Source organism: Pan troglodytes, chromosome 14, assembly GCF_028858775.2.
Source record: "Pan troglodytes isolate AG18354 chromosome 14, NHGRI_mPanTro3-v2.0_pri, whole genome shotgun sequence".
Taxonomy (NCBI): Eukaryota; Metazoa; Chordata; class Mammalia; order Primates; family Hominidae; genus Pan; species Pan troglodytes.
Window position 1 is genome coordinate 43,939,498 of NC_072412.2, and position 60,948 is coordinate 44,000,445.

The 60,948-nt window shown below is 45.6% G+C and overlaps 1 non-coding gene across 1 annotated transcript; it reads right to left on the reverse strand.

Annotated features, from left to right (window-relative positions):
* Positions 1–49,590: 49,590 nt before the first annotated feature.
* On the reverse strand, positions 49,591–49,662 carry TRNAE-UUC (transfer RNA glutamic acid (anticodon UUC)). The gene has a single exon. It is a non-coding gene; the product is annotated as a tRNA-Glu (tRNA).
* Positions 49,663–60,948: the final 11,286 nt, after the last annotated feature.

Sequence of the window (60,948 nt, forward strand, 5' to 3'; positions counted from 1 at the left end):
CACAGACATTGGGCAGGTCAGGAGGGAGTGTTTTTAGTCACAGACTGTGAGAACATTTCATGAGAAGGTATTAGAAGCTATTAGGCTTCTTGTTGCTACTCTTGTTGACACTTACAAATCATGTAAAACCCCCCAACATAACCCATTGCCAAATCATTTAGTTTCTGAATGCATTTGGCTGAATGTGCTGTGTACTTGAATTTAAAAGCAAGGGAGCTTTTCCTTTGAGATACTGTGAGGCAGCAGGGTTTGGTCTATGATTAAAAATCCAATTCAAAGCCCCATGATTCAGGGGCCAAATGATCTTGTTACATAAAAGGGCTTTTAACAGAATTGTGCACATCTTAATTATGGGAGGACTGGGATAGGGTTTGGTACCAACCTCCACTTAAAGGGCACGATAAAGAAGGAGCCCTGGAGCAGTGAGGGCCAGAACCTGTAGACGTCGCGGGGTCGGTGGGGAAGAACAGAAGGACGCATATCCTCTTCCTTGAGAGGAGCCTTTTGTGGCAGGCCACAGCCCAAGCCATAGGAGGCAGGAGAAACTGGGCATACTGTTCAATTTTATTTTTAAGGAAAAAGGAAAGGAGATTTCAAAGATTCAACAGCACTAATGGGTCAGTTTCTTCAAGCTGGGTTGATAAGATGTGCCTGGGGTCTTGCCAGAGAGAGGTCCCTGGGCAGTGCCCACAATTCATCCTCCCACGAGTTTGTTCTGTCTGTTGTATTTTGTTTGTTTGTTTGTTTGTTTTTAAGACAGAGTGTTGCTCTGTTGCCCAGGCTGGAGGGCAGTGGCGCAATCTCAGCTCACTGCAACCTTGACCTCCCAGGCTCAGGTCATCCTCTCACCTCAGCCTTCCAAGTAGCTGGGACTGCAGGTGTCGCCACTACACCCGGCTGATTTTTTGTATTTTTGTGGAGACAGAGTTGCGCTGTGTTGCACATGCTGGTCTTGAGCTCCTGGGCTCAAGCGATTTGCCCACCTCGGCCTTCCAAAGTGCTAGGATTACAGGCACGAGCCACTGCCACAGCCTTTCTGTTGTCTTTCTAGGACAGTGTGGAATGTGTCACACAGGATTGTTTAAAAGTCTGCCAAACTGCTCAGGCTCGGTGGTTCACGCCTATAATCCCAGCACTTCAGGAGGCTGAGGTGGGCTCATCACCTGAGGTCAGGAGTTCGAGACCAGCCTGGCCAACATGACGAAACCCCATTTCTACTAAAAATACAAAAATTAGCCAGGCGTGATGACGGGTGCCTGTAATCCCAGCTACTTAGGAGGCTGAGGCAGGAGAATCACTTGAATCTGGGAGGCACAGGTTGCAATGAGCCAAGATTGCGCTGCTGCTCTCCAGCCTGGGCAACAGAGCAAGACTCTCTCTCTCTCAAAAAAGTCTGCCAAATGATGTTGGTAGTAGTGATGCTCAGTAACATACTGATAAGTGAAAAAAAAAAGCAGTTAACAATACAGTATATATTATATCATTCTAATTTTGTTAAAAGCATTATGTAGATATGCTTTACATATGTGAGTATGATGCTAGAAGAAAATGCACAAAAATCTTAGAGTGTAATACTCATGCATGATTTTAAAATGTTTCCATTTTTTTGTATTTCTCAATTTTCTACAATCGATATGTGTTGCTTTTATTATCCTAAAAACAAAGATTAATTAAAGCAAAACATCAGGTCAGCCTCTTGCTAGGGAGAACAAAGTTTAAATTCCCTCTTCTCCTCCTCCTTTGGCAGATGATTCCATCTTCTAATGAATTGAAACCAAACTCTGCAGAAGAGAAGTGAGGGGATAAGAATTTCTGGGTGAACTTCTCTACACACTGGTAACCAAAGGGTTAGTGGGGCTGCAGAGGTTGGCAGGTCCCGTGGGTAGGGATGGGGCGGGTCCCATGTTGCTGAGAAACCTGCTCTTCTCTTTGGGGGCTGCAAGGCACTCATCCAGGGCCCTCTGCTGGATACAGAGGTTGTCCTCACAACCTCTGGGTCTGGGTGACCAGGGAGATTTGAAAACAGGGCAGGTGGCCAAGATCCTGGGCAGGACTAGTTGAGTCTTTGAGGTGTCAGGTGGGAAGCAGAGAGAGTGAAGTCACAGGCTGTGTTTTCTCAGCACAGCCAGTTCCATTTGGCAGGCAGGTGTGGAGGACAGAATGTCCACAGTAGCTGAGAGCACAGCAAGCCAGCTGGGCGCGGGTGGCTTCCACAGCCATCTCCCAAGGACAACATCCTGCCCAAAGGCAGGCTTTCAGAGAGGTCCCCGCCCCTGACTCCAGGTATTATGGTGTAACAGAAGGAGCTCGGCCTAAGTCAAATGAGTTACCTTCTAGCTGTGTGACCGTGAGCAATGGCTGAACTTCCTGAACCTGTACTCTTATCTGTAAAAATGGGAATAATATAGTAACAATCCCACTGAGTTGTTGGGAGTTTTAATGAGAATGTGCATATTAAACACACTCTGTAATTGTGCCATAGTAAGCAAAGCCTTGTAATTCTCATAAGGAGACAGGAGCCTAACCTTCTGCGCCCCTATTCTCCATCAAGGCAGGACCTGATTAGGCAAAGGTCACAGTCGTGAGCCATCTGAACAAAGAAGCCCCTGTCCACTTTTGCCATCTCCTCTGCCACCCTCTCCTACACATGCCAGCTTCCAGCAGAGCATGCACTCATGGTCTGCTCCCATGAGAATGATGGGCACTAAACGTTGTGGAAGGGGTTAAATTAGAAGTTTTCTGCTGGGTAAAGTGGCTCACGTCTGTAATCCCAACACTTTGGGAGGCCAAGGCAGGAGGATCACTCGAGGCCAGTAGTTTGAGACCAGCCTGGGCAACATAGAGAGACCCTATCTCTACAAAAATTAAAAATACAAAAATTAGTCATGTGTCTGTAGTCTCAGCTGAGAGTCTGAGATGGGAAGATCACCTGAGCCCAGGCGTTTGAGACCAGCCTGGGCAACATAGGGAGACCCCCATCTCTACAAAAAATTTAAAAATTAGCTGGGCATAGTGGCACACACCTGTAGTCCCAGCTGTTTGGTAGGCTGAGGTAGGAGGATCACTTGAGCCCAGGGAGCTGAGGCTGCAGTGAGCTATGATCAAACCACTGCACTCCAGCCTGGGCAACAGAGCAAGACCCCAACTTGAAAAAAAATTAGAAGTTTCCACTGAAGCACTGAGACAACAGACAGTAGACACTACATTAAGTTGTGAAGCAAACCAGCCTGGAGCCCTAGCAAAGGTGGGGATTGCCAAGAACAGTCCAGAAACTCAGATCCTCCTACTGTGGAGGGTATGAGGGGACTCTAGGAAGAGGGATTTGGGAGGACAACTTTTGAAGAATCCCTTGTTTGCTGAGTCCCACTCTCCCTAAAGAGAAAGGACAGAGGTTGGGTTCCCGTCTACCTCAATGCAAGAAAGCAGAGCTTTAAGGAGACCACCTGGAGACTGATGTGAATCCCTTCCAGTTTGGGGACAGGAACAGGGAAGGCTGGTGTCTGTCTCCAGGTGAGAAGTCTGAAGGGCACAGGGAAGCCTGGATAGGTGCTCCGAAGCAAGGAAGAGCTGCTGCATTGGGAAGGCACTGCCCTCCCAGGATCTACTGGGGCAAAATGTGTCTAGAAGTTCCCCAGGGCCCCACTCTGGGTAGGGCAGGAGGAGGCTGTGTGGGGCTTCAAGCTGCTGTCCGCCCGAGAGCTAGAGGCAGACTGCTGGGACACGAGGGGCTGGGAAGGTCAGACTAGAGCTGCTTCCGAATTCCTGGGGATAAATGGAGGGGGTGGGAGGAAGGCTCCCAAGAACCCACAAAAGCTCCCAGGAGAAAACAAGTCAGCTCTGAGCCCCTGGCAGCACGGAGAGGACGAAGCCAGTTATGACCATGTCTGAGGCGGAAGAGCTTCCCCGTCGCCCTCATCTCCCTCCCTACACCCCAACCCAGGGCAGCTCAATGGCTACTAGACCGTGAGGAAGCGAGCATGGAAGGAGGTGAGCGAGGAAGAGAAAGGAGGCGACCCCATGCAGATTGTTGACCATGGCCAGACCGCTAGACAGAGCAGAGGACTGCAGTGGTGACCAGTACATGAGCATGGAGATCTGATTTCTGAAAGTGAAAATGACTATACAACATTGTATTTCCTTAGTGAATGCTTACCATTTGATGTTTCCTCGGCATCCATTTTAAATCTAGGTTTAACTTTCTTGTACCAGAAGCAGGGCTTAATCACCCTTGACACAGTTTCCAGCTCTCTGCCTCCTCCCAGGTCTTCAGTGTGGTCAATCCAGTTATCTCCTTTCTCCCCTCCGCTCCCAGGGGCCACCTCCCTCCGGGACAGCTGGACACAGCCTGCTTGACTCTCCCACTGACCCCCGCATCCTGCACGGACTGGGAAGATTTGCTGCAGTGACTCCACAGAGCTTGTGGTCACTTGCTGTACACCAGGCAATTAGAACTCCCTGTGGAAAACCTGCTTGGGTAATACCCTGAACCGCAATAAAAGCTTCAGCCAGCCGGGCGCGGTGGCTCACGCCTGTAACCCCAGCACTTTAGGAGGCCGAGGCAGGCGGATCACGAGGTCAGGAGATCCAGACCATCCTGCTAACACGGTGAAACCCCGTCTCTACTAAAAATACAAAAAATTAGCCGGGCATGGTGGCGGGCGCCTGTAGTCCCAGCTACTCGGGAAACTGAGGCAGGAGAATGGCGTGAACCCAAGAGGCGGAGCTTGCAGTGAGCCGAGATCGCTCCACTGCATTCCAGCCTGGGCCAGAGTATGAGACTCCGTCTCAAAACAAACAAACAAACAAACAAACAAAAAAGCTTCAGCCTACAGGCCTCTCCCTCTCCTGCTCCCCATCCATTAGGCAAGGGCAGCCCCTTTCTTCTCGTTGGCCCTGAAAGACGTGCTGCCCTCTTCATTCTGACCGGTAAGCCATCCACAGCTTCTGTTATTTCGTGTGCTTCATTGAGTGGCCTCCTCTGTGTCTCACCTGACCCCCAGACCCATACCTCATTTCTCTCGTGGTCAGCACTCTCTAGAGAGTGGCTATCTCGGGAGGAATGAACTGCACACAGGTCAGCCAAGAGCCACAGGGAGTTGCCAGTATAAACAAGTTTCCTGTGAGTGGGACACCTGGTGACAGGCCAGACACCAAGGCATGAGGCTGTCCACGAGGATAAAGAAGCATTCTGTGAAAGGCACGTGGGAAACACTCACAGCCACCTCCCCTGGAACCCCAGCAGGAGAGGGCTAGAGTGTATAGCCACTTTCCCGAGCGAGACCGCAGGACCAGATTAGAGGAAAATACAGCACCCTCAGAGTCACCACGGAAGCCCTGAGACCTTCCATCCGGACACACAGGGCAGTGGGAGAAAGAAAACCAGGCTGCTTTCCTGACTACACCGCAGGAATTTCCTTATTCAATGAATCAAGGTGCAAATTACACATTTACTGAGCCTGCTGAGCACTGTGGCAAGCCCTATTCCTAGCCCTTTACTATTATTAAATCATTGAACCCTTACAACCACCATATAATGTAGTATCCCTGTGTTTACGATGAGAAAACGGAGGCACAGAGAAATTAAGTAACTTGCCCAAAGTTCACATGGATGGAAAGCAGTGGAGGCTGAGTTTCAAGCCAGATCCATCCTTCAAACCTTCACTCAAGGGCTCGCCCAGCGCCATCTTTGAACTCTCCAGGATCCCAGAGCAACTCTTAGGGTGTGTTTCATGCTGAACTGCAATTGGTGCTGAGGCCCCAGTTAGGCAGTGATCTTCCTCGGCACAAGGGCTAGATCTCACTCATTTTTGTGGGACAGGACCGAACCTCGGGGCATCAAACTGTTTAGTCATGCCTGTCTCCTCTCCCCCGAAGACAGCTCTGGCCCCACACACCCTTGCTCTGCCCTGGCCCAACCGGCTCTTTGGGTTTAGTGATGGCGAGCTGGGAGCTGGGGCAAAAGATACAGAAGAGGCCAGAAAGCTAGGGAGGAGTTTTTCAGAGAGTTTGGGAGAGGAATGGGATGACTGTCAGGGGTGAAGAGAGTGGAGAAGAGAGAAAAGGCATAATTTAAGGTACAGGCCAGAATCCACTTAGGGGTGGTCAAGAATCACATGCAAGATTTGCTAGAGATTACATTTTTGGTGGCTGGACTGTGGCTTTTATTGTTCATTTCATTTTGTTTCTGTCGAACTATGCTCTGAGGCTGACTGTGTCCTGGCTTCCCAATCCTGCCGGATCTCTATTCCCAGAACCTAGTGTCTGATGCACAGTGGGTGCCTGGTAAATGTTTGCTGAACTGAATTGAAAGTACCTTGCTAAGAATTCTGTAACTCACAGCCCAGCCGCGTGCTTCAGAGGGTGAATGGGGACTGAGGAAAAGCTGGTAAAATAATCCTGGAAATGCACACTGAGAGGCAGCCTTGGGGTAACTTGACCTCAGCTATTTAATAAAGACCTAAGAGTTAATTGGTGTGTGGCTTAGGGTCAGGCAGGCTGACAGGAGCCTGGGCTGGTGCTCACACTGTCAGAGCTTGGGCAAAGTGGGTAAGTGTAAGGCCTCCCTGACTCCTACACCTAGGCTTCAAATTGTTCCTCCGGGTGGTGTGAGTCAGAGGTGAGGGTGGGCGATTTGACCTCCCACAATCCCAGCTTTGCCACATCTGTGTGGTTAGAGCGTGGCCTTCCAGCCCTTTTTGATTAACTTATATTTACCTTCTTCTACTTTTAGGTAACCTTTGACAATGCCCACTCTTTGAAATGGTCCATCCAAGGGATTTCAAGAGGTCAGCATCTTGTGTCAGGTATTTTATAAAGGAGCCTTCTTTCTCCTACATGTGGAGCCCAGCTGGGGAGAAGTATGTTAAGAAGCCAGCCTTGAAATACCCATATGACACATCATCAATTCAAGACCAGTCCTCACTTTTCTGCCACTTCGTTAGGGGATTTTTTCAGACACTGTGGGACAGGAGGCCTTGAGAGGGGTCAGTGCTCTTTCTATCAGGAGTTCAGTGAAAAGTCTTATCTTTGCCAGCCTCAAAAATAAGGTCAAGAAGAAACAGTCTCTCGGTTTACAGTTGGACAGTTGTAGCCTCAAGAACAAATGGGGTATTAATATTAGCTAGGAATCTCTGACAAGGACCAGAACTTGCATCCTCAGATATCTTCAGTGTTGTGGGTCTTCAGCACAGCCTTGAAGATAATTCCTAAAAAGGCTCAGTCCACAAAAATATCACCAACTTCAAAACAAATTCACATCACATCATTATTGCTCAGGAACAAATGCTTCAGATAAAAGTAGAAAAGCCAGATAACTCAAACTACAGAGGAAGAAATGAGACCTCAAACTTTTGCTGCCACTTGGGAACAACATTTTTTTTTTTTAGATAGGGTCTCACTCTGTCACCCAGGCTAGAGTGCAGTAGAGCAGTCTCGGCTCACTGCAGCCTTGACCTCCCAGGCCTAGGTAACACTCCCACCTCAGCTTCCCGGGTAGCTGGGACTACAGGCATGCGCCACCACAGCCAGCTAATTTTTGTATTTTTAGTAGAGATGGGATTTCACCATGTTGGCCAGAAGGGTCTCAAACCCCTTACTTCAAGTGATCTGCCCGCCTCGGCCTCCCAAAGTGCTGAGATTATAGGCATGAGCCACTGCACCCAGCAGGAACATTTTCTCCTTTCCTGCACGTTTTCAAGAATTCCAGGAGAGGGACCTTACTCCTTATTACTAAGCTAGCAAGGGGCTCTTTGCAAACACAAACAACAGAGAAATATTGTTGTGAACAGGCACTTGGCTGACTTTTGTCAGAGTGGTTTTAACTATTTAATACAGAAGATAAGAAATAGGACTTTGTTTTTCAACTTGGTATAATTTCAGTAGGAAGTTTATGTCTACTTTTCTGCTTAATGTGTTTCTTCTTAGTGTAACATGGAATTTTGGGGCAGAGATTAAGAGGTACCTGCTGAGGAAGATATTTATAAATTATGACAGCCTTCCCATGTCTGGTGGAGGGGGGCTGGAGGTTACCTGAAGGGGAATCATTACCCCCTCCCCTGCATCATATCAGGATCTCCTTTTAGTCTTATGAGCCACACAGTGTATAAATTATATAGAGCCAGAACACATCTGCTGCCCAGAGGGAAGGAGACAATGGAACTGTTTGCGGCCAGATACAGGTTCCCGAAAAATAAATATCCTTTGGTTTGCCCAGCAGATCTCTAGGGACAAATGGGTCACTTTCATATTTCAAAATGGCATGCATACGGCAAGATGACAGCATACTTCAAAACAAGGCACTGCGGAACGCCAGGGACATCTGGGCGAGGTCCTGGGCTTGCTCCTTGGTGGAGCAGTGTGCAAGGCAGATTGCTGGAGACACAGCAGGCATGCTCAGGTATTGCGAGTGAGCACCGAGAAACCGAGGCAGCTCATGCGGCGCACCTTGGCTGAGTGCGACATGGAACAAGATATGGGCGGTCATCTTTCAGATACCCTCTGTAGCGGGGACCATCCCAGGGGAGGAACAAACCATGCAAGACTCGTCTCCAACAGCGACACCGTGTGGCAGCTACGCCAGCTGCAGGCGTGGGCCGCTCAGGCTCGTATCTGGCTCAACCGGAAGAGGCAGGACTGAGTCCCTTTGGCTCAATAAGGCCCTGGGATCATAAGCCCTGTGCCCCAAGCTTGGGCAGCCGCTCGTGCCAGTTACATTCATTTTCATCTCTCTCACAATTGCTCTGTGTGTAAGCTCTATGTGTAGCTGTATTGATTTATGTGTTGCTTGTGTCTCTGAATTTCTGGCCTCTTGGTAAAAGTCAGGGCTACCCTTAATAGGCCCTGTTTTTGGGCCGGGTGCGGTGGCTCACGCCTATAATCCCAGCACTTTGGGAGGCTGAAGCGGGCGGATCATGAGGTCAGGAGATCGAGACCATCCTGGCTAACACGGTAAAACCCCGCCTCTACAAAAAATTAGCCGGGCGAGGTGACGGGAGTAGTCCCAGAGAATGGCGTGAACCCAGGAGGCGGAGCTTGCAGTGAGCCGAGATCGCATCACTGCACTCCAGCCTGGGCAACAGAGTGAGACTCCGTCTCAAAAAAATAAATAAATCATAAATAAAAAATAAATTAAATAAACCCTGTTTTTTGAGAGGACCTTATAGAAGTCCCTCAGAGTAGCAACAGTATACACACTGCTGGAAAAGTACAGTTCCTTCCTGATATGGTTTGGCTGTGTCCCCACCCAAATTTCATCTTGAATTCCCATGTGTTGCGGGAGGGACCCGGTGGGAGGTAACTGAATCATGGGGGAGGGTCTTTCCCATGCTGTTCTCGTGATGGTGAATAAGTCTTACAAGATCTGATGGTTTTGAAAAACGGGAGTCTCCCTGCACAAGCTCTCTCTTTGCCTGCCACCATCCACGTAAGGTGTGTCTTGCTCCTTCTTGCCTTCCACCATGATTGTGAGGCTTCCCCAGCCACGTGGAACTGTGGATTCTCCATTAAACCTCTTTCCTTTGTAAACTGCCCAGTCTCCGGCATGTCTTTATCAGCAGCATGAAAACGGACTAATACACCCCACTGACTGGGTAAAAAAAGGACTCAGTGTTTCCAGGGCTCAACTGGCTGCTGGAATGCTATCAGACCCCTCCTCTTCGGTCCATAAGCACCCACCCCACTCGAGGTGGTAAGAAACTGTAACCCCTAACTCTGCTCTTTGCGCAGGGATCTCCCCTTTCTTTCCCCTGGGTCTCAGGAGGTCAGCAGTGCCAATGCAGCTTTCTCCTGTCTTCCTCAAATGCTGTGAGTGTGAACTTCCTGCACAGAGAACAGCTGCAGTGGGGTCCACCCTGGGACAGTGCTGCTCAATCAGGTATCAGTCAAGTGAGCATAAAGACTAATGTCACATACCTCTCTTCCCTACAGCAGAAGAAAGTGCCTGAAAAAGAGACCGAGTGGGCTGGACTAACCTTTAGTATTTAAGTACCGTTTTCTCACATGTCTTAGTCACGTAGGGAAGCCACTAAAAGGTGAATTGTAAGTGGGGAGAGGAAAATGGATCTGTGGAAATTAAATGGAAACTTATTTGAAATATGATGGAGGTGACACTCTGCAATTTGCCTCCCAGCCCAGGTCACAGACTTTCCATCCATCTCAGTGTATCTCACTCTTCACTCAAAGCACCTGTTGATGCCAGGTGTGCTGGCTATCTCAGAAGACCATGAATGAATATAGGATTCTTCAGACCTCCCTATTTTGTTAGGGAGTATAATCCCAGGGAGCAGGGCCAAGGGACAAAGGGAAGGAAGCAGAGAAGGAAAGAGAACCAACTCAGGAGGGCCAGTTACTGAGCTGCCTGCCACCAGGTGCCAATGATGGCTACATCTGTGGGCACTCATTCAAAATATATTTAACACTCATTAAACTCCAGGTGCTTCTCACAGAGAAATCATGTGAATGGCATCTAAAGTCTGTCCATGGGAGTGCAGGGAAGGGAAGAATTTACCATCATCTCTTGCCTTCACTGGGCAAAGATTCACCCCAGAGGGCATTAACTCCCCAAAACTTCCAGCTTGCACATGTATGGGCACCAGGCAGGTCTCTGCCCTGAGCCGGGAGGTGACCAGTGTGCACATAGGCAAGGCACTGTTGTACCTGTGTGATGTCAACTGGAGCCCATGTGCCACAGCAGCTGAGACAAGAGGCAGGTGAGGGCAAGAGGAACTGAAGCACCATCCTGGGAAGCATTAGAAGAACAGGACTATAGCAACTGTTTGCAACTCTGCACTGGGACATCTAGACCTGTGTCTTGGTGGCAGCCAATATAATGTGAAAAAGCCAGACTCTCCCAGAGACCCAAGTGACACCAAGCACGTACTAAGTCTGAGCAGTAAATGGGACTTCACAGGCCTTTGTGGTCTTCTGAAAACGTTCTACGCTCTGGTTCATAATCCACATCCTCCACCACTTTGGAACCCAGCAGAATCATAATCCAACCCTCTCTCCTCCAGGAAGGCAGTTAGAAAAGAGGTGTCACAAGTCTGCAGTCAGCCCATGTTCAAGTACCAGGTCTGCCACCTACTGGCTTCGTGACCTTCTGCAAGATTCCTAAACTTGCTTGAGCCTCAGTGTCTTCCTCTGTAAAATGGGAAGTTGTGCTATCAAATGACATCATTGAATGTAATGTTTAGCCAGCCCATTGTCCAGCTCCAGCTCCCCATAAATCCTCCACAAATAGAAGTTGTTGTGATTATTATGCCGCCAAACTCTGTGTACCTCCGGGAGCATCAGGTTTCTCAGGGGAAAATTAGGATGGTGTGATACACCGAAAGGATTCTAAACCTTTAAATATATCATCAACTTCTCCCCCCTTGTGGGCAAATAGGAAACTTGGCAACAGGAAAATGGGCTGAAACAGAAATAAAATTGGGTAGTAAAATTAGCATCACATTTTTCCATCTTTGTTCAGGCCCCATCAGGAGTGGGTCAGTTCTGGAAGAAGGGAAATGAATTCATCTTAAAAGAGAATCTGGTATTCTTTGCCCCACTGTCAGACTCAGTGTTTCATCCTCAAGGTGATGCTTGTGAATGACTTCATACTTTTATGAAAATAGTCCCGAGTGCTTAACTTTTCATAAGCAGACATACCCTATTCCTTGACACAAAGAGGTTCCATGCTACTTTGCTTTTTGAGTACTTAACAATCAAGGCCAGACACAGTGGCTCACGCCCACAGTAATCCCAGCACTTTGGGAGGCTGATGCAGGTGGATCACTTGAGCCCAGGAGTTCAAGACCAGCCTGGCCAACATAGTGAAACCCTGTCTCTACTGAAAATACAAAAATTAGCCAGGCATGGTGGCTTGCACCTGTAATCTCAGCTACTCAGGAGGCTAAGGCAGGAAAATCTCTTGAACCTGGGAGGCAGAGGTTGCAGTGAGCCGAGATCGTGCCACTGCACTTGAGCCTGAGTGACAGAGTGAGACTCTGTCTAAAAAAAAAAAAAAGGAAGAAAAAGAAAGAAAGAAAGAAAGAGAGAAAAGAATCGTAGCTTTTTTTTCTTGCTTTCAGTTAGTTAAGGACTTTATTGCCCCCCCCCCCCCCAGGTGTCTACACAGCTCTGAATTTGTGCCAGGCCTCACACTGGGCTTGGGGATAGGGAGCTGAGCCTCTAGGGGAAAATTGCTTAGAAGGGAACACACGTCCCGAGATAGGTGCACATAAAGAGGCAGGCATTTGTTTAACAGACACTCACTGAGCACTTCCTAAGCCCAAGTGCTGTGCTGAAAGTCAAAGACTGAGTGTCAGCCGGGCACAGTGGCTCATGCCTCTAATCCCAGCCCTTTGGGAGGCGGAGGTGGGAGGATCGCTTGAGCTCAGGAGTTCAAGACCAGCCTGGACAATATGGTGAAACCCCATCTCATTTTAAAAATAAAATTAAGACAACACAAAGCCTTAGTGCCTGCCCTCTGCAAACTTAGTATCTAGAGGAAGATACTGACAAATAGATGATTTCAATACAACGGGGCTGAGAATGGGAACGGGAGAGCACACCAACATGCCCTTTCTAGAGATGTAGCTCCAAGAGTCCACACCAAGCTTCAATGCAGCTAAGCCAGCCTACACTCAGTTCCCGGCACACCTCAGTCTTCCAGTCTCTGGTTATTGGTTCAGACCACTCCTTCCACTTAAATGGAATGTTTATATTTTATGTTTATCAAATAAGCATCCATTTTTTAAAGGATTAATGAGCATTCGTCTACAAGATCCTTTTCTACCCAAGTCAAAGCCACCAATTCGTATTACCAAAATTTCCCATGGCCCAGGGCCATGAGGTTTAGAGAGAGGGAGAATTTCCTCTCACCCCATAAAAGGCCTGCTTAGCAAGCTCCTCTTTCCAGTCTCAGAACTTCCCAGAGATGACAATGTGCAAGTCCATACCCTTCGGTGGAAGTGCTCCACCCCATGCCCAGGAGCTGTAGCAGGGGAGGCTATACCCATGCAGTGTGGGGGGCGAGGGAATGGGGATGTAGCTCTATCTCCCAAATTACCCAAAGAATGGACAGCTCCTTGCCTTTTCATTTTCAAATGTTTTATTGATACATAACATTCATATAGAAAATTGCACAAATCATAAGGTATAGCTAGATGAATTCTCTCGAAGGAATACCTCCCTCCATAAAACTACCCAGGTCAGCAACTATGTTTACACTTTTGATATGTCTTAAACTCTAGGTTATTCCATCTTAAAGAGTTGAGATTTGCTGAACCCAGACCAAGTCTGTGTGGTCCCTTCTCCAGCACGAGGCCAAGGTGATGCCAGCCTGCTCTTCCTGTGTGCTTGGGGTCTCTGCTCCTCATTCCAGCAAACAGCGACGTTGGACCTAATATACACAGCTCCACCAGAACCACAGCAGTGTTTGCAGACAAGCCACAGTGTGAGTCCACAGGCAGAAAGAAGCCGTTTCCCAAAGGAAACATTGGCTGCAAAGATATACCTCTGCCTACCATGAAGACAGTCTTTGAATCCTTAAATAGGGCAGCAATGACTGCTTCCAGCCATAGCCTCTCAATTAAACAGCCCATTCAGGTAGACTTCTCTTAAAAAGGGACAGTTTCCATTAAAAGCATATTCAAGACTTTACCCCTTGCATGACTAGAAACCCTTGAGGGTGCTGAAATGATCTTTTCCCCATCTTTTATCTAATCCCAGAAAGGTTTCAAAGAACTACAATTAAATTTCACTTTCCCCCAGAGGCCTCTGAAAGGAGGACGCTTCTCCCTAGCACACGACATAGGATAGGGAGCTTTGCCAGGAGATGGAGGCAGCAGAAGAGACATTTCACTGCGATCCTGGGACCACCTGCCATACCCACAAATATTCTCTTTCCTTCACGATCAGCTAAAGTGCAATTCCTGCTCAGCCTTTCATGCCCACTCCAGGGACCTCATCTGGTATTTGCCAAACACTTTCTCATATACTAAATCTTTTCACTTGCCCTGGTACTTTATGGTTACCTAAGGCTCAGACAAACTCATTAACTCCACAGACTTCCCAAATATCCCCTTGGTGCCAGACACTGAGTTAGGAGCTGAATACATCAGGGACAGCTTACTGATCACCAAATTTTATCTCCCCTTTTAATAAAGTTGTCCCTGGGAGCTGGCTTCCAGACCAGGAACTACATCTCCCATCCTCCTTGCATTAGATGGGGCCACGTGGCCATTTCTCAACAAAGGTAAGTGAGTAAAAGTGATGTGTGTCATTCCTGAGAATAAGTGTTAAGAAGTGTGGCTGCCCTACCCCCTCTTCCCTTATCCACTGGCTGGATACAGAGGACTCCAAAGCAGCAAGGCATGGAAAAGCCACAGAGTAGGAGCCAGAGTCCCCAGATCACCAAGGAAGGGAAAATCACCCACCAACCCAGAATATCTGCATGGGCCTATTATGTGATTGAGAAATGGATTTCCGCTGTGCTAAGCTACTGAAATATGTGGGATTATTTGTTACAGCACTAGTATTACTCTGACTTTACAATGAACAAGATATGCTCTCTATCACAGAGATGCTGATGTACAGAACATTTAGACTTGCATTTTAGAAATCTCTTTCTAGGTCAGGCACAGTGGCTCACACCTGTAATCCCAGCACTTTGGGAGGCTGAGGCAGGCGGATCACCACGTCAGGAGTTTGAGACCAGCCTGGCCAATATGGTGAAACCCCATCTCTACTAAAAATACAAAAAAATTAACCAGGCATGGTGGCGCGCACCTGTAGTCCCAGCTACTTGGGAGGCTGAGGAAGGAGAATCGCTTGAACCTGGGAGGCAGAGGTTGCAGGGAGCTGAGATCATGCCACTGCACTCCAGCCTGGGCAACAGAGCAAGACTCTGTCCCGAAAAAAGAAAGAAAGAAAGAAAGAAATCTCTTTCTAGCAACAAGATGGAGAATAGACTGAAGTGCCTCCTAAGAAGGAAGACACATATAGATATAGATATAGATATAGATACACACACACCTATATATGTATATATACCCACCTATATATACATATATCTGTCAGCTATTAATTTTATTTTTTCAAATCCAACATTTATTCTCCCTTCTTATAACATCCTAATTTTTCTTAATCCATGTAGTTTAAGTAGAACTGATTAAGTAGAACCAGTTCTAAAGGTCAATCAGAGCCATCAGAGCTACACTGGGGCCTTTTCTGGAAGAATGAGAGAGAGGCATCCTCTTTCCTCAGTGGTCTACTAAGAGATAGATTGTGGGACTGGTGCCCGTGGCAGCCATCTTGCCTGCATCAGTGGAGATTGCTGAAAATGGAATGAAGGAGGAGAGGAGGTGGAGCGGGTTCAAACATCTGGCCTATGATCCATTTTCCTCTCAATCACTAGGGGGATTTGTAGGGAAAGAGGACAAATGACCTGGTCTAATTTATTTGTAAATATGCTGATAACTGACCTCTTGATAAATAGTTTCAAGAAGAAAAGTCCTTATTTATGGAATGTTGTTAGCAAGATTTCCTTGGCCTAGAACTGCTTATGGTAAACAAATGTAGAATCGATGGATAAATGAGGCACATAAAAATTGAAAATGGCACATAAGCTCAGCAACAATCTTGGAAGAAAATGGAGATGTCTCATAATATAAACACTCCTTGCTGTGTAAGATGAACACAAACATTACTTAGAGACCTCATCTTATTGCTCTCAGCCAGAAAGTATGTCTCATACAGGAAAGAAGGACCTGGGGAACCACATGGGATATCTCACAGCTCTCTCTGTATTCAGTTATCTATTGCTGTGTAACAAATTTCTTCAAAATTTAATGGTTTAAACAACATCGTTTTATTCTCTCTTGTATTTTCTATGGGTCAGGAATTTGGACAGGGCACAGCTGGGTCAGATTTTCTTTGCTCCATAGTGTCTGAGGCCTCCCCTGGAAACACTGAGAAACTGGAAGTGACTCAGTGGCTGGGGCTGGAATTGCCGGAAGTCCTGTTCACTCGCATGTCTGGAGATGGGTGCTGCCTGGGAGCTCAGCCCATGCTAAGGATGGCATTCCTCCCCACGTGGCCTCTCCACAGCTTTCTTTGCTTCCCCACAGCATAGTGGCTGGACTCCAAGATTGCAAATCCCAAAAGGAACAGGCAGAAGCCATATCACCTTTTACGACCTAGACCCGAATGTCATCTAGTGCCACTTCTGTTGTGTTCACATGCCCACCCAGGTGCAATCGAAGGCAACATGGACCTCACCTCTTGAGGGAAAGGTGACAGTGTCACACAATGAGAAGGGCACATGGGATGGGAGAGCTTGCTGGGGCCATCATGGAAAGTGCAGTCTGCCTCATGCTGGTTTCCCCTGTGCCGTCAGATTGCTTATATATTTGAAATTACTAGTAAAGGTGAGATCTCCAATTTGACAGAGGAGTTCAGAGTCAAGAGATAATAAACAAGAAAACGACTTAATGGGCCGGGTACGGTGACTTATGCCTGTAATTCCAGCACCTTGGGAGGCCGAGGCAGATGAATCACTTGAGACCGGGAGTTCAAGACCAGCCTGGCCAACATGGCGAAACCCCATCTCTATTAAAAAGTACAAAAAATTAGTCGAGCGTGGTGGTGCACACCTGTAACCCCAGCTACTTGGGAGGCTGAGGCAGGTGGATTGCCTGAGCCTGGGAGGTGGAAGCTGCAGTGAGCCAAGATCGCACCACTGTACTCCAGTCATGGTGACAGAGTAAGACTCTGTCTCAAAAACAAACAAACAGACAAACAAACAAAAAAGAAAGATAGTTAATAACCATGTCTGTGCTATATATCTGACTGTGCCTGAAGTCAAAATAATCCTAGCGCTGCCCAACTGCATGAGCCAATACATCCTCCTTTTTACGTAAGCCTGTTTGAGTTTTCTTTCCCTTGTAATCAAAATATTTAAGAATAACATAGTGTGTATATATTATTTACCACCCTATAAGGTGGTACTTTAAACTGTTTTTTGTTTGTTTGTTTATGAGATGGAGTCTCACTCTGCTGCCCAGGCTGGAGTGCCATGTGGCACAACTTGGGCTCACTGCAACCTCTGCCTCCTGGGTTCAAACAATTCTCCTGCCTCAGCCTCCCGAGCAGCTGGGATTACAGGCAGGTACCACCACACCCAGGTGATTTTTGTATTTTTAGTAGAGAAGGGGTTTCACCATGTTGGCCAGACTGGTCTCAAACGTCTGACCTCGGGTGTTCCACCCACCTTGGCCTCCCAAAATGCTGGGATTACAGGCATGAGCCACCGTGCCTGGCCACTTTAAGCTGCTTATAAAAATATATACATACTGGGCTGGGTATGGTGGTTCATACCTGGAGGCCAATAGTTCAAGACCAGCCTGGGCCACATGGCAAGACTCCACCTCTACAAAAGAAATTTTTAATTAGCTAGGTGTGGTGGCTCATGCCCTGTCATCCCAGCACTTTGGGAGGCTGAGGCAGGAGGACTGCTTGAGGCCAGTAGTTCAAGATCAGCCTGGCAACATAGTGAGACCCTGTCTCTACAAAAAGTAAAAATAGAAATATAGATTTGGTCAGCAATAATACTTTTAAAAGCTGACTATAGACAAGACATTCTGCTAAGTGCTGAAGATAAATGGATCAACACAATAGGCAAGATTTCTGACCTCATGGAGCTTCCTTCCAGCAAGAATCATTGTCATCGGATAAGTGACAGTTGAGGCCATGGGTGTGCATGAGGCCAACCAGGAATGTAGTCTTGGGTAAGTTGCAGACCATATTTCAGGGCTAAGCTGAGGCAAGGATCCCTCAAAGGAGATTGAGAAGTAATGGCCAGAGAGGGGAGATTAAAACCATAAGGAATGTCCTAAAAGCCACCCAGGAGAGAGTATGTAGACTGTATATGAAAGTGTTTAGGCCAGGCACGGTGGTTCACACCTGTAATCCCAGAACTTTGGGAGGCCAAGGTGGGTGGATCATGAGATCAAGAGATTGAGACCATCCTGGCCAACGTGGTGAAACCCCATCTCTACTAAAAATACAAAAATTAGCTGGGCGTGGTGGAGGGCACCTGCAGTCCCAGCTACTCGGGAGGCTGAGGAGGGAGAATCGCTTGAACCCAGGAGGTGGAGGTTGCAGTGAGCCGAGATCGCGCCACTGCACTCCAGCCTGGCAACAGAGTGAGACTCCATCTCAAAAAAAAAAAAAAGGGGGGGGGTTTAGTAAGGTATTATGCAATAATACCTTCAATAATTATTATTTTTTGCTCTCATCTCTACCTTTTTAAAATCATTTTTTAGGTACTTGCCTTACCTGAGTTTCTTGAGGATGGGGACATTTTCCACCTTGGTGCCCTTGAATGACCTGGTGAGTGTCTTCCATGTTAAGTCAGTGTTTGTGGAAGTATCATGTCTATTCATTATCGTGAGTGAGAGAAAGAGAGAGAGAAAGAGAGAGAGAGAGAGAGAGAGAGAGAGTGTGTGTGTGTGTGTGTGTGTGTGTGTGTGTGTGTGTGTGTGTTAGATAATCAAGCTACTTGAGGGCAGGGGCTGGAGAGAGGCTTTGGTTTGAGTTCTTTATCATCAGATGCCCTAGCAATTAAGTCACTCAGTCAATATGTGTTGAGGGCAGGGGCTGGAGAGAGGCTTTGGTTTGAGTTCTTTATCATCAGATGCCCTAGCAATTAAGTCACTCAGTCAATATGTGTTGAAGTTATTTATCCTCTGTTCCAGTAGCTAAGCCTTCATGTATGATCTCTGAGCTCAGATGTGCCGCCTGTAGGGAAACGCTTTGTTTACTGCTCTCTAATCCCTGTTGTTCCTTTGCACAGGGTGTTCTCACAGGACTATTTTCGTTTCATTGTTAGAATCAAGGTTTCCAAGACTAATAAGCAGAGCACTTGACCTAAACAAACCAGTTCAGCTGAGATATGAATAGGCAGCCATAGCTGCACAGAAATCATGACCAGAAAGGACCTAAGGGGCATCTAGTGATGGATGAGTCTAGGCCAGCCCCCTTGTTACACAAGTGAGGAATAAGTATACAGAGAATTTCCAAAAATTGTCCAAGGACACAGCTAGTTAATGGCAGAGCTAGAATTGGAATTGAATACACAGACTCCCAGGCCTTTGATCCTTATACCATTCCCAAGGTTTCCTCTTAAACTGAGTTCATCTATAAGCCTCGAATACTGCACCCTAAGTGATTCTGCAATTCACATATGATGTGATTAATTCTCCAGAGGGACTGCTAATAGTCCAGCTCTCTGGGTGGGCACAGATGAACGAATACATGAATTGCTGATCACACCACTGCATGGTTATTTCCATACTTATATACTAATGTTTCTAATCAACATTCATTATGGCATAATATTTGTAAAGGCCTGAGACTGGAAAGTTCTTCAGACTCAGATCTTATACTCTTTGCAAGACCTTTGTATCACCATCTTTCTTTAAGCAGCTGCCACTTTAGGGCAGCTGGATGAGAAAATACCATCAATCATGCAAAGCAATAGCAGCAGCAGCAACCTTAAAGTGGTCGTCGCTCCTGTCATCTCACCTTAGGTCCTAATCGTTTTGTAACACAATCATCTTCTCCAGTGGCAACTAATTATGATGTCACAAATAGAGGATTATAACTGTAGTCGAGGAACAAACAGTAGGAGGAGAAGAAAGATCCTGTTTCCATGTCAGTGTTTCTGGAAAATTTGCTTTTAGGGAAAACACAAAATAGAAAATTGACTTTAATTTCACATTTAATAATAAGAAGAATAAGAATATCTAACATGTCTTGAGTCTCTTTCTAAGAGCCAAATACTTTGCTGAGTTCTTTTTCACATACGTGATCCCAGTTAATATCTATAACAATCCTGCAAAGGAGAAATTAGTCACAATTCACCAAAATGGAAAAGTAGATTTAGAAAGGTTAAGTAAATTCTCCAGAGTTTTTATAGCTAGCAAGTGGCAGAAACAAAATTTCCTACAAGTGAGCTATGGGATGAAATTAGATCTTCAAAATGTGGAATAAGATATGGAAAAATTCCATAGACCCATAGGTTCTTAAACCACAAATGGCAGACAGAAGTTATTGTCCCTTTTATAGATGAAGTTCCTGACACCTGGAGATGTTAAAAAGCTTTCCCAAATTCCCAGAGTTAGTAAGTAGCAGAAGAAAAAAACAACAACAACACCATTCCTTTTTTTTTTTTCTGAGACCTGGCTTTGTCACCCAGGCTGAAGTGCAGTGGCATGATCTCTGCTCACTGCGACCTCTGCCTCCCAGGCTTAAGCGGTCCTCTCACCTCAGCCTCCCAAGCAGCTAGGACTACAGGCATACACCACCGCACCCAGCTAGTTTTTTTTTGTTTTTTTGTAGAAATGGGGTTTGGCTTTGTTGCCCACACTGGTCTTGAACTCCTTAGCTCAAGCAATCTGCCCACCATAGTCTCCCAAAGTGCTGGGATTACAGGTGTGAGCCATGGCACCTGGCCAAAAAACCTTTTCTGTTCATACTCCAGCACACTGCCCTATAAGTAACTTTAATCATTACTGAGCATCTAATATATACTAGGAACTGTTCTGGACACATAACTTATCTCATTGAATTCTTGCAACAATCTTATCAGGCAGTTATCACTATCCTCATTTTATAGATTAGGAAATTGAGGCAAAGAGAAATGGAAAATTTAAATACACCAAAACCCAGGTCTCCCTACCTCTGGTTTGACTTATATCACGTTATGTACTAAACACTGGAAGACTGAATTTCCTTCATCATCAAAAAAATAAGCTTTCACTCACCTACCACGTGCTTCAAATTTCTGCCATTTGATTCATTCCTCCCAAATTATGATATTATATTATTAGAAGAAAATGTCTGCCAGGTGCAGTGGCTCATGCCTGTAATCCCAGCACTTTGGGAGGCCGAGGCCGGCAGATTGCCTGAGGTCAGGAGTTCAAGACCAGCCTAGTTAACGTGGTAAAACCCTGTCTCTACTAAAAATACAAAAATTAGCCAGGCGTGGTAGTGCATGCCTGTAGTCTCAGCTACTTGGGAGGCTGAGGTAGGAGAATTGCTTCAACCCGGGAGGTGGAGGTTGTAGTGAGCCAAGATAGCACGACTGCATTCCAGCCTGTGTGACAGAGCAAGACTCTGTCTCAAAAAAAAAAAAAAAAAGTCAAATGTCCACCAATATCCATCTTCCCCTCCTCATTACTAAGTCCCCTTGCAGTTTGCAGTGGAATGTAAGGAGAAGCAAAACATGCTACCTACCTCTGGCCTCCACCTCAAGACCATGGGTGTGTCTCCTTTGTGTGCGCTTCCCTGTGGCTGGACATTGACATGAAGGCACCTGAGCTTCAGCTACGTGGATGAGAGCAACGCCCTCAGAGATGGTGGAAAAGTGAAATGGAAGAAGCCTAAATCCTTGAATGACTCTATGGAGCAGACCCACCTATCAATCTGGCACATTTATTTCATACTGTTTTCTGAGAAAGAGGAAAAATTCTTCCTTTTTGAGCCACCAAATTATTGTGCAATAATAAATATCTATTGTTTTAAGCCACTAAGTTACCTTGTCACATAGCAGTAGCAGCTGATGCAGGTAGTATACTGAACATCTTTCACCAGGCCTCTTCATGTTCCTAGCAAGAGGAAGTGACTAGCTAAGCAGAAAATAATTTCTTGAAAGAGTATTGCATGATCCATAGAATTAAGAGGAAGCCTGCAGAAGCAACTTCAGGAAAACAGGCAGGAAGAAGGGAAGTTAGGCAGTTGGACTTATGCCCCAAAATTATTATACCATAGGAACCACTTGGCGATGTCACCCCAGTGGCCACTGCAGGACCCTGGACACTAGACTCCAGAGCTAACAGCAGGAACTGGACGTCATATGTGTCACCATGACCACCATGGCTCCTGGAGTCCGTTGTCACTGCTATCAGAACAAATTTCCCCCCATCCTTGCTTCCTTGCCTCTCTTGTGCCAGAGTCTAAGCCAAGGCCAGAAACTCTGACTGGCCATAGCTAGATTAAGTACCCAAGCTTTGCCTGCTCAGGAAGCGGGTACGTAGCCAGCTTTTTCAGCAATTCTAGTCCCATTACGACTCCTATAGGAGAGATGTTCAGTTGTCAGGCAGCCAAAACATAAAAATAAAAAACTACAAATTGTCCTCCCAGAAGAAAAATGCTTCCAGATCAATATGGTTCTGTGGAAACTCTCAGGTTTTAAAAGCTCTCTGATGGCTGTTGGTTCCTCCAAGCTCTTTATATTCAACTTCCTGGTTTATCTTCATCAGGGGCTCTTTCCATTATGAGTGACAGAAACTTAATTAAAACTATTACGGTATTTTTTTCAAAAAGAAGGGGGCTTACAGGAGCAAACAAGTAAAAAGCACAGGCATGTCTGGGTTCAAGGGCCTGCATGATGTCATCGGGCCCCTTCTCTCCCAGTCTCTGCTCTGTGTCCTCGAAGGCCCTCCATTGTCACTGTGGTCCCCCCGTCACTGTGGCAAGACACAGGCCTGCCTCCTGAGGCATGCGTTCTCTCCTCCTCATGCACCCAGACCAGAGAGAGATCCTCTCCCCAGCAGTTCACAAAAATCTTGGGATGGCATCTCAATGAGATCTAACATGCCATTGCTGAGCCAGCCACCAAGGGCAGGGAGTACAGCAGGTCACATTGCTACACCTAAAGCCAGCTCCAGCTGGGCACAGTAGCTCACCCCTGTAATCCCAGCACTTTGGGAGGCCGAGGCGGGTGGATCACAAGGTCAGGAGTTCAAGACCAGCCTGATCAACATGGTGAAACCCCATCTCTATTAAAAATACAAAAATTAGTCGGGCATGGTGGTACACGCCTGTAATCCCAGCTACTCGGGAGGCTGAGGCAGGAGAATCACTTGAACCTTGGAGGCGGAGGTTGCAGTGGGCTGAGATCTTGCCACTGCACTCCAGCCTGGGTGACAGGGTGAGACTCTGTCTCAAAAAAAAAAAAAAAAAAAAAATAGCCAGCTCCACCCAAACCAAAGGGCAGTCAAACCAAAGGGCAGTGAATGCAGGCTTGCATTCACTCAGGAAAAGCAGGCTGCTAATATCAGAGGGAAAAGGGAAAGGAAGCCGGGTAGGCAAAAACAAGAGATGTCTATTACAAGGGTCAATCAGCGGCCTAGCCCAGGGTCCCACGGGTTGCAACAGAGGTTTTAAAATATAAACCAAATAAAGGAGCCCCAAGAAATCAGGGGTCTATCGCCCACCTTCTGTGAAGCTTAGCTTTGCACTAACAATATAGACCTAAGCATTTGTCTGAAAGGATAAAAACACAGTTTGCTGTAGTAGAACAGGGTGTCTCAACCTCGGCACTGTGGACATTTGGGGCTGGCTGATTCTTTGTTGTGGGGGTTGCTCTGTGCGTTGTAGGATGTTTAGTAGCATCCCTGATCTCTGTATGCCCACTGGATGCCAATACCACTCCCACCTTCCACTGCTGCTGTGAAACCAAAAATGTCTCCAGACATTGGCAAACATCCCCTGTGAGGAGAAATTGCTGCCCCATCCCCCACTGAAAACCACCGTGGTAGAAAGCATGAGAGCAGAAAGTTCTAAACATGAGGCTCAGCCGGGTTCCTCTGAAGTCCTGGGGCCTGCACAGTTGGAGTCCGGGACAGGAGAACTGGGTTTGTAGAGGCTGGATAACACAGCCAGAGATCTCCAGGCCTGTTCAAATCCTTGTTTGGGCCTGGCCTCAGTGGCCCCAGGGTCTCTCCTCTAATTCAAGTTTAACGTGATCACAAGTTCTACCACTTACTGAGTGCCTTACAAGGCCTCCCCAGGTGCACTTTCTCACTTAACCATCACATTGACCCTCCAGTACAGGTGTTACCTTCATTTCACAAAGGCAGAAACTGAAGCTCTGAGAAATTAACTGCCCCCAAAATCACAGTTAGTAGGCCGGGTGCAGTGGCTCACCCATGTAATCTCAGCACTTTGGGAAGCTGAGGTAGGTGGATCACTTGAGCCCAGGAGTTCGAGACCAGCCTGGCCAACATGGCGAAATCCCATCTCTACTAAAAAATACAAAAAATTAGCCAGGCATGGTGGCACACTCCTGTAACCCCAGCTACTCAGGAGGCTGAGGAGGGTCAGCTGAGCCCAGGAGGTCAAGGCTGCAGTGAGCCAAGATCGCACCACTGCACAATAGCCTGGCCTGGGCAACCGGAGTGAGACCCTGTCTCAAAAAAAAAAAAAAAATTACAGTTAGTAAATGCCCGAACTGGGATTCAAATCGATGTCTTGGTCTCCAGGGTCCTTGCCCAATTCCAATATACCCTGGGGCCTCTCTGCATTTCCACCTTTGATGGTATTCCCCATCCAGGCTCCCATGACTGCGGTTTCTGTTCCAGGTTCTCGTTTCTTTGAGATTTTATTTTATACTTTCTCTTATTCTTCTCTCTGCACTATGTGGATTATGCTTTAAGAACTTAAATCTCTTTATCTCTCTACAGGTCTAAAATAACAAAGGAGCCTAATGACAGTAATGATAACTATTGCTCACCCTCACATGAATGACCATACTTCACTATTTCTCTTGGAGATCTGGGCATTTTAGAGATTTGTTTCATGCATTGATTTAGAATTACAGGATTTAAATTTATCACTTAAGAGGCATCATAGCATGCTGAAGGGGCAAATGCCTGGGACTCAGAGGACCTGGGTTTTCACTCTGGTCCTGCTGCAGACATGCTGTGTGACCTCAAGAAAATGACTTAACATCTCTGGATCTCATTTATTCAACTATAAAATTGGGAGTCTGAAATTTTTTTTCCTCATAGAGACAGAGTCTCACTCTGTTGCCTATGCTGGAGTGCAGTGGTATGATTGAAGCTCACTGCAGCCTCAAACTCCTGGGTTCAAGTGATCCTCCTGCCTCAGCCTCCTGAGTAGCTGGGACTACTGGCTCATACCACCACACTTGGCTAATTTTTGTATTTTTTGTAAAGAAAAAGTCTCACTATGCTGCTCACACTGGTCTCAAACTCCTGGCCTCAAGCAATCCTCCCACCTTGGCTTCCCAAAGTGCTGGGATTATTGCCTGGAGCCATCACACCTAGCAGCCTGCAATTATCAATCTACAAGAATTCTTCCAGCAATTTGATGAAGGCACTAGTCTAAAGTTAACTCCATAACCATTTAAAAAATCTTTAAAATATTCAGAATAGGTTTAAAATAAGTAGCAAGTGCTGCTTCACAGGGAGGTGGCTGGAGAGAGCTCTCTGAGTAAAATAACAGCTTATAGTTGACTTCAGTTCCATGAGGACAGAGAAGGGGGCAGGGCTGTGTCACCTGAGTCTTGATATAAACATTAATTAAAAATGCATGCCCAGGCAGAAGGAGGACACCCGGTGCATTAGTGATGGCCCTCGGATGTCTACGTTGCAGGATTGACAGGGATCTGGACAGGAGGCAGGAGGTGAAGCATGCCTTGAGGCCCTGCCGAGGAACAGGGTGGACAGAGAGCCGGCTCAGAAGTCTCTCCCCATGGGGTTTAGGGTGTAACCCTGGCGCAGAAGGAGCCGACCACTGAGTATTAGGTGAGCATGTTTCATTTAGCAAGAGACGTGGGGACAGACACTGCATCTCTCACACCCCAGAGCACTCACAGGCCAGCCCCCAGCCTTCTGTCTCGAAGCCTGCAGGCCATGACAGAAAACAGCTACACCACAGTCAGAAACGGGAGCCCTGAAGCAGAAAGGCCTGTCCCTCCTGCCAGGAGCCAGTGACCTCTGGAGATAGGAAGGACTTTGTAGCGTGGGCACCCTCCCTCGCTCTCCCTCTCTCTTGCTGATCCCTAGGCCAGCTGCTGTCCAGTCGTTTCTGTTTTGAATCCTCTAATGGATCCTCAAAGCCTAAGAATCGGAAACTTATCTAAGCTTTGTGGTAGAGAAGGTTGGAGAACTCGAGGACAAACCCCTGGGGAATAGCCAGAGAAAGGAGTCTCCCCCTTTTTCTGCCTCCACCATAGGCCATGTCCCTTCCCACCTCCTGCTGCCTGGCCACAAACTCCATGTGGGACTATGGCCCAGTGGATCTGAGAAGCCACCCACTTCCTCCCCCAGCTCCTCAATTCCTGTGCAAATACAAAGGTCAAGCTAGGTAAGCACAGGTTTCTGTCCTGGTCACAGTAACAGGGAGTCTGTTGAAAGCAATGGAGAGGATTTTGGAATGTCGCATAGCTCCTGGCTGGGCAAGGTGGCTGGGAGTCATCCCGCCTGCAGGATGTAGACAGAGGGTGTGGAGCTCAGGGATCATGAGTAAGCAGTGGGAAGTGGACATTGGTTTTTGTTTTGGCTTGGGGTGTGGTTTTTTTTGGTTTTTATTTATTTATTTATTTATTTTTGGGACAGCTCTATTACTCAGGCTGGACTGCAGTGGTGGAATCATAGCAAACTCCTGGGCTCAAGTGATCCTCACACCTCAGCCTCCCAAACAGCTGGGACTACAGGTGTGTGCCAACACGCCCAGCTAATTTTTTAAAGTATTTTGTAGAGGCAGGGGGTCTCATTATATTGCCCAGGCTGATCTCAAACCCCTGGCCTCAAGTGATCCTCCTGTCTTGGCCTTCTAAAGTGCTAGGATTACAGGTGTGAGCCGCTGTGCTCAGCCCAAGAACGGACACCTTGAGAGTGGCTAGACTTAGAGTCTGTATAGCAGAAGCACGTAGGCTGAGAAGACGGATTACAAAAAACATCATAGTAAAATTTCCTCCTCAACACAGATGAGATGCTGTGTTTCCAGTGCCAGATCACTTTAGGATTATCAGGAAGTACAATGGTGAGAACAATCATAAAAAGTTTGCAAAAATTCTAAAGTCACGGCTAAAAGAATAGTCAGCAGTGGCTCCTCCGTGCCTTCCAAGCTTTTAGCGATGTGCTAAGAAAGCTTCACTGACTCCTCCAGGCAGAATGAAGCATCCTCCATCCACTCGATCCATACCTCCTCTATTACATCCAGAGAGGGTGTGGCCTTCATCTGCTTTGTTTACCCTTGGACTCTCAGTATTTGGAACAGACTCTGGCACATGGGAGAGACTCAACTATCTGAAGGTTGGATGAATAAATGAATGATGATTTATAATTATTCATCTTCCTACTAAACCATATACCCCTTTAAATAATTATTTTTATATCCACAGCCCCTGTAGCAGTGTCTGGTACACACTACGTGATGATTAAATGTTTTCTGAATGAAGTGAAAGTTTCTGATGCCAACAGCAGGCACTGTTTGCTCTCTGGCTGTCCTGGGAATTGGGCACTCCCACTCCACACCCTCATCCCTCATCTAAGATTTAGATGAATTTCTGAGTTTTTCTCTTGACAAGGAATACATTCACTTCTTTCCCCTCCAAACACATGTGTGCGAATCATTTGTTTTGGCTAAAGATCAAGCCAGGCAAACACCTAGCCCCCTCTAACGTCAGAAAAACAAACATAGGATAAATTGAGGATGCAGCTTCAAGAGGAGAAAATGTCTACCCCTTTTGGCTCATTTGGGGAGTTTATTTTATAAGAAACGGTATTTGTAGGATTATAAATGAGAACGTCCAGACCTCCCAGGCTCTATGTGGGGACGCTAAACCTCCCCCATCAATCCCCTCAGGGTGTGTGGCTCCGGGACAGCACCCCCACCACCATATCTGCATAATAGACATAATTACTATTATCAGGGTAAGTGACAGAAACACTGTCATTAAAGATGTTGCATAATCTTACTTTTTTGTTTTTGCCTATGGTAAATTAAGATAGTTTTGCTCTTGCCTTGAAAGGATTCAGCTGTCCAGCTTCTCCTCCCATCCTCCTTCCTCCCTCCCTCCCAACCCATTTCCCTCCCCTGTCCCCCCAATTCCTCCTCCCTTTTGTTCCTATACCCATTATCCATGGACTGGACTCCCAATATTTTTCTCTGGACTCTAACCAAAAGCCTCACCTTTGTCCTTTCAATGTTGGGTTGAGACGTGTTCCCTGATTGGGTCACCATCCTCTGTTTAGGAGTCTGGGGAGCCATTCCTCCTGACCCCCACCCCAGTGGGCTGTCCAACTGTCTCGTCCTGGAATTACTGCTATGTCCAGGCTTCCCTTCAGAAACGCGTTTGTTGCACAGAACTCTCAGCTGTGGCTTTTTGGTGCAGTGGGAACTGAGCTTTATTTAGGTGGTGGTGTTTGAGGTAACTCCAGTGGTAGAGAAGCATGGAGCAAAGGCTAACCTTTGGCTGGAAGTGGATACCAGTTCTGAAAAGCAGGGAGTCTGAGCAGAAAGCCCACATGTTAATAAAAAACTAAAAGCAATTATAAAATTACCATTCGTATCAGTTTCCTAGGGCTGCAATTACTAAAAATTACCATTAACTGGGTGGCTTAAAACAAGAGTGTATTCTGTCACAGTTATGGAGGCTGGTGCCACACACCATGTGCCACACGCCATGCTCCCTGGGAAACCTCTAGGGGAGGAGCCTTCCTTCCCTCTTAGCTTCCGGTGGCTCCTGGCTATCCTTGGCATTCCTTGGCTTGTAGATTTGTCACTCCAACCTCTGCCTGTGTCTTCACTTGAGCTTCTTTCCTCTGTGTCTGTCTCTGAGTGTCCCCACCTCTTTCAAAAACACCAGTCATTGGATACAGGGCCCACTTTAATCCAATATGATCTCAACTTAATTACATCTGCAAAGACCCTGTTTCCAAATTGGAGTGGACAAGAATTTGGGAGGGACACTGTTCAACCCAGTACACAATTTAAAAGACATAGGAAGAGAAACAAAATTTTAAGGCATTTTCTCTGGGTTTTTTTTTTCATATTCTCTTGCATAGCTTTCATATATCCTCTAGGGGAGAAGGGAAGCAATAAAAGGATATATTTTAATTTCTTAGTGGTAAAAATAAACTAAACCAATTTTTAAAAAAATAAGCATTGGTTCTCAACCAGGAGCAATTTTTGCCTCCGAGGAAACACTTGGCAATGTCTGGAGACATTTTTCCTTGTCATGACTGGGTGAGTGTCGCTGGCACCTAGAGATCAGGGATGCTATTAAACATCCTACAACGCACAGGTCAGCCCTTCACACAAAGGATTATCCAGCTCAAAACATCAATAGGGCCGAGGTTGAGAAGCTCTGATCTGGCATGTAGAAAATCTCTTTAAAACCACGCTTTGATCATATTTCTCTCCTACTCAAATTGCTGCACATTATCTTTGAGAATTCAAGCTCCTTGGCCTTTCAAACCTTCCAGAATTTTCCCCAGGGTTCTCTTTCCAGCCTTGTCTCTCTCTCTCTTTTATTTATTTATTTATTCTATTTATTTATTTATTTTTGAGACAGAGTCTCACTCTGTCTCCCAGGCTGGAGTGCAGTGGCACCATCTCAGCTCACTACAACTTCCACCTCCCGGGTTCAAGGATTCTCTTGCCTCAGCCTCCTGAGCAGCTGGGACTACAGGCGCCTGCCCCCACAGCTGGCTAATTTTTTGTATTTTTAGTACAGACAGGGTTTCGCCATGTTGGCCAGGCTGGTCTGGAACTCCTGACCTCAGGTCATCCTCCTGCCTTGGCCTCCCAAAGTGCTGGGATTACAGGCGTGAGCCACCGCACCAGGCCTCTCTCTCTTTTTTTTTTTTTACAGCAAGAATTGTTTTTATTATTTTTCTTCAAAATTGCCTTGACTATTTTTGGTTTTGTTTTTTTTTTTTACTTTTATTTTTAAGTTCAGGGGTACAGGTGCAGGCTTGTTACATGGGTAAACTTTTGTCGTGGAGGTTTTCTGTACAGATTATTTCATCACCCAGGTATTAAGCTTAGTATCCATTGGTTATTTTTCCTGATCCTCTCCCTCCTCCCACCCTCCACCCTCCGAAAAACCCCAGTGTGTGTTGTTCCCCTCTACATATCTATGTGTTCTCATCATTTAGCTCCTTGTAAGTGAGAACATGCAGTATTTGGTTTTCTGTTCTTGTGTTAGCTTCTAAGGATAATGGCCTCCAGGAGCTCCATCCATGTCCCTGCAAAGGACACAATCTCATTCTTTTTTATGGCTGCATAGTATTCCATGGTGTATATAGACCTCATTTTCTTTATCCATTCTACCATTGATGGGCATTTAGGTTAATTACATGTCTTTGCTACCAGCCTTCTGTCTTATACTCCTTAACATGAACCTTTCCTGCCCACCCCCCGGCTTGCACATACACTGCTCAGGCCCCTCACAGATCACTCTGCTTTGAAAATGTTTCCTTCCAGCCTTGCCTCAATCTCAAACCTCACCTGTACTTCAAGGACCAGCCCAAGCTCCACCTCCTTCTAGAAACTGTCTAGGACCAGCCCTCTCCCCTTCTCTCAGTAATCTCCAGCCATGTGGGTCACTGCACTGCCTAGCTAACACAGGAAATTACCTCTTCTTCTACCTCTCTTCTCCTCTTCTACCTCTATTCCCCTGGCTCGTTGTGTGGCTGACCGCTTCTTACTCTTTAGGTTTCAGCTTAAATGTCATCGACGCAGGGAGGCCCTCACTGACCTCCTGTTTACTCACCACGTTCTCTGTCATGGCTCTCTTTGGTTCCATCCTCATACTTGGCCTTGTAGCGTATCCTGTCTATTTAACTCAACTTCCTTCCCTGCCTTTTTTCTCACACTGAGAAGAGGAATCTTGTCTACCTTGTTCCTCAATATACCCAGCCCCTTCACAATACCATAAGTCTGATTTCCAATAAGTATTCTATCTGATAAATGAATGAAAAAATGAGTACCTTAACTCATAAGTAGGTGATTTGTTATTGAACTCTCAGGGTACATCTCTCTTATTCTCAAGAGCAGAGCTGCCTGCCTACTAGCACAGCGTTATGCATTGGGTGGGTATCTTGTAATTATGAATAAGTGCCTACCACAAATTTAATATCTACGGAGTTTACATTCGAGTATTTCTAGATTTAGACTCCACAGTGATCCTGCTTTATAGTTAATTCTAAATGGTTGATGGTGGGAGCCTGAAGCAGAATTCTGACTGATTAGGTAAATTACCTGGTAGGCGCTACATTCTAATGAAGATTTCAAAATTGCTTGCAGCCATGAAAAGGAGTAAGATCATGTCCTTTGCAGGGACATGGATTAAGCTGGAAGCCATCATCCTCAACAAACTAACACAGGAACAGAAAACCAAACACCAAATGTTCTCACTCATAAGTGGGAGTTGAATGATGAGAACACATAGACACAGGAAGGGGAACATCACACACTGGGGCTAGTTGTGGGGTGAGGGGCGAGGGGAGGCAGAGCATTAGGACAAACAGCTAGTGAGTGCGGGGCTTAAAACCTAGATGATGGGTTGATAGGTGCAGCAAACCACCATGGCACACGATACGTCTGTAACAAACCTGCATATTCTGCCCTTGTATCCCAGAACTTAAAGTAAAATTAAACAAAACAAAATAAAATTGCTACACTTGTGCTGTTTAATGGCACTAGTATACCTCATATATTATCACTGGGCTTTATTGTAGGAATACATTTTCATCGGTCTGCTTGTCAAAAATCTATCCAGTTCTTTGCTCTGCAAAGACCTGACAGAGAGACTTCCACTCCCATTTTATTTTCCTCCCCTGGGGCAGATGCAAAGGAGAATTTTCACTGTATTTACATGGCATTTTGCCATAATTTCCTCCATCGCCTGTGACAGAGAGGCTGTCTACTGATATCCCTGTTCCTTTTCTTTCATGGCTGTAGAATTTTCAGTTGGGCCACCTAGTTAGAAACCACATTTCCCAGCCTCCTTTGCACTTAAGCATGGCCAGGAGATAAAGTTATGGCCAGTGGGTTGCAAATGGAAGGTATGTGTGCAGCTTCCAGATCATGCACTTGAAAAATGAGTGTCTTCCCTTTCTTTCCTTCTCTGGCTTAAATGTGGATGTGGTAGTGCCAACCATGCAAATGACAACAACATCCAAAGATGGCAGAACAACAAAGTGGAAGGCAACTGGGTCAACAACCTCATAGCCGCCATGCAGCCCAGATGAGGGGTCAGAAGGTTCCACAAGATAGAACTTTCTATTTTGTTTAAGTGACTGTTATTTGGGATCTTTTTTAAAAAGATGCCCTTGTAGGCCCCACACTTTTCTACCTTCCCCATTAAGAAAAGTCAGCAGTACCACCTCCATTTTGCTAAACCGAGGTCAAGATAGGGTGTGCCCCTGTTGCTCAATGAAATCAGCAGAAATTCTAGATGTTGAGCCACCGTCTCCTGCGACGCGTTTCCTCAGCTTCTTCGGCCGCCCAAGCTTCTTCTCTTCGTTGAACTATCCTTACCCTTCTTTCAGCTCCTGTCTTGATCTTGCCCGGGGACATTGATAAGCCTGCACAACAGATCTGAATAATGGATACTTTGAGAGACGCTAAGCAGGCTTATCTCCTACTAGCAATATTTTTTACATTCCCAGATGGAATTTGCCCCATTCCTTTTTCTCAGCTTTCCCTGAGGTTTCATTTACCGTACCAAAATAGAAGCACAGTTTCTTTCGCCTTAGAGATGCCTCCAGAACATGTGATCTGAGCTTGTCACTGTGGATTGTTTTCAGGTTATTAGAGACCCCCTCAGACATCAAAAATATCAAAGCCCATTCACCATTTGTTGAACAGAGATGATCATCATGTCTCTAAGTAGTCTAAATGAAAGCAGCCAAGAAAAAAGGTGGGGTAAGTCAACTCGTTCCTGCAACAATTGTTTGTCAAGCACCTGCTCAGGTACCATCCTAGGCACTGGGGATACACTGGTGAACAGACAGTCAAGGACACAGAACTCTCATTTTAGCTGGAGAGAGACAGGCAAGGAAGAAGAGAAGGAGGAGCAGAGGAAGAAAAGAGAGGAGAAGGGGAAAGAGAATGGGAAGAAGAAAAATGGAGAAATTTCAGACTGCTAGGAAGACATTCAGTATGCTATGAAGAAAACACAGTGGGTATGGATCAGGGAAGGTCTCTCCCAGGAGACACTGATTGACTTGAAGTTCCAATGACAGGAAGTTGTTGGTCCGGGAAAGGGAGCAGCAGATGCCAAAACCCCCAGGTGGGAACACACTGGGTGTGTTGAGGGGAAGAACCAAGACCCTTATGGCTACAGTGCAGTGAATAAGGGGTGAAGGGCATGAGATGGAGTCAGCTCATACTCCTTCCGGCCCCTCTTTTCACACATTGGAAAGGTCAGGGAAAGAAGCAGTGAGATGCCCACCTTTAACTATTGTTCTTCCCAACAAGAAGAGAGGAGCTGAAGAAACCTCTGTGAGTCTGGGTTCCTGGGCCCAGTCCCCATCTATTCAATGTCCTTTAAAGAATACTCTGCCTGCAGTGTTTACAATTGTACGCGTGGTAATTCTGATAGTGACAATAAGTATTGGTAATTGACAGCATCGCTAAGCTTCCACATTGAGTGTATCCTCCTCTTCCAATTCCAACTCCTCTAAGATACATATCTTTCAGCACACTCAGATTGTAAAACCTCCTTTTTATTAAGGCTGAATGTTTAATGGAACAACTAATCCTAAAAGCAAGGCTGAGAGTGACAAAAAAGAATCTTGCCTTGAAACCCCTTTTCTCTGCATTTAGGACATGGTAGCTCAGATAGCCCCATCTCAGCTTTGAGCCACCCAAGACAAGGGTTCCAGTCAGGTCTCTGGGATAGATGAAATGGGCTCATATGACTCTGTCTTCAGACTTCAGGTTTACCTTTGAAATGAACGTAAGTATCTCAGAGACTAATGTCAGCTAATTGGTATGTAAATTATTGAATATACTTTTTCTCTTTTCCTGTAAATCATGATAACTTCTTCCTCTCTCTGCGGCATACCTGTCATTCTCCATAAATTCAAAGAAATCACTGCAGACCTGTCTGTGGTCAGTTATTCATTGCCTGTGCTGTCAATGGGGAAAGCACATGGACTGGCCACAGTCCCTCAAGTCTTGTGGACACAGATACTGTGCAAGTAATGTCTGGGGTGAGAACCATTAGGGAGGAGAAAATCAGGTCCCTTTGCAAACAGCCATCTTCAATGTCCAGCCCCGGGCCTAGAGAGCTAGGTGAGTTCTCACCTTGGGTGAGAGTTCTTAAAGGTCTCACCCATCTTGAGACATTGGTTCTGTCCTTTAGAGATTATTTTGCTTTGTGATGTATACTGGAGGAAAAAAATAGGAGCAACTAGTTTTGCTTTCTAGCATCCGCCTCCATTACCCTATCTCCCAAAGCATGACCCCATCCCATTTTTCTTACTCCAAACATCATCAAAATATGGGCGATGTAACATAGAAAATGATGTGGAATGGTGGGAAAAGGCCAGCATTTGGCCTGAGATGATCTGGGCTTTCATCCCAGCTTTGCCTCTGAGAAGCCCCTCTACACTCCGAGGATAACTCCCATCCCCACTCTCACGGGTTATTGTGAGGATCAATGTGATCATTTACATGAAAATGCTTTGCAGACCATGGAGCATTATTCTCATGTCAGCTGCTGTTCCACAAGTCGTAGCGTATTCTGGACTTCAGCTTTTCCTGACACTCAGATACAGATTCCTGCTATTCTTTTGTGACACCCTTCATGACATGCCCCTCCTTCCATCTTTTGTTTGTGTTCATTTAAAATCCAAGCTAGAATGGCTTTCCCTCAGCGCCATGCTGGTTCCTTTAACTGCCTCTCTTATTTTCTTCCTTGTTGTTATTTTCTGTAATGTTCCAGATGAGATGTCATTGCAGGCTTCACAACCTTCCCAGGGCCTTTCAGAGTCATCCTCCAATCCAAATCCCAGGCACCCCCCTATTCCATTTTACCAACTTGGAAAATCAGAAAATTCCTTTCAATCCAGATCAGAGTTGTCTCTCTCAGACTGGTGTCAAGTAAAGATTTATCAAGCCCTTGGCTTGTCCATGAAATCTGTCCCATTTGCTGTGGCCCAGGAGGAACTCTACAGAAGCCAGGGGGTCAGAATTCATTTTCAGGGTCTGATATGGTGGTTCACAGCCTCACTTGACCAGAATGTTCATCCGCACACTCAAAGTTTTCTTGGCACTTCCAGACCTACCGTGAATCAGGCCCAGTCAAACCAAGAAGCCTTGCTCAGCCTGGCCTTGCTGGCTGCCATGTCTTTGTTCACTGCAGAGCATGACCTCAGCCTCCCAGGCAGTTTGCAGCAGCTGGGGCAAGCTTGAGAGCTGATTTACACTTGGTCTGGGAGGCAAGTCCTTTCTCTCAGGACCTACCAGAGGCAGCTCAAGCACGAGCTTCCTTTCTTCATCCAGGCTGGCCACCACTGACCCTGGTGGCAGCTGGCCAGCCGCATTACTGCCCTCTCTGTTCCTAACAGCCACAGAGGCCTTTGCGTTGAAGCTCTTGGAGTCAAAACAAGAATGTCCTAATCCTCTGCTTGGGAAGCTCCAGCAGTTGCCAGGTGACATCATAGGAGGGGACTGGGGAGAAGTCCTGAGGCAGGCAGGGAAGCAGAAGCTGAGGATTAAGCTGGTGTTTAAGTACAAACATGGGAAAACTCAAGCATACAGAAAGGAAACTAACATCACTTTTTTCCACTTCACTTAAAGAGGTTGCTGGATAATTGCAGTTCAGATGCAACTCGTTCATTAGAAGTGCCTTGTAGCCAGCGACAGTGACTGGGGAAGGAAGCAAGGTGCATGATAAAACGCTGGGGTGTTAGGGGAAGGGGAGGAGGGAACATCATGATGCTGGCAAAGACACTATGGAAGCAGGTCCTTCCAAGCTGTGGGCAAACAAGCCAGGGACCCAGCACACTTCAGCTGGGGTTCTTATCCTAGAATCCACAGCTTTCTTCCTGGCCTGGGCGTGTGGTTTCTGGAAACATAGAGAAACATAACCAAAGAGCATCCCAGTAAAACGCATATGGTCCTTGAGCAAAAAGCCCAATCATGGCAGAGTGGTGGCTGTACCCCAGCTCCCAGCCTCTGACCTTTGCTTTACCAAGCACCTCTCTTTAGAGTGACTTATAAGGAATCTCAGAGGGTATGCCTGTGTTTTCAAACAAAGACGCAGAGCTGTTTGGTTACTATGCAGGAATGAGTCTTTCTTCTTTCTTTCCTTTTTTTAGCCTCCTTAATTCAATCTACCTATCTTCCATACTCATTACCAAATGTCACCGAATCCCCTGTGTCAGACAGAAACAACAATTGTTTGCTTGAAACACAGGTTCATTTATATGCTGGAATATGACACATCTTACAAATGGCAAATCGAGAAGCATTCTGAAAAATAAGCACTGGCTGGGAAAAAAAATGTAACTTTATATTGTCCAAAACACTCAACGGGGAAATGCCATCATTTTCACTTGCTGCAATCAGAGCCATCAATAGACCTCATCTTTTTTAATTCTGAGTACTTTTTAAAAAGTGTGTCCATTTAGGTTCTGGCAACTAAAGCCTGAGGATTTTGTTGTTGTTTTGGTCACGATTTCGGAACTGTTTAAGGATTTTCTTGGAGTTATTTAAGAAAGTGGCCCCTTTTCTTCTTTCTTTCTTTATTTTGTTTTGTTTTGTTTTGTTTTGTGGAAATATTGACCCATCAGGTTTTACTTAAATCCTCCTTGGTTATGGGCCTCCGAAGACAAAGCCATATCCATGGCAACCACAGGCCACACAGCAGAAGAAAGAACACATCCAGACACAGCGCATAATAGCTCTGTTTACTGATGACTAAGATCTTGAAAGCACTACTGTACATTCCGACTCCCAGCTCAGGGCAGGACTCCAGCCCGTCCTCATCTTCCAAGTCCAGCATCTATAATCAGAGCCACAGAAAGGGAGAGAAGCCCTTTTCCCAGCCCTGGCCTGCTCCTCCCTGGGGGTGAGGGATATGCCGCTTCCATCAAGGCTCTCGATGGTCCTGCAAGAAACAGTAGGCCAAAATGAGAGGGAGGCTGGATAGGGACGAGTTATGTGGGGAAGTACTGGAGCCCTTACAGTTCTAGGGGTTTCTCTGCCTAATTCTAGCTGTGGTGGCTGCCTTCTGAGGTCAGCCCTGCAGGAGCAGCCTCACACTGAGGCCATGCTCCAGAGACAGGCCTTCAGACCCCAAGAGGTACAAGCAGCAAGTTCAAGTTCACATTCAAGTGTTTTGTGATTTACCCTTTGACCCCTTCACGCACCAGCATACCTCATTCCATCACTCTTTTCCATGTGCCAATAAAATCCTGGTAAACACATAAGCCTGAGTAAAAGGCTGTGCACACCAAGTGCCTCCCAGCTTCCTGACACACGGACACAAAACAAGAATGGATACAGCTCTCCTCAAACTGCTAAACAAGAACAAAGAAGTCTCAGGCTTGCAAAGATCTCTCAGGCAGCCCAGCCGTTCCTCTGGAAAATGAGTTCATCAGAAAAAAAACACTTGGAATGGAAAGGACTCAAGTCCAGAGGGCTTTTATTTAAACCCCAAACACACAGAGCCCTCTACGGTAAGGTTTCAGGTGCCCAGATCTGGGAGGCAGGGGCCACGGAAGATGGGGAGCAGCCAGGGGCCTGCGATCCAATCCCATGTGCCCTGCAGGGACTCCCAGGCAATGAGAAAAGCCATCTCTATGGCTCGTGAATTGTGGAAGCCACTGCCAAGGGGAGGAAGAAGGAACAGAATCAGTGCTTCATTTGCAGCAGCTTGAGTTTTTATCTGTTTTCTGTGTGTAATTCTACATGCATATTTGATTGAATTTTTGAAAAGTTCCAGCAGTTAAAACACTTTGAAAATCACAGTTTGAGAAAAGAAGAGGAATAGCAGGAGGAGGAGGAGGAAGGAGGGGTAGGAATACAGGTGTGCCGACTGGGCGGCATGCACGCACACACACGTTAGCTTATTTAGCCATCATCCCATTAACCTTATCAGGCGGGCACTGTGTGTTCTATTGCTTTCTATAGATGATGCCGGGATTTGAACAAAATACAGAACTTTCCCCAAGGTCACACATTGGCAGAGTCATCCCAAGTCATGCATCAAGGCTGACGCTGCTCCCCAGGGCTAACTAACTCTCTCCCTTCCCCACCAGCTTTATTTCTCTGCAAACTTGTAGCTGTTTGCATATGATTACAGAAAATAGGAAAGGTAACCTAAAGAAAGGTAACACGGGCTGGGACAGCTCTGCCAAGAAATTCTAAATATTAAGGGCTTGCTAATGTGCAGTACTCTCCAGGCTGAATCAGTCACTGTGACAACCTTTGATGGCAAATGTATTCTGACTTCTAAAAGCTCCATCCTGAAAAGCAGGACTCTGTTTCTTGTCATCAGTGCCTGAGGTACTCTTTTAGATCTCCGTGCTTTGGAGATGTTTAAGCTGCTCCAATTTTTACCATTACAGAGAACTTCGTAGAATTGCTGGGAATTGGAGCCAGCTCTCTATGCACAGGGAATTTTCCACAGTGTCCTTGCCAGAAAGGGAGCGTGAGCTCAAGTTACAAGGCCAAGTGAAAAGGATTTGTGAAGGTTTCCTTTCAGAGCCGTGTGCTGGGCAACCACTTACAACGAGGAACCAGCTTTTGGACTCAAAAAGGCTGGTGAAAGTAGCCAAGGCTCTGTGCCCAGATCTGCTGGCTTTTTTATAATTTGGACTAGTTGGAAAACTCACCAGAGAAGGTTGGGTTTAGCAGGAGCATCAGGGCTGCCAGAACGGGGGAAGTAACAAGGCCCCAGTATCAGGCTTTTTGCTTGGTGTCTGGTCATTGAGTTCATTTTGCTTGCCAGGGGCTTATGGATCAAGCAGAAGCTGGAGAATTAATCTGCGACACAAACTTCATAAAGAATCTTGCACTGGCTGCACGGTTGATCCCTCAGAACATCTCCAAGGGTTGTTGAACTTGTTTCACCCAGTTCAACTTTGGGTGAAACAAGGAAGCAATTGGTGGTGAGGAAAGGAACAGAGAACTGCGATGCCAGGGACTCACATCTACACCTGGTCACTCAAAACTAAAGAACCAACAGAATACAGCAGCTGCTTCGTCTATGTGCTGATGGAGCAGTGGAAGCATAGGTATTCTCTTCCAGGCCCTCTGACTCCTTTCTACCACTGACTCCCAAGCCAATCACCCTCATTCAGCAGTGACCTACCTTTGTCTTTGTGTCATGCACTTAGGTCTGCTGGCAGATTGTTGTGGTAGTCAGCGTATTGAACCCACATAATCTATAGGTTCCTTATGTTTATTCTTCTCACTAAACTTTTTAAAACTTTGTTTTGAAATAATAATAGGCTCACAAGAAGTTGCAGAACTCTTAAAATTTAACAATAATTTACTTGAGATAAGACCCGTAGCTTTTGTTTGTTTGTTTGTTTGTTTGTTTGTTTGAGACAGAGTCGCTCTGTCGCTCAGGCTGGAGTGCAGTGGAGCAATGTCGGCTCACTGCAACCTCTGCCTCCCGGGTTCAAGTGATTCTCTTGCTTCAGCCACCCATGTAGCTGAGATTAAGGGGCCTGCCACCATGCCTAGCTAATTTCTGTATTTTTAGTAGAGATGGGGTTTCACCATGTTGGCCAGGCTGGTCTCGAACTCTTGACCTCAAGCGATCCACCTGCCTCAGGCCTCCCAATGTGCTGGGATTACAGGTGTGAGCCACCATGCTAGGCCTAGAGCTGTGGTCTTACTCACTGTATCTTCCTTTCTTGGAGGTCTGTTTGCTCTATGGGGGACACAACATGAGGACAAGAGTAACAGGAGACTAGACATTCATGAACACTTAGGGTCTAACTTTCTTACAAGCAGAATGATTTTATATATATATATATATTTATATACATATATGAATACACACATATATATGTGAGAGACAACCACTCTGGAGAAGAAATCCATATATATACATACATATATATATACACACACACACACATACATATATATGTGAGAGACAGAACCTCTCTCTAAATATCCAAGCTTTTCATTCTGTTTTTATTATTGCTGAGCCTCCTAGGAAGTGAATTTTATTTTCCCTTTTTATTACTGTATTTGTCATATCTGACATTGGCCTCTTTCCAGCTTGTGAAAGTACCAGTTGTTTCTGCTAACCCTTAAATAAGAGCTCAAATTGTTGTAATTCTCGATATAGAAATTCATTCTGATAAATCTCCCCAGGGCCTTCCACACCCAGCTAAGGAATAGCAGACCAAAACTCCACCTTACAAGAATTTAAGTTTAAAAAATAAATAAATAAATAAATAAACAAACAAAACACCTTCAATTTTCATTTGCGAGAGAATAAGGGAAGGTGCACTCTGACCAGAGGGAAGTTACCCAGAGGAAAAAAATCAACGGGATCTAGGTTATGTGCTTAAAAAGTCTTCAAATGCTAGAGAAGAGCATTTTGTGAGTGGTTGACACTTTTGGTTTACTAAAAAATATCACCTATAACCAAAATAGCATTTCCTGTGCAAGGCCCAGGGCATCTAGGTTTCGTTTCAGGGTGAGAAGAGGGACCACCCGCCTTGCCCTGGGGGAGGGGAGGAAGTGGTGCAGCACAGCTGGCTTGGAATCTTGTCCCTTCTCTGCCATCATTGCGGGTGATGCTGTTGTTCATCATTGTTCATAATCTGTATCTTTGCCCTTCTTTGATACTTGATGTATCAAAGATGTAGATTTCTGGAAGTAGAATTACCAAGTGAAAGGAAAGGCATGCTTATGGCTCTTACTATGTATATTACATGCTAAGCAACTTTCCACGAAATGTGTACCAATTCACCTTCCCAGTGTATCCCACAGTCACACGCAGAGCCTGCAAGATGCTAAGTGCCAACATTAAAGCATTTACAAAATTATTGCAGGGTCTTTGGGGAGTCAGGTTCTTTGACTGATTCCTCACATAATGTAACAAGATCAGAAGGGACTGGAAAATTTGCAGGCTTTATTGACCAAGACTTGTGAAAAATGGAGTAACAAGCACCCCAGACCCCCTGTTAGCTCATACTGTAACGTTGCAAACATTAAAAATCACATCTTCCTCAAGGCACTTTACTCCATCTGTCGGAAAACGATCATAATAAATATCAAATCTACAATGACTGCAATGGACAGGCAGGTCCTTTGAGCCATGTGGTGCACATTTGCTACTCTCAAGATGTCTGCCACTGCAGGTCTAGAGGATTCTATGCCAAAGTTTATCTCTGTCACTGAAGGCCAGATACACGACAGAACCTGTCACACCCGCTGGTGCACACACTCAGTCTCCCTCCTTCCTCCACCACTCCGTGATTGCACCAGCCAGGCACTGCTCAGTTAGAAAACCCCTAAGCCTCCTATTTGCCTGGAAATTACAGTTGCCCCCAGAGGTATCTGCTTTCAAAGGTGTTCCAGCCTGTATTTCCTGCCCTCTTAGGTTGCTCCATTTAGATATCCCAGCAGTGCCTCAAATTTGTCAGAGGAGACAAATCTCATTCTCTCTGCCCCACTTCTCTGTCTCTCTGGGGATGCTTATCATCTTGGGGTTGTCAACAAATCATCCCTTCCCTTCACGCCCCACCACCAAGCTGTTGCCAAATTCTGATTATTCCTCCTTCACTTCTCTTAGTGTTTCGCTCTCTCTCCGCCTCCCCTGAATCAATTAACCCCAATCAGGACATTAATGAGCACAGGTTATGGAAAATTACTCCAACTTCTGATAACTGTCAAGTTTACTGTTCCTACCTTAGACTCAATGAACACATTGAAGACAATCCCCCTGTATGAGTGCTTAAAGTGGAAAACAGCACTGGATGGAGAGGCACCCAGGGGCAAGAAATAAATGGTGAGGTCGATGCTTAGATTCGCTAAGCTTATGCATAATGAGAGAGTCAGGTGGAAGGTGGTGCAACTGCACGGGCTGCAGGTGTTCAGCCAACAGAGCCAAAACCCACTGGGGGCTTCCCTGACAACAGCAAGGTGAGCCCCCCCAGGTCCACTGTTAAGTGCTGCAACATCTAGGCAAAGTCCTGACAGGCCCCCCTTTGCTGTACACAGCAGCATTCCAATTCTGCAACTGCTTTGAAGCTTCCAGTGGAAATCCTAATGCGGGCGTCATCCCCACAACTAACCTGCAGTTCTGATGACGCAGAAATCCCCAGCATCAGATTCACCCCAAGGACCTACTGTTTCCATTTTAAAATTCAGGGCACACAAAGCAGGCCTCCCATAAAAGCTGCTGCTCCTCCCAGCCCCTCCTTACCCCTCTTTTGGGAACTTCCCCTTGGAAAGTCGGGAGAAAAGATGGAGAGAGGTCAGAACCAGCATGTTCCAGGTTTCCCCTGAGCTGCTGCTCTGAACACTTACCTATCTTTTGGCAAACAGTTTGTGGCAATAGACAATCCTTCTTCCTTCATCTCTACTGAAAAGAAAACTGGAAGAAATAATGAGTGGTAGGCCAGGTGTCATGGCATACACCTATAGTCCCAGCACTTTGAGAGGCTGAGACAGGCAGACCATCTAAGATCAGGAGTTCAAAACCAGCCTAGCCAACATGGTGAAGCCTCATCTCTACTAAAAAATACAAAAATTATCCAGGTGTGGTGGTGCATGCTTGTAATCCTAGCTACTCAGGAGGCTGAGGCAGGAGAATCACTTGAACCCAGGAGGTGGAGGTTGCAGTGAGCCAAGATCACGCCACTGCACTCTCGCCTGGGTGACAGAGTGAGATTCCATCTCAAAAAACAAACAAAGAAAAAAAAGAATTTGGCTTTGCCCAAAGAGAGGTCTGGCGTTTGCCTTCATCTTCTGGGATGAAATATATGTCATTTCTCATAGGAGGATCTTTGTTTAGGGCAGGGGCTGATCACTTCAGATTGTAGGGTGGGGCTGGCCATACTCAGTAGTCTTAGGGTGGGAGGTAGTTGTGCTAGAAAGACCAACCATGTGCCTTAGAGTGGGGGCTTTGTGTCACATGGTATCGGTCAAGCTGGAGGCTGAGTTCAATCACACAGACAATCAATCAATCATGCGTACATAATGAAGCCCCAATAAAAACTCTGGATAACAAAGTTCAGGTGAGCTTCCCTGGTTGTCAATACTGCATGTATCTTGTCACACATTAGTATCAGGAGGGCCCACACACTCCACATGGAAAAAGGGCGACAGAAGTTTTGCAGTTAGAACCCTCCCAGACTCTGTCCCTTCCTTTGGCTGATTTCAGTCTCTGTCCTTTCCCTGCAGTAAACCGTAACCATGAATATTGCAGCTTCCACTGAGTTATTGGAATCTTTCTAGAACATCATCAAACCTGAGGATGGTATTGGAAACTCCCCCAAACTTGCAATTGGTGTTAGAAGTGAGGGCAGTCTTGAAACTGTGCCCTCAAATATTGCAGATTTGCTAAATCTGGGCAAATAGCCTTAAAGCAAAGCATACTGTGATCTGGGTTAGTCCACAAGGAAAACTTTATTTTAGGACAAAATTGCCAAATTCTGAAAATGAGGGTTCTGGAATCCATCTCAAGAGACCTCTTAAAACAGTCTCATCTTCCTTCCAAGGTGGGGTTTGTGCTGACCACAGCAGAGCACCAGCCAGAAGGCCCTAGAGTCCAGAAGGTCCTCATCCAGGGGGTGGACCTCTCTCCACCCCTAAACCTCCAGAGCTTTCCCATCACATTTAGAATGAAATCCAACCCTCTTACCCTTTTTGTGTGTTTGTGCGTGTGCTATTTCCCACTACAGTGTAAATCTAGATAACTGCCAGCACATACTAGACACACTGTAAATGTCTGCTGAATACATGAATAGCCCAAATATAAAGAATATAGAAATGCTTATTTTTGCCAGCAAGATTTCATCTCTGGCTTAATTTTTTCTTAATTGAGATATAATTCAGATTCCATACAATTCAGTCTTTTACAATTCAGGGCTTTTTAGTTTGTTTACAAAGTTGTGCAACCTTGTAAATATGGTAAATCACCACTCTTTATGTTAAACTACCACTATTTTAATTTCTCTGGCTTAACTTTAATACCAGTTCGTCCTTCCTCTCTACCTTGTGGTTCTAATAGGAGCTGCCAATCATAATACCCCACATTCATCAACCCTAGGCAGGGCCCAGGGCCTAGGCGAGGTCACATTCCCCCAGCACTTTCCAACAGAAACTAAGAAAGACCTTCCTTCTCGGGTAGGGAAGCTGGGAGGAATGAGTACTGAGCCAGAGTGCCCAGATCCCTTGCCATGTGGAAGCAGTTGGTCCATGATAGCTAAGAATAAATCTGACACACAGAGAGAAAACACTGATTCTGATTGTCCCCAAGGCCAGCCATCCCATTCTACTTCACACAGTTTGGTTACATTAGCCAACAATCCTCCCCTAGTGGAGTTCCAATGGCTTTCTGTAACTTGAAACTTAAGGTATTCCAATCAATAAAGTCCTTGTCCTGCTCACACATCCTTCAACACATGCTTATTAAGTGTTTACTGTGTGCACGGCACTGGCCTTGGAGAGTAAAATCTAGCAGGGCCACAACAAGTGTGGTAAATGCAATGAGAGGGAAATGTGCAGAGAAAGCATCTCACCCACAGTCAGGGCAGAAATGACATCTAAGCTAGGACCTAACTTTAGAAAGGAGTAAGTATAGGAAGAGAAGTACACAAGATGCCATGGGAATCAGAAGCAACCAGCATCCACAGGAGAGGTAAGGGAAGCTATAGGAACCATGTGATGTTCGAATTGAGCCTTAAAGGATGGATAAGATGTAGATATTTAGAGAAAGGGCATAAGAGCGTCTCAAGTAGAAGAAAAATTGAGTAAAGGCCAGATACAGGAAACAGTGTGAAATTAACAGGAATCTAGGATACATGGAGGGAAGAGGTAGGAATTAGGCTGCAAAGGCAGATTGGGAGCACTCAGCAAGACAAAGCTCTTCAGGTTTAGGGCAGGGAAGCAGCATGTTCAGCTCTGGGCTGTAACAGCCAGGAGAATGCAAGATAGAGAAGATGGGCAAGATGGGGTCAGGGAAACCAGTGTGGTGCCTATCGCAATAGTCCAGAGAACAAGACGATTTAAACCAGCAGAGTGGCCAGGGAAGTAGATAAGAATATATGTGAGCATAACTGAAGAGGTAGAAATAAGATTTAATAAAATAATAAAATAAATAAATAGTAAAATAAAATAAGCTTTAATTAGACGTGGTGCGAGTGGAGGAGAAAGAGGGACTAAACATGCCAATGATGACAATGATGATGATGGTGATGATGATGACGGTGATGGCCTTTAAACTGGGCTAAGCCTTTTATGCGCATTATGTCATTTAATCTTCACAACCCTATGAAGTAGGTCCCATTCTTATCCCCATGTTAGATTCTAGGAAACTGAGGAACAGAGAGATTAAGTAACTCAAACAAGGAGAACCTGGATGACACTAAAAAATAAGTAATCCAAGTAGAAAAGGACTTGGGAAGGAGAAAGAGGTCACTTTTGCACATACTGTGTTGAAGTTGCCTATTTGTATAAAGCTGAGCCCCCAACTTCAGTTTGACTGTATCCCTATGAAACAGGAATAGTCTTACCTACATTTTCTTCCTTCCTTCCTTTCTTTCTTTCTTTCCTTTCTTTCTTTCTTTCTTTCTTTCTTTCTTTCTTTCTTTCTTTCTTTCTTTCTTTCTTTCTTTCTTCTTCTTTCTTTCTTTCTTTTTTGAAACAGAGTCTGGCTCTGTCTCCCAGGCTGGAGTGCAGTGGTGCGATTTCGGCTCACTACAACCTCTGCCTTCCAGGCTGAAGCCATTCTCCCATCTCAGCCTCCTGAGTAGCTGGGACTACAGGCGTGCACCACCAGCTATTTTTTGTGTTTTTTGTAGAGACGAGGGGCAGGAGGAAGCGATTTGTGTTTTTTGTAGAGACGGGCGGCGGGGAGGGGTAGAAGACAGTGCCGGGGTTGGGAGGGTGTCTCGCTTTTTTGCCCAAGCTGGCCTGGAACTCTTGAGCTCAAGCTATCCACCCACCTCGGCCTCCCAAAGTGCTAGGATTACAGACATGAGCCACCATGCCGGCCATACCTACATTTTCTTAATGAGTACACAACAAGGTGCAAAATCCCAAGCTTTCTGAAATCAGGATAGATTATGTTGATTGCTCCCCCATCTACCATGGCTGTCACTCTGCGACAAAAGGAAATTAGATTCATCTGATAAGCTTTGTTTTCCACAAAGTAATGTGGGATGATTACCCAGTGCCCTGTGGTCTTCTAGAAGTTTGCAAATTGATTTTTTGATTATTTGTTCCAGTGATTTTCCAAGTAGTCAGTGTTTTTCCAAGTTATTCAGCTTTACAGTGTGGGTGAGTTAAAATTCATATTTGCTTTCATATTAATATATGAAGTGTTAACGTAATTATTTAGGATATTTTTGCATGCGGCATCAGATATACTCTGAGGGAACATACATATGAATCTGCATGACTATAAATACACTCGTTGAGGGGCACAAAGCAATTTTCATGTGGAATCCATCAGAGTTTATGACTATATGCAAAAATGAAAGCATACAGGAACACATGGTTAGTTCAAATACCCCAAACAGGTTAAGCTCATCACTTTCTAGAAATGATTATATATGATGAATTTTTTTAAAAAAAAACTTCACATAGAAAAATTACTACTATGTTTATGCAGCTATACTGTGAACACTGACCAAAAATACAAGAGAATATTTTTTTGGCCAGGCACGGTGGCTCACGCCTGTAATCTCAGCACTTTGGGAGGCTGAGGCAGGCGGATCACTTGGGGTCAGGAATTCAAGATCAGCCTGGCCAACATGGTGAAATCCCATCTCTACTAAAAACATGAAACTTAGCTGGGTGCGGTGGCGCACACCTAAAATCCCAGCTAGTCAGGAGGCTGAGACCCGAGAATCGTTCAAACCCGGGAGTCAGAAATTGCAGTGAGCTGAGATCGCGCCACTGCACTCCAGTCTGGGCGACAGAGGGAGACCTTATCTCAAAATAAATAAATAAATAAATAAATAAATAAATAAATAAATAAATAAAAATAATTGAATCTTCTCTGCACTCAATCCCCCTAAGCCCCGCTCCTTGACGCCAGGATTTGGAGGGAGTGGTGTCTGGCTAGAGCACCAGACAGGAATTCGATCTTTTGTGGATACAATCTAAAGTCCAATACTAGGGAATCGGAGAAATAAAATCTCAGAATAGATGTTTCCCGGGTAAAACGAGGGTCTAAGTTAAACGACTGCTAAGGGCCTTTCCAGCTCAAATAGTCTATGAATCTAAAGACTATGAGGATGATGAATGGAAATTATGGCAAAATGTTTTACAAAAAGGGAAAGCCATAAAAATGCCAAATATAACTTAAGTAACCATCTCCCCACAAAGTTAAACCCTTTCATATCATTAAGTACCTGTCTTCAGAAATATCTACTATACTCTGAGTCCACCAAATATTACAGCCATCTCAAGAAAGCTTCTGTCATATCCATGAGGTCAAAACTCTATTTTATGAAAATGAATGATTAATAGGATGAGTAGACATGACAGCCTTCATATAAATGGAATTCACTTGCCATCCGAAAGCAGTTTTGTCTTGCTTTTTGGAGACAGGATCTCGCTAGCCCAGAATGGAGTGCAGCAGCAATCATAGCTCACTGCAGCCTCGAACTCCTGGCCTCAAGCGATCCTCCCACCTCAGCCTCTTGAGCAGCTAGGACTACAGGCACGCACCTCTGCCTGGCAAATTTTTTTTTTTTTTTTTTTTTTTTTTTTTTTTTTTTTTGAGACGGTGTCTCCTTACGCTGTGCAGCCTGGTCTTGGTCTCCAATTCCTGCTCGAGTGATACTCCCACCTTGGCCTCACAAAGTGTTGGGATTATAGCCATGAGCCACTGCCCCTGGCCTAAAAACAAGTTTAAAACAAACAAAAACTACACAGCTTCTGCCTGGCAGCCCCTGGCATCAGCTATCCTCCCTGGCCTTGCCCCTTAGGCTCAGGAGCTGTGAGAGCTGCATTACCCCTTCTTGTTTCCCTAAACCCTAAGAAAAACTTAAATAATCCTTGATTAAGCACTCTGCTAAGAATATATCACGAGTTTCCTACAGGGCCCCGATTGATACAGGGATAATAATATCATCTGAGAGTAAAATAATCTAAAATAATAATCAAAAAATAAAAATAGGCCCGGTGCGGTGGCTCACGCCTGTAATCCCAGCACTTTGGGAAGCCGAGGTGGGTGGATCACCTGAGGTCAGGAGTTCTAGACCAGCCTGACCAACATGGGGAAACCCCATCTCTATTAAAAATACAAGATTAGCTGGGCATGGTGGTGGGCCCCTGTAACCCCAGCTACTCGGGAGGCTGAGGCAGCAGACTCGCCGGAATCCGGGAGGCAGAGGTTGCAGTGAGCCGAGATCGTGCCATTGCACTCCAGCCTGGGGGACAAGAGTGAGATCATGCCTGTAATCCCAGCACTTTGGGAGGCCAAGGCAGGGGGATCACGAGGTCAGGAGATCGAGACCATCCTGGCTAACACGGTGAAACCCCGTCTCTACTAAAAAATACAAGAAATGAGCCGGGCGTGGTGGTGGGCGCCTGTAGTCCCAGCTACTCGGGAGGCTGAGGCAGGAGAATGGCGTGAACCCGGGAGGCGGAGCTTGCAGTGAGCCGAGATCGCGCCACTGCACTGCAGCCCGTGCGACATAACTAGACTCCGTCTCAAAAAACAAACAAACAAAAAAAATTATAGACTTTATTTTAGTCTTTAAATATAGTCTTCATTTTAGATAATCTCATCTAATAACAAAGGGATGCATTTATTTGCATAACAATTGGAAACTGTCACACGTCGATACTAAGACTTCTAATTCTAATCTAGCATATCACAAATTCTTAAAGTTTTTTTAAAACACAATGTGTCAAATATATCAAGAGGAAAATGTTTTGGTTTTGTTTTGTTTTGTTTTGTTTTGCCATCGGCTGAAGCCTCAGTATTTGTTATAACCTAATTTTCTTCCCCGCCTTCCAAACTGGTTTAGTTAACTCTCTGCATCACAAACACAACAAATTGTACATTGAACTACCCTGCCTTTAATATATGTATTTTCTAGAAATCTTGTTGTCCTAGAATGACTTTAGGTAACTTAAAAGCCCTGCAATGCCTCCCTCCCTCTCCCACCATCCTCCTAACAACAACAAAAAAACCCTACAATGTTCTAAAATTGCATCTTTCCTTTTTCTTTCAAAAAAGAGCACTCTTTTGGTCATTTGCTCATCTTCACAGTACAAGGAGAAAACACTGGAGAAAAACCAGCGGGTGTATTTCGGCATGCGACCGCTTGGTTCCCCCGCTTGGTTCCCCCGCTTTCCTTCACCTCTGACCTAATCTCTCACTTCAAAAGCTGACTTCAAGCTGTTGCCAGATACGTCCCTTCCGCCGCCTGCCGCAGGTGGCTGGGGTCTGAGTACGCTTGAACCTCACACCCGCCCCAGGGGTATCTCCTTGGTTCCCTTCAGCCCCGATGTGTCCCTCGTGCTTTGAAATGGAATTACAGTTTTGGTTAAAAACATGCCTTTTCCGACTTAGGAAGAATCTAAATCGACTAAACACGCCAGTCTAAAATTTCGGCGTTCCCACACCGGGAGTCGAACCCGGGCCGCCTGGGTGAAAACCAGGAATCCTAACCGCTAGACCATGTGGGAGACGACGACAGTGACTCCAAGCCTAGACAAATTGAGTCTTCTCGGTCGGCTTCCGCCCACTCCATCGCGTTCATCCGTAGGCGTCAAACCTGCTCCTGCGCCTGCGCGGAGTCTGCAGCGGTTTAAACCGTTCAGGTTCGCATTCTACTGTTTCTCTCCTTGCAGGGGCTCTTGAATCTTTCTTCAATCTACTCTCGCGTCTTTCGTGATCTCATCCAGTCTCCTGGTGCTAGGTACCATGTCGACACCAATGTAGACACTAGATTGGATGAGTCATTGTTCACAATTCCTCACAAAAGCTCCTGCAAAGTCCAAAAGAACTGGGGTTTGAATGTTAGAGGCTGGTGAAGAAGTGAGGACCACGGGGCGTCATAACACCGCGCAGTGGAGGCCACGCTGCACTGGCCGGTGTCCGCCGACAGGGTGTGTGCCACAGACGCGCAGTGCCTTGCCCGAATCTGTCCCTCCCCTCAGCGCTGGTCCAGGCTGGCCACAGGCACCACCCCGTCCCTGAAAGTGGATCTTTTCCTCTGAAAAAACAGGAATGAGAACTGCCCGGAAGCCTGGAACATTCCAGGTTCTGATGACCCAGCGGCTGAAGGCAGGATTTGTGTCACCGAAAGCAGCCAGAGTGGCGGTCTGTAAATGTAGCTTAGAAAAGTGGAGAAAGTCTCTTACTGCAGGCGTTCATGATAGATGGAAACTCCGTGTGGTTTCCAAGGCCCTCCTCGATTTGAAGCATTTCAAGGGAGCGGTTGATGCCTTAGCAGTCTACTGTTTGAATTAGGGAAATGCAAAGAGTCAGCCATTGGGGATAGCCGGCGGAGGGGAGCTGTGGCTCTGGTGTCCTCAGTGGCTTAAGCTACACATAAGTTGTGTTTACTAGCAGAAACTGTGTTAATGGAAGTCTGGGGACAAATTGTGGAAGTTTCGAACAGTTCAACTAGCAGAGGACACTTTGAAGCCCACTTAAAAGCTAAGATCACTCCTCACACCCCCAACTGCCGCAGGGACTTAGAAGGTCCTCCTTCTCCCTCTGAGGCTAAGGTTCATCTGTGACATTCATCCTCAACAGAGGAGGGGCGAGAATAGACTGGAAATAGAAATTGTTCTGCCTCGCACTCATTACCACGAAGAAGCTCCCCAACAGGGAATGAACGCAACCCAACATAATTAAAAGTGAATATGGGCCGGGCGCGGTGGCTCACGCCTGTAATCCCAACACTTTGGGAGGCTGAGGAGAGTGGCTCACATCTGAGGTCAGGAGTTCGAGGCCAGCCTGGCCAATGTGGAGAAACCCCCATCTCTATTAAAAATGCAAAAATTAGCCGGGCATGGTGGCGCACGCCTGTAATCTCAGCTACTTGGGAGGCCGAGGCAGGGAGAATCACTTGAACCGGGGAAGTGGAGGTTGTAGTGAGCTGAGATCATGCCACTGTACTCCAGCCTGGGTGACAGAGTAAGACTCTGTCTAAAAAAAAGAGAAAAGAAAAAAAAATGGGAATGTGGCTCTGAAAAAACCCAGAAGCATTGACAGCAAACCTACTCTGTGTATCAGACACATTCAAATGTGTTTATTTAATCCTCATAGTGTACCTATGAGGTAGGTCTTACCCACATTTTAGTTGGTTCTTCCTGTACTATCTTTGAACAGAGTACAGAGTTTCTTAATCAGACAACTGCTTTCCTTTTGAGGATATTTGCTTTGGAACACCAAAGAAAACTCTCCAAAACAAACGCCCTCAACTACGGAATACCTGACATCTGTGGTTCTCAATTTGAGGGCTCAGATTTCATAAATACTTTTCAGTTTTATATTTCCCTTTGATGATAATTCTTTTTAAAAAAGACATCTTACAGGTTTTCAAGATCTAATTTCTCACAGTAACCCATCCATTGGATGGGCACCATCCTTAGGATGTAACCAAAATGTGAATTTACTCTTGGTTTCTCACGATCACTAAACTGAAATTTGTTCCATTTTTCTCTTTACCAGTGGATGAAAACTCAAGCAGTAGCAGAAAGCCCTATGGTCACTTTATTTTTATTGTTTATTTTGAGACAGGGTCTCACTCAGTGACCCAGGCTGGAGTGCAGTGGCTTGATCTCGTCTTACTGCAGCCTTGACTTCCCAGGCTCAAGTGATCCTCCCATCTCAGCCTCCCAAGTAGCTGGGACTGCTGGTGGCACTCACCACCAAGCCCAGCTAATTCTTGTCTTTTTTGTAGAGACAGGGCTCCACCATGTTGCCAAGGCTGGTATCGAACTCCTGGGCTCAGGAGGCCCACTTTGGCCTCCCAAAGTGCTGGGAACCCTGTGGCCACTTTAAGTAATAAAACACAATCCAGCGCAATACACTGTTTAACAGCTCAGTCCTCATTCTCAAATAGTTTGCCCCAGCCCAACTTGGGCATGATTTCCAGCTCGAAGTGGTGGTTTGCTGGAGCAGGCTCTTACTGCCTCACAGGAGCCCATGGTGGGCTTCTCTTCCTAACTCTGTGTTCAGTGACATCATATTGGTAGCCTGAGATGGCCACACTGGGAGTATTTACCCCATGGAAACAGGTAAATGCTACAAGGCAGGGCTTTTTCCTTGAAAAGCCAGTGTGCTGGTCAAAAAATAGCAATGTGCTGGTTAAATATCACACCAGGTATGAGCCACTTCTTTCTTTCTTTGGCCTTCTGCCTTTCAAGGCTCTGGGGTCCTCCAAGATTGGAGTGTGGGGAGGGGAACGAAAAGGGGCACAGGGCCGGGTGTGGTGGCTCACGCCTGTAATCCCAACACTTTGGGAGGCCAAGGCGGGTGGATCACGTGAGATCAGCAGTTCAAGACCAGCCTGGCCAACATGGTGAAACGCCGTCTCTACTAAAAACACAAAATTTATCCGGGCACAGTGGCAGGTGCCTGTAATCCCAGCTACTTGGGAGGCTGAGGCAGGTTAATTGCTTGAACCGGGGAGGCGGAGGTTGCAGTGAGCCAAGATCGTGCCACTGCACTCTAGCCTGGGCGACAGAGTAAGACCTTGTCTAAAAAAAAAAAAAAAAAAAAAAAGTGGGGGTGGGGCACAGAAGTTCCTACTCAACTGGCATTGTCCAATGTCAGCTTTCAGCTCTCTGGGCCTAAACTTGTTTTAGGGCTGACTCCTTTTCTCAGTGGTACTCTGTGGGTTTCTCAAAGGCTTCCCTGGGCCTCTTGGACAGGGCCTCACAGAAGGGGGTAGCAGTGTTTGCCCCGTGTGGGCCTCAGATCACTGGTATTAGGATCGTCAGTGGCTTTTTTCACCTGCAGATTCCCAGCCCCACCCACCCAGGACTTACAAATGAGAATCTGAATTTTCACAAGGACTTCCCCCTCCAAATGATTCTGATGCCAGTAGAGTTTGAGCAACAATGAACCACACGACAATAAATCCCCTTCAGTCGCTAAAAGCCCATGATCCCTGAAGCACAGTTTCTATCATTTCCTGTTCCTGCTCAAAAGCCTGGAAAAATGGCATCTCGTTGCTTGTTGAGTAAAATCTAAATTCTCTGGGCAAGCTTTCCAGGCTCTCCATAATCCAGCCCTGACATAGCCTGCTAATACTATCCCGCCGCAGCCCTCTTCAGAGGGGCCACATTCCAGATCACCCGACCTGCTCTGTCCTTCCCGTTCCTTTGTTCCACCTTGCTCCACACCACACTCCCACTCTTCTTTCCAAGCCCGACCTCAATCCCAAGGCCAGCTCAGCCTTTGAAGTCACCTCAGGTCCTCTTGTTAACAAGGCACTCCCTCCCGCTTCCTCTGAATCCCAAAGCACAGACCTTTAAAAAATGGTGATATAAGCTTACGTCTTGCCACCCTTATTATTTCAGTTATTTAGTAGGAAAGTCCATGAATAAAAATCAGATTTTGTAATCCCCCTGGGAACCCAGTCCTGCACTCAATCATTCTGTCACATAGTCCTTCCTTTTATCTAACTTAAATACTTCCTGCTGTACTTCTATATGAAAGCTGCCACCTTTTAACCACCAGCAGGAACAAAATGTTCCTGGGAGGAGGAAAAAAAAAAAAAAAAACATGAATTTTTGAAGTTTGGCCAGACCAGTAAGTGAGCTGCATTTCTTTAGTTCCACACACACAAAAAAAAGCCTTCTTGGTGACACAAGAAACAGTTATTCCTGTTCCCATGCATCTAGGTCTGATTTTCAGTGGGCAACTGTCCCATTTTATCCACCATTTGATACTGGAAAAAAGCCCCAAACACATTGTACTTGCCAGGCATCTCCATTAGCCAAAGCAATCTGGGGTGTGATTCAGGCTTGTGTTTGCCAGTCATTTAGGAGTTAGAATGGTTTCCATTTTAGTAGGCCCAGGAGTCATCCTTTATAAGGCCATCACAAATAAGCACCAATTAAATTCCACTCTCCCAAGAACAGCTCTGGCCAGCACAAACTCAGCCTATGGCACAAGGTTAACCTCAAAGCTCTCTTGAGTAACAGCACCTGCCCCTGCTGACCAGTGTGAATTAATCTTCATGGCCTAACACTAGGTTCAGTTTCTAAAATAGGGTTTGATCTCAGGAGGCCACTGGAATGACAGAGCTTCCTCGAGGGCTTGTTTAGATCATAGAATTCTGCCCCTCCCCTCTGTGCCAAATCTAGCAACTCCTACTTGTTCTATGACTCAGGGCGAAACATCCTTGAACGCTCAGTGCTGGGTGAGGTGCTCATTCTGGATTATCATTAGGTTGGATGGAGTTCCCTGTTTCCCTTCCTGTGGTAGACAGTAAGCTCCCTCATGGCAGAGTCTGGGTCTTACTCTGTTGTATTCTCAGCTTCCAGCACAGTGCTTGGCACACATAATGACTTAATGAATCAGCATTTTAATATAGTAACAATTTAATTCTCACAATGGCCCAATGAGATAGGTACCAATATTCTTCCCATTTTACAAATTAGAAAACAGAAACATAGGCGATTAAGTAAGTTACAGAAGCAGGATTCAAATCCAGGCATTTCATCTGGGTATAATTACTTAATTAATCTTTTTTTAATATATGTATTTTTTTTCATGTAAGACTTCCTGCACCAACTTAATGAGTCTCTTAAAATATCTTGGTTTCTTTGGGGATCCTCCTATAAAAGTAAGTTTTTCCCTTAAATCAGCATATAACAAAAGAGAACTATTCCTCAGCTAGGTGAACATATCTCCACAGCATCTTTCTTTACACATCATCAGCACTCAGTGCATGTTTGCATGATTGATCTCTTGCTTCATTCATTCATCCAATAATGAATCAATCCATCTCAGAGAAATAGTCTTGGTTTCTACCTAGCACCGAAGTGGCAAAGCAAACTAATTGAGAGTCTCAGAAGGCCATAATTTTAATATTTAAGTAACAACAACATAGAACAAGAAACTACATCCCTGTCTCCTAATATCGCTGGCACACACTCTCTTTCTTCCCCTACCTTCCCTTCACCTGATCTGATAGCACAAGACAGGAAGAGCTTCACCAGCCCATCATCATACTCACCCTCATTTGTGTGCTCCTACCAGGGCTCAGACCTGGGATGACATGTGCTTTTCTTGTTTCTCTTCAAGAACACACTTAGGAATTGTGAGTCCAAGCACTTCATGGCCTGACATCCGGAAAACTTGCCCACCATTGTAGGTTCTTGTTCCATGTTACAGTTGCTCAAATATTGAAATTATGGCCCACCGAGACCCTCAGTTAATTTGCTTTGCTCCTGAGGTGCTAGGTAGAAATCAAGTTGGACCTTGTATTGGAGGTTAAAGGTATTTCTGGTTCATTTCTGGACTTCTCAGCAGTAGTTCACAGTGGAGTGAGCTTTCTAAACTCATTTTCTTCTTTCCTCGTGAGATGATCTATCTCAATAATCTTCAATAGGTCCATGGCCAGGGATTATGCCAAGTTTAATGTTCATCATGACTACCCGATATATATTTGACAGTGCTTGATATAAAAACAATAGCTATCACATATAGGATTCACTATGTGCCAGATAATTCTAAACACTTCAATAATTAACAATTTAATTCTCACACTGACCCAATGAGATAGGTACCAATATTATTCCCATTTTACAGATTAGAAAACTGAAACATAGGGAGGTTAAGTAACTTGCCCAAAGTCTGACAACTTATAAATAGTAGATGCGGGATTCAAACCCAGGCATTTCATCTCTGGAGTCTTAATGTATTTTCATATACCTTAATAAATCTACCCCTACTATTATAAGCATATTGCATAAAACAGGGCACTGTCATAAATAATCATAATGATAATGCCTTCAGCAACAATGGCAGCATACATTCTGAAGCCTGATGGCATCTTCAAAGGAGAATGAGGAAGAGGTTATGGGATCTTCTTAAACCAATAAAAATAAACATTTTGTGATCTAAGACTTCATAGATGCTAACATTGGAAAGGAGAAGATGTCTGTCCCTGGTCCCTTCTTCCCTCCTCATCTATCCATTTTCAGAAATAGGGGCTGTTCAAAAATAAACTAATGTTTCTCTCTCTCAACCCAGTCTAGAGACAGAAATCTCATCAATTCCCCCTGCAACCTCTACTCAGAAAGAGCTTCACTGTTGTTCACTGATTGGTTAATTGATTGATTCATGCAATCAACAAACCAGGCTAGAAGATTCATGAGGCATAAAACATCCTATCCCTCTAAAGCTGCAACCTTCTTGGCATCTACACATGGGCAATTAATGAGGACCTCAGGATTCAAATAGCCAAAGCTGAGCTCCTGAGAGTCCATCCCCAACCCCACTCCCCAGCCAGCTCCCTCTGCATCTTCTCCATTCCAGTTAATAGCAGCTTTATTCTCCCCGTTGTTCCAAGCCAGAACCCTGGAATCACCCTGGATTCCATTCTCTCTCAGCCTACCTCCAACCCCTCAGAAAATCCTACTGGCTCCATCATGAAAATAGACCCAGAATTGGATCACTTCTCCCATTCCCCTCAGAAAATCCTACTGGCTCCATCATGAAAATAGACCCAGAATTGGATCACTTCTCCCATTCCCCTGGTCTGAGCCACCATCCTCTCTCACCTGGGTTAGACTGTGCGCCACCTCCCCACCTCTGCAGCCTATTCTCAACAAGGCAAGCAGAAGGAATCTTAAAACAAATCAGCTCATGCCACTTCTCAAAATCTTCCAGTGGCTTTCCATCTCACTCAGAATAAAAACCAAAATCCTGACTATAATCTACAAGGTCCTGCATGACAACCACCCCCTCCCATTCATTCTCCTCCCTCCCCATGCACCGAGGCTCCACTTGCCATTCTTCTAATCCTCTAGCTATGTCCTCACCTCAAGGCCTTTGCACTTGTGTGGGGAGGAAAGAGCTTTCCAGCTACCTGCATGGCTTGCTCCCTCACCTTCCCCAGGTCCTTTAGAAATTATCTTCTCAATGAGATCTTCTCTGTTTACCCTATCTGAAGCTTCAGCAAATGTCCTGCAGTTTTCCTGCTTTTCACTTGCTCACTAGCACATACTGATATTTGACATACTGTGTGTGTACTACATTTATCTTGCTTGTTGTCTGTCTTTTCTACCGTGGCACAAACATTTTTGCTGTTTCGTTCACTACTATATCCCCTGCCTGGAACAAAACTTGAAATTTAGTAGACATTCAATAAATATTTGTTGAACAAATGAATGAATGAGGACAGTAACACAGATGACAGCATTCAAGGGTATGCTGAGTGATAATGACCACCATGAGAATTAAGAGGCATTAATTCTTAATTCTCTCCATGAGAATTAAGATCACTTCTGGTGAGGGCAGTCACAGAAATGTCAAAAAGAAGGTAGGACTCTAGGTTGTGGACAGAACCTAGCACGTGGGATGTAAATGAGCATAACTCGGAAGCAGATTTGGAGAGGGGCCATTCATTAGAACACGTAGTTAATTTCCGAGCAGTTGATAGACAGTTCCCTACCATGAGAAACTGTTGAACAATAATATCTTTCTTTGGAGTTCTTCTGAGGATAATAATTTTATAAAGGGACTCGGATGTACTACTGAGTACAGGTTAAGTCAGCTGCTGATTACTGGCGCAAGAGGAGCTGAATCTCCTTTTAGCAATCCTTTAAAATTAAAAGGCTATTCAGACTACATCAGAACAGCACTGTCTTCCATTTCCTGTTCTCTTAAAGGTCAGGGTCTTTCCACTCTACCTACAAGTAAACGTTTAATCAACAGCATTTCCTAGTGATCCTGCAAACACTCATCTGCATTGCTATTAATCTTTTCCTCTATTTCCCTGGACAAAACGTTGAGCAAGGAACAGTGCTTGCCAAAGTAGAAGCAGAAATGCAAGAGAGAAGCTACGCAGAAGATGAATCCGAACCACCAGCAGCAATATTCCTATGGAAATAAACAAAGACAACTAAATGAGAAAAGTTAAAAGCGGCTTATTCAGAACTTGCCATAGCAAGGGAGCCAGCCACCATCGCTTGTGTTTTGGTGAGACTCCAAGGCAGGCAGAGGAGCGGGAAAGCTTTAAAGTGAGAAACAGGGAAGGTTTCAGGTGTGCCTTGATTGGAGGCTGTCTGCATGGGAGCAGGCTAACTAGAAGAGGAACATCTTATGGGATTTTAGTGGGGGCATATCTGGCTTTCTCTGGTTGGTCCTAAATTAAAAGTAAGAACAAAAATTAGAGGCTGGGCGTGGTGGCTCATGCCCTGTAATCTCAGCACTTTGGGAGGCTGAGGCGAGCAGATCATTTGAGGCCAGGAGTTCAAAACCAGCTTGGCCAACATGACGAAACCCCATCTCTACTAAAAATTTAAATAACTGGGCACAGTGGCGCGTGCCTATAGTTCCAGCTACTCGGGAGGCTGAGGCACAAGAATCGCTTGAACACGGGAGGCGTAGGCTGCAGTGAGCCAAGATTGTGCCACTGCACTCCAGCCCGGGCAATAGAGCAAGATCCTATATCAGGCCGGGCGCGGTGGCTCACGCCTGTAATCTCAGCACTTTAGGAGGCTGAGGCGGGGGGATCAACTGAGGTCAGGTGTTTGAGACCAGCCTGACCAATATGGTGAAACCCCGTCTCTACTAAAAATACAAAAATTAGCCTGGCTGTGGTGGCGCATGCCTGTAGTCCCAGCTATTCAGGAGGCTGAGGCAGGAGAATCGCTTGAACCCGGGAGGCAGAGGTTGCAGTGAACTGAGATCGCGCCACTGCACTCCAGCCTGGGTGACAGAGGGAGACCTTGTCTCAAAAAAAAAAAAAAAAAAAAAAGACCCTATTTCAAAAAATTAGAGGAGCTGTAAGTTATTAATCAAGTCCTGGGCCTTCTTAGTACAGAAGCTACTATTTAGCTTCCTGGATTGTTCTAGAGATAGCAGTGTGACTTCCTCCAAGTCTGACTTACAGCAGGCTGGTTTCCTGGGCTGTTTATTATGGAGATGGGGCTGTTTCCTGGGCAGGTTGCTGCAGGTTGCGGGCCAGAGCTCCATTTTTACATGTGGTCCAGCCATTGCCCATCTGTGTACACAGTCTCTCATTTCCAAGAGGGTCAGCAGTCTCACTGCAGCTTCAAAACTCCTCTGCACGACAAGATATAATCCAGCGTCCCCTCACTTCTTCCTTCCACTTACCAGTCTGCGCCCCTCTCCTAAGGCCCAACAATGCTAAATTTTCCCTTCGTTTTTTCCTCACTGTAGCATCTCTCCTACCTCACCTATTTGAGCAAGATATCTCTTTTATATTTAAAATCCTTTTGAAAATCACCTTCAGCCAGGTGCGGTGGCTCACGCCTGTAATCCCAGCACTTTGGGAGGCCGAGGCGGGTGGATCACCTGAGGTCCACAGTTCAAGACCAGCCCAGCTAACATGGTGAAATCCTGTCTCTACCAAAAATACAAAATTAGTCGGGCATGGTGGCGGGCGCCTGTAATCCCAGCTACAAGGGAGGGTGAGGCAGGAGAATCTCTTGAACCCTGGGAGGCGGAGGTTGCAGTGAGCCAGATCACACCACTGCACTCCAGCCTGGGCGACAGAGCAAGACTCTATCTCAAAAAAAAGAAAGAAAGAAAGAAAATCACCTTCATGCAGTCTCCGATACCAGCCCCCTCCCAAAAAACTCCGGTTCCCCTTTTCTCTCTACAGTGTTTATGGGTCCATTATTTATTTACAGGTACACATACTTATCACGGGGTATTAACATAAATAACAGTGGCTATGTTTGTCCCAAGATTGCTCAGAGCCTGGGATACTGCCAGAGAAGTGCTTAGTAAATGGTTCTGAAGGATAAAAGACAGAGCTATGCCTTGGAAAAACCGAGAGCAATGCCAGTCAACCAGACAGAAGAGTTTCACATCATCTGCTTAACCCTGGGTGATAGCTTTTCTCCTCAGACCTTCTTTTATTTTAAATTTAGAAACACACCAGAGGCATTTCAGAACTGTGTGCATCCTCTGCATTTGGAAAAACAGTTTCCCAGCTCTGTTTGAGGAGTGGTAAAATAATATATAACACCCAATATTATATGTATATAAATATTAAATAACATTTAATAGTTATCATAGGTGAGAATTTAATTAAATCAGTATCTGGATCTGTAAACGAAATCCAGGTACTGATTTAATTAAATTTTCACCTATGATAGCTATTAAACTAAAGCCACATGGCAATAACAAGAATGAAATCAGCCTTCCACATTTACAATCAGAACTACAAAATAAATTGAGTAAGTATAATAAAGACGAACATAACAGCATCGCAATATGACAATGCTCTTTACCTAGATTCAGACTGGCTCCTGAAACACCTCGGATCATCCATCAGGAAAGCCTGATGTGGCCTGAGCTTTTGTCCAGTACTCAGTACCAGCACTATAATAAGTTCTATTCAATTAAAATAAATATATGGCCGGGCACGGTGGCTCATGTCTGTAATCCCAGCACTTTGGGAGGCCAAGGCAGGCAGATCACCTGAGTTCAGGAATTCAAGACCAGCCTGGTCAACATAGCAAAACTCCATCTCTACTAAAAATACAAAAATTAGCCAGGCATGGTGGCACACACCTGTAATCCCAACTACTGGGGAGGCTGAGGCAGGACTACCGCCTGAACCCAGGAAGTGGAGGTTGCAGTGAGCCGAGATGGTGCCACTGCAGTCCAGCCTGGGTGAGAAGAGTGAAACTCTATCTCAAAAAATAAAAAATTTAAAAAAAAAGTAAAGTAAATAAATTTTAAACCATCCATTATAAAGCTTTCAAATACATATATGGTCAAAATCAGTTCACAGCTATTTTAAA